Source organism: Lucilia sericata, unplaced genomic scaffold (assembly GCF_015586225.1).
Source record: "Lucilia sericata isolate MDLA Ls3-8-SP2 unplaced genomic scaffold, ASM1558622v1 Contig000010F_arrow, whole genome shotgun sequence".
Taxonomy (NCBI): domain Eukaryota; kingdom Metazoa; phylum Arthropoda; class Insecta; order Diptera; family Calliphoridae; genus Lucilia; species Lucilia sericata.
In genome coordinates, this window is record NW_023994050.1 from 1,632,361 (window position 1) to 1,704,449 (window position 72,089).

Here is a 72,089-nt window from a genome sequence, read left to right on the forward strand (position 1 = left end):
TATTATTTATTTATGTACCCTTAAAGCCCCCTTCACACGAGTACACAAGTAATATGATCTGTCAAAATTTTGTGTAGAAGAGAACGGATGGGATCGTCTAAACGCAATATGTAATGAAACCATCACACATTGAGAGAAAATACGGATGGAAAATTTGACAGTCGTATGGCTCTCTTCATTTTTTGAAATGGTTCAAAAAACAAGCAAGTCGCATTAGATCAGGGATGTATTTTTATGTAAACACATACAAAAAAAGTGAAACAGCTGTTCCATCTTTGTTATTGTTTTATACCAATCGTGTAAACACAAAACATATAAATCATACGACTTTTATTCTCTTTTTTGTCATAAGGATGGAATTTCATTTTACTTTTTCATTAGACTTGTCGTACGTAAAGTGTGACCGTGTGAAGGGCCCTTAAAAAGTCATGAATAATTGAAGCTTATAAATTATTATTAAAATTAAACCATAATAAATTATATATATGAAAATAGTTTTCATCAGACGTTGATCAGTGCCTCGTTTCTGTATTTTTCTCGAATCGAGAAAAAAATAAAAATATGATGGTCTTTCAGTTTTTAACAGGGTTATTCAGTTTATTTTCAAAATGTACGCATTAAAATTTAACAACAAATATTTCAATTTCTTGTGTTAGCCCTGTTTTATACAGGATGATCACAAATTTTCCGACAATTTTTCTCGATGTGAAAAATACAGAAACGGGGTACAGAATAGTCAGACAATTTTCTTATACTTAATCAGACTTTTGTACGAACTGTCGGACATTTTATCAGACATTTATCCGACATCTATCAGACTTTCTTATACTTGATCAGACTTTTGAACGAACTGTCGGACATTTTATCAGACATTTATCCGAGATCTATCAGACTTTCTTATATTTGATCAGACTTTCGTACGAAATGTCGAAAGAATGTCAGACATGGTATCAGACATTTCTCCGATTTCAATCAGATTTGTCGAAAATTCCTTCAGAATTTCCCCAGGATTTTATATCAGATTTCGTACCGAATTTTTCGACAATGTGCAGTCAAGTCTGATGTTAATCGTTTAATACTTCAGAAAATGTGCAGAAAAGTCTAACAAACAGTTTGCCGATTATTCTGTAAAATGTCTAAAGGAAATTTAGAAATTCTGATAAAGTATAAGAATTATTTCAGAAAATTTCTGACATCAGACATGTCTAAAAAATTGTTTACTGGGTAGTGTTTAAAAACTGAAGGTATACCATTAAAATTACTTATACATATTGAATGAAGTTTAATTTGCTTTAATTACAGGTACAATACTAAAGAACTCTGAAAATGAGGATCTAATTTCTTCTTTAAAAGATATAATATTTTCATTTAAAAATGATATGAAAGATATTTTAAATTGTCTTAAACATGAAATTATACATTGTAATTGCAGTTGTAAATTATAATCTAAAGTTTTTGAAATAAATAAAGAATTTAATAATAATGAAAATAACAGCACTTCTGAACTTTTTTTCTACAAAGATAACAAATCTTTGGACATATGCAAACAAGCCAATGGAAAAGTAAGTAAATTTGAAACAAAATCGAATTCTTCCATTGATTTAAAACTTAAGATATCTGAAGAAGGAAGAAAAAATCAAATTTCTTTGATAAGCACTCAGTCAGATATATCGAAAGATATTTTTTTGGAAATAGATAGTAAAGATGAAAATTTAAAAAGTTCACCCAAGAAAATAAATCAACCTTTAGGCCCATTTGAAACTACAGATAGTAGTTTAGATGCGTCCCAATTAATAAGTTATCGAAAGGTTCCAAATCCCAAAGAGAAGATTTAAAGGCAGTATTTTGGACACCAAAATTAAAATAAAATTTGAAAATAACAATGATGTTAAATATAATCTATCGAGAAATAAATTTATTATAGATATAATTAGAGAAGAGTATAGAAAGAAAAACAATACCTGCATTTTATGCTTTTATAGTATGAAACACGTAGGATATGGCATACTAGCATATGCGTATTGCAGTTTTCCTGATTGCGCCAAATATAAGTTTGAAATACGTTTTGATGGTGATGTCACAATATATAGAGCTGGAAAACTTTTTCACGCTAAAGGCGAAAAACGTGTAGCTTCGTGGAGTAACAAGAAAAATTGTTGCAAAAGCTTTGGCTAACAATAGTTCTTACTTGTATAGGAATGAAGAAATATTTAAAGCTTCTGATGACATTGCCAAGAGTGGAAATTTACAAAATATACATAATTTACATACGCTCCGAAAATGTAAGTCGCAAGCGAATTTTGATCGTTATTATGATGCGGATCCATTTTATGAGGTTTATTTGATGCAACAAAATGAATACAGTAATTATATTCAGTTTGTAGCCTCACCATTAACAATATATTGCTGGGAGAATTATACTTTTGAAACCTTTGCTAGTAACCCACAAATATTGAAGGATGCAAATTTTACAATTCATTTTGATGCTACCGGAGAAAGTGTTCAACAAATTGAATGCGCCGAAAAAATGGTATTTATACATATATAAAATGGCAATAAGACTAAAACATATTAAGAAGGTTTATCCCTTTGTTACTGCACTTTTATCCCGCCACACATTGAAAGACAAACATTTATTTGAAAAGCTTAAATCGTATTGTAATGATCATAAATTGAAATGGCCTTTCTTTCAAAGATGTTGCACGGATGTAAGCCGTCCACTTTACGGAGGAATTATTGAAAGTTGCAACAAACAAAGTTATTCCGAATATCTATGATTACTTACAAAATTCTAAAGCCTATGCAAGAGCTAAGGTAATGGTGTAAAGCCCATTATATACACATTATGTCAAAAGATCTTAATAAATGATTGGGCAAGAATAATTTTCTACGACATTTCCTGAAAAATGTTTTGACAGTAGCATTTGATCTTAAAACAATAAATGACAGTAAATTTTGGTTCAAACACATATTTGTTGTTCTGTTACACCCCAAGAAAGATTACATCTTCAACGAAGGTTATAATATTTTACGAAAAAGAATATTAGATATTTACTCTGATAAAGATGAAGATGATGATGAAAGCAATTAGAATCTTTTGCTTCTAGAAGCCCTTTCAAAAAGATGTTTCTAAATATATTTGGTGAGGTAAACAGTATGATAGATGCAAATGCAAAGGGCGTAGAGAACGAATACAACAATGTTGATATATGCCACTTTATATTAAATAAGTATTGCCCGTTTCTACCGATGTGGACAAATGTAATGGCCATTTTAATAGATCCTTCTGGTGATCATTTAAGTAATGCTGCAGTTGAGTTCTGTTTCCATGTACAGAAACATATAATATTAAATGATAAATCAGTACGACCTGGAGATTTCATAAAAAAAGATAGAAAAGACAGTAATAGCACCTTAAAAGAAATCCGATGTCATTACAATATGTTTAAAGAAATTGAAAGAGATGATGTGGAGGAAGTTGCAGGAAATAAAAAAGCGAAGGAACGAAAGAGAAAAGTTGAACTTGTGCGCTTTTGTAAAGAACATAATTATTCTGAGCCAATTGAATATGTGGAACCTGAAGAACAATGGGGAAACAAAAAAACCCAAAAACGTAAAATAAAGCAAAGTAATCATCGATATTCGAAAAAATCAAAATGTAATGCAAATTTTGAAGAACCCCGGGAAGAATGGAACAAAAAAATGAAAAAAAGCGCAAGGCAATTAATCCGCGCCAATTAGCAAATTCAAGATCTATAAAAAAATTTGAGGAAATTTAGTAATATAAATTTAGAAAACGTATCAAGAGTTAATGTTGAACACACCTACATGCAGAAAACTAAACTTGAGCAAAATAAACCAAAAAGTGAAGTTAAATATTTTCTTCTGCGATATGATCAATTATTTAAACTAAAATATCCATTATTAAAACAATTAGATATCGGTTTTTATAGTTTTTTAGATTGGAAAAGTTTGGATATAGGTTGCCAGTTAACCAATTTGGTTTTGGATTGTGCAATTTTAGCATTTATTAAAGAACATTTTAAAAATGTTTTAAGCTTACCTTGTCAAATTAATGAAATTTGTTACGAAAAGGTCAACAGACTTGCATTATACAATCCAGACTATATTATTATACCAATTTTAAAAAATAACCATTTTAATCTTTGTATTTTAAAGTTAAAATCTAAGAATTTATATTTATTGATTCTCTTTATGATTACACAGGTAAATATCATTATGATCAATTCATCATAAATGCTTGTAAAGATAAAACATGGACATTTAAACAGATTTTAGAGAGAACCACTCAGAATGATGGTGTAAGCTGTGGAATTTTCGTCATTTTATATATAATAAATTTCCTTAAGGGTGAATCATTGCTACAATTGACGGATCCAGAACAATTTAGAAAAACAATAAAAACTATTCTTATTAAACATGCTGATAACTCTTCCCTTTTTTGTTGCCATTGTGGGAATTTAAAGAAAAATAAAACGAAATCACTGTGTTTGTAAAGAATGCAATATTAATATATGTATATAATAGTAATTTTAAAATATGCAAAGTTTGCACTAATAACATATTGACTTAAAATTATATATAAATCATATTTTGTGATCAAAGCCATCAGAAGTAATTTTATATTTAATGTAATAGTAATTGTTTGTAGTAATTATTTTTTTATTTAAAGTTTAATCATTAGTAGTAGTCATTTAATATTCGTATATATAGTAGTATATATTTATAATTTAACTAGCTGGCCCGACAGACGTTGTCCTGTCCAAATTAGAAAAAATGTTTATGTTCGATTTGTGATTTTAGATAAATCGAAAAAAGTGAGCGTAAAAGTGGGCGTGGTCAATTATTCTTTCAGTAAAACTTTAAATTTGATTACTACGAACATGTTTTAAAAAATTTAGCCAAATCGGTGCAGCCGTTTTCCGATTTTAGATAAATCGAAAAAAGTGGGCGTGGTAAATTTTTCTTTCAGTAAAAACTTAAATTAGATTACTACGACCATTTAAATAAAAAATTTAGCCAAATCGGTGCAGCCGTTTTCCGATTTTAGATAAATCGAATAAAGTGTGCGTAAAAGTGGGCGTTGTCAATTTTTCTTTCCGTAAAAACCTAAGTTGGACTATGACGAACATTTCAGTAAAAAAATTGTCCAAATCGGTCTAGCCGTTCTCAACTGATGCAATTACCAACGAACGACAATTGATTTTTATTTATATAGAAGAAGAAGATAAAAATAAGAAGAATAAATTATATACCAAAACAAATGGCAACTATAATGCAATAAAAAGATATATAAACGACTGCTATAACATGAAAACTATAAAGGATATTTGCAACCATATCGGAGCCTTAAATTACCACATTTCTAAACCTGTACCAATAAATATACCGATCTATCCAATTTTTGTAAAAATTAATTATGCCACAAATTATACACCAAAACAAAGTGCAACTGTAATGCTTTGAAATGATGCATAAACGATTGTCCTGGCATGAAAACTGTCAAAGTTATTTGCAACCATATCGGAACCTCAAATCACAGCGTTTTTAAACATAGAACAACAATTCTACCGATCCATGAAATTTACAATTTTTTAGAAGAACACATTTTGCCACAAATGATATACCAAGTTAAAGTACAATCGTAATGCATTAAAATGATGCATAAATGATTGTCATAGCATGAAAACTGTCAAAGTTATTCGCAACCATATCGGAACCTCAAATTACCGTCTTTTTAAACCTGGGAAAATAATTCTACCGATCTATCAAATTGTCCATTTTCTAAAAATACATTATGCAATAAATTATGTACCAAAACAAATAGCAATTTTAATGCTTTAAAATGGTGCATAAATGACTGTCCTAGCACGAAAACTGCCAAAGTTAATTGCAACCATATCGGAACCTCAGATTACAGCGTTTATTAAACATAGAACAATAATTCAACCGATCTATCAAATTGACCAATTTGTAAAAACACACATTATGCAACAAATTATATACCATATTAAAGTGCAATCATAATGCTTTAAAATGATTCATAAATTACTGTCATAGCATGAAAACTGTCAATGTTATTTGCGGAACCTCAAACTACCGCGTTTTTAAAGCTGTGAAAATAATTCTATCGATCTATCCAATTGGCCATTTTCTAAAAATATATTATGGAATAAATTATATACCAAAGGAAATGGTAACTATAATGCAATAAAAAGATATATAAACGACTGTTATAACATGAAAACTATAAAAGTTATTTGCAACCATATCGGAGCCTTAAATTACCGCATTTTTGAACCTGTACCAATAAATATACTGATCTATCCAATTTTTGTAAAAATTCATATTATGCCACAAATTATACACCAAAATAAAGTGCAACTGTAATGCTTTAAAAAAAGTGGGCGTGGTCAATTATTCTTTCAGTAAAACTTTAAATTTGATTACTACGAACATGTTTTAAAAAATTTAGCCAAATCGGTGCAGCCGTTTTCCGATTTTAGATAAATCGAAAAAAGTGTGCGTAAAAGTGGGCGTTGTCAATTTTTCTTTCCTTAAAAACCTAAGTTGGACTATGACGAACATTTCAGTAAAAAAATTGTCCAAATCGGTCTAGCCGTTCTCAACTGATGCAATTACCAACGAACGACAATTGATTTTTATTTATATAGATTTCTTAGTTTTATACATACATATGTATGTATATGAGTAAATGTTGTAATCCACAACCTTTAAAACGCAATTGCTATATGACAAAATGAAGTGATAAATCCTTCAAAATATAAGCAATTGAAAAACTCATATGTATAGATGGCTTCAATGATTTATGAAAATGCAATGCTCACAAAAATAAATATGAATATGCATTATAACATAATAAATAGATAAACATGGTGTATGCCTACTGGGGAGCCAACCATGTAAAATAAATGGCAACGCGCTATGTGTAGTACCTCAATCGTAGTGCGGAAATCTACACACAATTTTCATGTATTGAAAGACCCTAGAAACGTTTTCAGAAACCGCTAATTTTGCCTGTTTTTTTTTCACTAACAACTTTTTGCCGAAAATTTCCAAAATGTTCACTTTGTATTGAAAGACCCTAGAAACGTCTAATTTTTCGCTAGTGACATCCCCGGATTTCAATTTAGTTATTTACTATCGAAACCCGTTTTTCGTTTTCAGAAACCACTAATTTTGCCTGTTGTTTTTTTCACTAACAACTTTTTGCCGAAAATTTCCAAAATTTTCATTTTGTATTGAAAGACCCTACGTCTAATTTTTCGCAAGTGACATCCCCGGATTTCGATAGGACTAGTTATTTACTATCGAAAACCGTCTTCCGTTTTCAGAAACCGCTAATTTTGCCTGCTTTTTTCACTACCAACTTTTTGCCGAAAATTTCCAAAATTTTGCACTTATTATTGAAAGACCCTAGAAACGTCTAATTTTTCGCAAGTGACATCCCCGGGTTTCGATAGGACTAGTTATTTACTATCGAAAACTGTTTTCCGTTTTCAGAAACCGCTAATTTTGCCTGCTTTTTTCACTAACAACTTTTTGCCGAAAATTTCCAAAATTTTCACTTTGTATTGAAAGACCCTAGAAACGTCTAATTTTTCACAAGTGACATCCCCGGATTTCGATAGGACTAGTTATTTACTATCGAAAACCGTTTTCCGTTTTCAGAAACCGCTAATTTTGCCTGTTTTTTTTCACTAACAACTTTTTGCCGAAAATTTCCATAATGTTCCCTTTGTATTGAAAGACCCAAACAACTTTTTGCCGAAAATTTCCAAAATGTTCACTTTGTGTTGAAAGACCCTAGAAACGTCTAATTTTTTGCAAGTGACATCCCCGGATTTCGATAGGACTAGTTATTTACTATCGAAAACCGTTTTCCGTTTTCAGAAACCGCTAATTTTGCCTGTTTTTTTTTCACTAACAACTTTTTGCCGAAAATTTCCAAAATTTTGCACTTTGTATTGAAAGACCCTAGAAACGTCTAATTTTTCGCAAGTGACATCCCCGGATTTCGATAGGACTAGTTATTTACTTTCGAAAACCGTTTTCCGTTTTCAGAAACCGCTAATTTTGCCTGTTTTTTTTTTCACTAACAACTTTTTGCCGAAAATTTCCAAAATTTTCACTTTGTATTGAAAGACCCTAGAAACGTCTAAAAATTTTGATAATGCGGTTATTTACAAATATTTATTTGTCCACATGCATCTATAACAGACAAATAGACAGAAATAGATTTGTATAAAAACCTAAATAAATTCGTTGAGCGTCTTTTACTTGTTAAAACATATTATTTTTATAAAATTTATGGGACCATAACTTAACCGCAAATTCTAGTTTTCGAATTCTATATAAACAACATTTTCAAGCCAGTATTTAGCATTAAAGAAATTTTCTGAATTCAATAAGGACTCAGAATATATATACTTCTGTGGATCTATGACCTATATTTCGATGAGTTACAAACGCAATGACAAAAAGAAACCCCATCTTTTTTGATGGTGGGTATATAAATATCAAAATGTACACAAAAAGGGGCAAAAAGTGGCAAGAAGCGAAAAAAGTCGCAAATTTAGTTAATTTTGACAAGGGGTCACAAAAAGTGGCAAAGCACTTGAAAAAGGGTCCAAACATACTGCCGGTCCACACTAGGAAACTATTTTTGGGAAACTTTTGATTTTGCGTGAGAGAGAAAGAGAAAGAAATAAAAAAACTCGGAAACTCGTTTTGTTTTGTTAGACCTGGTCCACACTAGGAAACTTTTGTTGAGAAACTTTTTCTTAATTCTCTTATGAAGTTTCCTTAATGTCCACACATAGAAACTTTTGTTTCAGAAACTACGTATTAATTGCATTGATTTGTTGTTGTATGAATGAGAAGAATAACAAAACAAGTTTCCGAGTACGAGAAACTCCGTACCGCGAGAGAGATGAATGATATTCTTTCTCTTTCTCTCTCACGCAAAATCAAAAGTTTCCCAAAAAAAGTTTCCTAGTGTGGACCGGCAGTTTCCAATAAGCAGTGTTGTTGTTGCTTATTTGTCAAAGCATGCAAAAAATAGTTTTTTTATGAAATTTTCAGAGGTTGTCACGGATTTTTGCTTATATCTCCATCATTTATGGACGGATTTTGATAATTTTAAATAGGAAACTTCTGGAAAGCATGTCTGAAAGAATTATTGAAGATTTGGTCCCGAAGATATCTGGGGTCTTCAGAAAACTGATTTCGACAGACGGACATGGCTTAATCGACTCCACTATCTATAAAGATTCAGAACATATGTACACAGATGGACAAAAGTCACCGTCATTTGCCTTATTAAATGTTTGGAGAGCTCCTGAGCTCTAAAAACAATTTAAAAAATAAAAAATGTTAATTTTACATAAACTATAATTTATTTTAAATGTTTTGTAGTTAAAACTATATTATTTTCACTAGCCTTATTTAGAAAAACAAATATTTTGTATTTGTAGTATATATTTCTCGTGGACAAAATTCACCGTCACTGTGTCTTAATTTGCTAAATATTAATAAAAATTATAGCGATTTTGCTTCTATAAACGTCTTTTATAAAATTTTCTGTAATATGGTTACTTCAACACTGATCTGGCACAATTTTATAACGGTACTTCGGTTTAGAAATGTTCTAGAACCACGCGAGTGTTAAAAATGAGTGAAAAAAGAAAAGAAACCACAATTGAAGAAAGAAAAATTATTCTAAATGCCTATAAACAAAATAAAACAATTCGGGAAATATGCGCATTAGTTAATCGTCCACGTACCACCATTTCAGGTATAAATAAACGCTTTAAAGATGACCCATCATGCGTATACCAGCCAAGAAGTGGACGACCGCCAGCATTATCTGTTCGGGAAAAGCGGGAAATAATAAAAATAATTAAAAAAGAACCCAAAACTCCATCATCTGAAATTGCTGTGATGTTAAAGGATAGCACTGGCACAGATGTCCACCCTCGTACTGTACGCCGAGTGCTAAATTCTGCCGATTATAATGCCAGAGTTTGCAGGAAAAAACCACAGATTAGCAAGGTAAACCAAATGAAGCGTCTTTCCTTTGCAAAAGAGCATATAAGCAAGGGAACAGATTTTTGGGATAAAGTAATATTCTCTGATGAGAGTAAATTTTGCATATATAAATCGGACGGACGTGTTTTGACATGGAGACAGAAGGGCGAGGCGTTAAAAGAAAAGCATATTCAGTCGACTGTTAAACATGGTGGTGCTGGGGTCATGGTATGGGGTTGTATGTCTGCAGCAGGGGTCGGGGAGCTTGTATTTATTGATGAAATAATGGATAAAACACTTTACTTGAATATCCTTAAAGAAAATTTAAAGAAAAGTGCTCAAAAACTTGGCATTGATTCTGAATATTACTTTCAACAGGACAATGACCCCAAGCACACGGCAGAAATAGTTCGTTTGTGGAGTTTGTATAACACTCCCCACGTCCTAAAGACTCCTCCACAATCTCCCGATCTCAACCCAATCGAACATTTATGGGACCATTTGGATCGACGTGTTCGGGAGCACCATATTACCTCAAAAAATATGCTCAAACAAAAACTACTGGAGGAATGGCTGAAAATTGGTTCAGATGTGACTCAAAAATTGGTACATTCGATGCAGAAACGTTTGAACGAAGTTATAAAAAATAACGGCAAACATACTTCATACTAAAATAATATTTTCTTTCATTGATGTATTAATACAACTTTATCTGACGGTGAATTTTGTCCAAGAGAAATATGAACTAGTTACTTTATTTTAATTTTTTTTTAAATAAGTCTAAGTAAAAAAAATAGTTTTAACTGAAATAATTATTAAATAAATTAAAATTTATGTTGACTTAAATAATTTTTGTGTTTCAATTATTGTTTGGGCGTGGAAACTAATCAAACATTCTAGAGGCCTCATGACGGTGACTTTTGTCCATCTGTGTATGTATATACTTTAATGGGGTCGGAAAATTATATTGTGGAAATTACAAACGGAATGACAAACTTATATATGTATACCCTTCTCACGAAGGTGAAGGGTATAAAAAACATTGGAAAATTGATACTAAACTTTATTTCTTTAAAATTCACGTTATATGTTTATTATCTTAAACATAATATTTTTAATGAAAACTGTTTAAATTGTAGTAATAAAAAACAAAATTTCCACGTAATTAAGCAAGAGTATTTTTCATTTCAGTTTGTAGTAAAAATCTTTATAAGAATATAATATTGAAACATGAAATAATATGTATGTATTTATAACACATTATAAAAAAGTATTTTTATTTTTATTCTAATAGTATACTTTTTTTTGGCAATTGTAATTGGCCTGGAAGGGAACTGACACGAAACTTGTTACTCGCTAGTTCTAAAGTGATAGGACCGGAAAATTAATTAATGAAAAAATAACAAAAATTTGCATAAGATGCAAATAATTGGAAATGTTTTAAAATACAAGGGTTATTTCACACTCGTAAAAAGAGCACATGTAACTTCATATGTCCAAAAGTCTCGAGTATTTATCAATAGATTTAAATCAATTTCATAAAACAAAATTTATTCAATATTTGTCAATAAATAGGCTAACGCCATATTAATGTGGTGTTATATTTATAGTAAATCACCATGGTCTACTTTTGTGTCAGTTCCTTTAAAACAGTAAGGAGATAAGTCTAGTTTTCACCTATCACACTTCTGTACTTTTTTTAATAATAATTTTTTCACATATCACGGGATAAGTACTTTTGGATCAATTGATACAAATTTCCCGAAGGGTGATTACATACATAGTATAATTAAAAAACAAAATATTCTAATGCAATATAAACTAAAATTGTATTGTAATGTTCTTATCATGATAATAAATGTTGTATTTGTAGCAAATTCACATATTTTTAAATGTTTGGTTGTAATATATATATGATTTATATAAAGAAATTTTAGGCATGTGTGATTTTCTTTATTTACGGTATATATTAAAAAGACCACTCTGGCATAAGTATACAACTTTTGTTGTTTTTGTAGAATTGACTTCACCTTATTATTCCGTCACGGTAATAAAGGGACCTTTAGACTATAAGACTTTTCGTACGACTTTATGTATGAAACATCAAATCAGTGTACACTAAACAGGTATATGCAATCGAACAGCTGATAATTTTTTTTGTTTTCTTATTTGCCTATTGTAACAAAATAAAATTTGAATAATAAAAATTACAAATGTTTAGTTTGTAAAAAATAATATTAATAATATTATTATTATGAAATAACATTTCAACCATCTTCCGCATTGCGCCCTTTGTTAGGTCCGCTGTCTTTAGCTAAACTTTATCCGTTTAGAACTGAACTTTAATGGCACAAATCAGGTCATTTCAGATATCAAATATCCCCCGTATTACGCACGTTGCCAAGGCCGTTGTCGTTAGCCAATCTTTGGTAGCCACAACACAACTTTATTGGGACAAATCAGGCCAATTCAGATATCAACAATCTTTAGTATTGCGCCAGTTGCCTGGTCCACTTTCTTAAGCCCAACTTTGATAGCTAAAGATACAAATTTAGTGGCACAAATCTGGTTATTCCAGATATCAAAATTCTTGCTTTTTTGCCAGGTCCTCTGCCAAGTCCTCTGTAACATTTACCAATAGGATCCATATAAACAGCTTAATATAAGTATATAAACATGTATATCCCTTAAAATTCCATTTAAATAACTGCATATTTTTTGAAGTAAAATTAAGAATTTTTTTAAAAGACTAAAAAGAATATAAAAATATATTTATTTATTTTGACATTGAGTTCATACAAGTACAAAAAAAAAATACATGTTGTTTTTGTATTGTTGTTGTGATGCATATATGTACCTGTTTAGTGTACCCTGCATCAAATGAAATTCTATCCGTATTTTAGTAAAGAGAATAAAAGTCGTATGATTTATATTTTTTGCTTTTACACTATTGGTATAAGACAATAACAAAGTAGAATGGAAACAGCTGTTTCTCTTTTTTGTATGTGTTTAAACATATATACACCTCTGATCTAATCCGACAAGCTTGTTTTTTTAATCATTTCAAAAAAAGAAGAGAGCCTCTCTCTCAATGTGTTTTGGTTTCATTATATATTGCGTTTAGACCAGTGCTGCCCGACAAGCTTGTTTTTTTAATCATTTCAAAAAAAGAAGAGAGCCTCTCTCTCAATGTGTTTTGGTTTCATTATATATTGCGTTTAGACCAGTGCTGCCCATACACATACTGTTACACATTAATTTGTATTGGTAAAGCAGCAGAGAACAAAATGTAACCCAAAATAAAACTGTACTAATAAAATGACTGCAAACTAAAAAGTATATTCTAACTGTCAAATTGATATTATGGATTTTGTCGGACAGCGTACATTAAAGTTCATATATAAAAAACTATCAGCTGTGCTCTCTCATTCATCTACATAAATTCGGCTTTCTCAAAATTTTGTTGTTGTATTTCTGTGTGGATTTTAAAAAAGTTGCGTACAGATCTTACTTCGACAAATGCTGATCAGCAACTGACACATGCAGTGTGACCATTTTGGCATTTTTGCAGCTAGATTTAGCATTTTTTATTTTGATTTAGCTGTAAAATTTTAATTTAGCATTTGGCATTTTATTTAGCATTTTTATAAAATATTTTTAGCATTTTTAGCTTTTTTTGCAATTTTAGTATATAAACAAAAAAAGACAAATTTTTGCAAAAAAGATTTATATTGGAAATAGGTTTAACCGGAAAAAATCAGAATTAAATGTCTACCCAAACACAAGCAACAAGAAATATGAGAAATGTAATAATTTACACTGTAATTCAAAATAATGCAAAAAGATTCATAAAGATAAATAACTTAAAATTATGCCAATACAAGTGAATACTTTAAAATGTTGTATTCTAAAATATTTTTCTGGAACCCAATGCTTTTTTAAATTCGAGGTGATAGAAATAATTCAAGAGATTTCATATATTTTTACAAATACGTTCAGTACGCTATTTTACAAACTAATACTTTTTGTTTGCTTATGGAATGAAACATATAATTTGGAAAAGGCTATGTATGACGGTTAATTAACAAATTTTATTTTTTCCTATACGAAATAAAGAGGTTTTAATTTTTATCATCCTTCAGGAGTTCTTGTTAGTTTATTGAAAATAAGTATTGAAAAAAATCATTAATATATAATTAAGACTTTATCATCCTACTTTCTGTTCTTTTTATTTTTACCAAATTTTTAGTAATTTTGTTGTCACGTTTTTTTTTTTAATTAAAAAAAAAATACATAAATTTCGAAAATATTATTGACAATTTATTCCAGAATTACAAACTTACGGATTTGAATATAAATATCTCTCAATTCATTTCATACATTCTCATATATATTTTTCCGAAAAAATCTTGGAAGTATGAGTTATAAACCTAACATCTATTCACCAAGATTTAAAATTATTTCAACGAAATTTTCAATATTTTTGTGACATGAAAACCATTTTTAAAGTGTTTTGAGGAAGACAAATAAAATTGTTTATATAAAAAAAGTAAAACTAGAAATATTATACTTTTCCTTCCGAAAACACATATAGGTTTTATACCATGAGCAACTAGTGTAATTAATAGAGTTTTAATGTAATTTTTGTATTCAGAAATATTTTAAAGTTAGAGACATTACATATTGCTAAATTTACAAAAATTTTGAAAAAATTTTTAGCATTTCTGTTTATCTTAATACCACGGAACTTAATTTTTTACCCTACTCCACTATACTACGTTTGAGTATACTAATCGGTTAAGAATCATTTTCTGAATCGATTAAGCCATGTAAGTCTGACCGTCTGGTAGAGGTTGAAATTATCAAAACAATAAGCACGTATGCTTTTTGATCCAATGACAAAACCTTTTAAAAATGGTTAAAGTCCGTCCTTTATTTTACCTAGCCCCCATATATATACAAAAGTATAAAGCCTTTCTCAGAGAATTAGTTTATATATATCGGAACCAAGGTTCAATTCAACATAAATGCTTTATTACGAAAAATAAATCAAATTTTATACTCATATGGTCAGCCACGGCAGAATATACTTTCTTACTTGTTATAAATTACAATGAATTTCAGTTACAAATTAATATGAATTGTTCATAAAAACACTTAAAAAATTTTAGCATTTTTTTAGGCATTTTAAAATCAATTTAGCATTTTTTCTAGCATTATTTTGGATGGGATTTAGCCGCAACATTTTTTGAGACCTGTTCACACTGAACACATGCTCAAATAAGAAAATACACAAGTAAGCTTATAGCACAGGGTATACAGAGGCGTCACGAGCAAAAAACTATTTCCCTCTCTTTCGCACAAAACGAATTCAATATTTTTTTTAGCTGTATTTTATATACCTCTTCTCACCAAACAATTTCAAAATCAAACAAAAGCTGATTTTAGACTTTTTTAAATGTCAAAAGTGACAGCTCTGTATACTTTGTGCTTATAGTGTAGATGAGTCAACGCAACGTCAGCAGAAATTTCTTGCCCTATCTCGCGTGATAGGGAATCGCGATTTTGGGCAACATTGGTTTAGACCGTTGGTGGCCAAACACTACCCCGGGGTAGTTATGTTATTCTCACTAATACATACGCAATACGAATACTGTGAGTAAAAACACAAAGTAAACACAAAACAAAAACAAGTTTATTCAGTTGCTTGTCTGCATTCAACAAAGAAGGTCTATGTCGTTTGATGTTATGATACACGGCGAATATTTTTCAGTAGCCGTTACAAATAAATGTTTATTTCAGGTTTTACTATATTATAAAAAACTAAATACAATACACACTTACTTCATCACATATATCGGTACATATTTACATCAATACATACTGACATCAATCCATACATCAATACATACTGACATCAATCCATACATCAATGCATACATCAATCCATACATATATACCTACATATATACATACATAAAATAGCGATCGCGAGCGATATTTTAACCTACCCTCATCACTATGGTATCTAACCTGAAATAAACATTTATTTGTAACGGCTACTGAAAAATATTCGCCGTGTATCATAACATCAAGCGACATAGACCTTCTTTGTTGAATGCAGACAAGCAACTGAATAAACTTGTTTTTGTTTTGTGTTTACTTTGTGTTTTTACTCACAGTATTCGTACTGCGTATGTATTAGTGAGAATAACATAACTACCCCGGGGTAGTGTTTGGCCACCAACGATTTAGACTATCCCATCCGTTCTCTTCTACACAATATTTTGACAGATCATATTACTTGCGGTATAATGTAAAAGTAGCTTAACCTTGGTGCAAATTTCATTCAAATCGATTTTTTGATTTTTTGACACGAAATTTGTCCATATTTATAGATTGTTATTTCCAAAGTAAAAGTAATTTTTTTATTTATGTTTTTATACCCACCATTGATTTTGTCATTCCGTTTATATCACATCGAAATATTGGTCATAGACCCATAGATCCTTATTAAATTCTAAGACGATCTAGTCATGTCTGTCCGTCCGCCTGTCTGTTGAAAGCACGATGGAGTTCGAACGGAACGAGATAGAGGATTGAAATTTTCCACAAATATTCTTTATAGGTAAGGTTTGTTTGGTGTTGAAAATGGGCAATATCGGTCCACTTTTTAGGATAGCCCCCATACAAGTGGACCCCGAAAAACAGCTTTAATGGACATATCTGTTTCAAAAGTACGAGTAAATAAGTTTCATATGATCCAAAATCTCCCTACCAAATTTCCCCTACCTACCCCCCCCCCCCCCCACATATAAGTCCCCCTTCAGAAAATTACTTTAACGCTCATTACTGGCTTAAAATACGAGTATAGTGATGAAATTCAACACACATAAGTTTCAATGTAGCCAAAATCTCTCCATAAAGTTTTATGTGGATCGGTCCATAGTTGACCCTACCCCCCATATAAGGTCCCCTTCAAAAAAATTAGTTTAACGCTCATTGCTGGCTTAAAAATACTAGTATAACAATGAAATTTGACATAAAATCGGTCCATAATTCACCCTACCCCCATGTAAGGCCCCCTCAGAAAATTACTTTAACGCTCATTACGGGATTAAAAATGCGAGTATAGTGATAAAATTCGACACACATAAGTTTCAATGTAGCCAAAATCTCTCTAACAAGTTTTATGTGGATCGGTCCATAGTTGACCCTACCCACCATATAAGGTCCCCTTTAAAAAAATTAGTTTAACGCTCATTGCTGGCTTAAAAATACTAGTATAACAATGAAATTTGACAAGAGTATTTTATGACCCAAAACCTCTCTACCAAATTTTATGTTGATCGGTCCATAATTGACCCTACCACCATATAAGGTCCCCTTCAGAAAATGACTAACGATCATTACTGGCTTAAAAATACTAATATAGTGAAGAAATTTAACACACAAAAGTCTCATATAATCTAAAATCTCCCTACCTAATTTTATGTTGATCGGTCCATAATTGACCCTACCCACCCACATAAGGTCCCCTTCAGAATATGTCTTTAACGCTCATTACAGGCTTAAAAATATGAGTATAGTGATAAAATTCGACACACATAAGTTTAAATTGTTTAAATTTTATGATCAAAAACCATATGATTTTGACACAATCGTAAACTAATTTCATAATCAAAATGCTTGTGTTTTTTAGATGTTTCACAGGTTGAGCAGCACAACATCTTGTGTCGCTACATTATTAATATACTTTGATTATTTCGATGTTGGCAACATGCCGTAATTACAACTATGTGTATGTATTAAAGGGGCCTTCAGACGATCACACTTTACGTACGACAAGTCTAATGAGAAAGTAAAATGAAATTCCATCCGTATGACAAAAAAAAAAAATAAAAGTCGTATGATTTATATTTTTTGTGTTTACACGATTGGTATAAAACAATAACAAAGAAAGATGGAAACAGCGGTTTCACTTTTTTGTACGTGTTTACATAAAAATACATCCCCGATCTAATGCGACTTTCTTGTTTTTTGAATCATTTCAAAAAATGAAGAGAGCCATACGATTGTCAAATTTTCCATCCGTATTTTCTCTCAATGTGTGATGATTTCATTACATATTGCGTTTAGACGATCCCATCCGTTCTCTTCTACACAAAATTTTGACAGATCATATTACTTGTGTGCTCGTGTGAAGGGGGCTTAAGGGCTCTTCGGAAAATCACACTTTATGTACGACAAGTCCAATGAGAAAGTAAAATGAAATTCCATCCAAGAGAATAAAAGTCATATGATTTATATTTATGTGTTTACACAAAAATACATCCCTGATTTAATGCGACTTGCTTGTTTTTTGAATCATTTCAAAAAATGAAGAGAGCCATACGACTGTCAAATTTTCCATCCGTATTTTCTCTCAATGTGTGATGATTTCATTATATATTGCGTTTAGGCGATCCCATCCGTTCTCTTCTACGCAAAATGTTGACAGATCATATTACTTGTGTGCTGGTGTGAAGGGGGCTTTAATTACATCATATGTTCACAAATCTGTATTAACAAAGAAAAAATTAACACAGCTGCAACAATTTTCATTAAACAAACTTTTTATTAGTGTTCTTAAAAATGATTACCTGAGTAATATTTTTATATTTATCTGCATTGCCTACATTTAAATTAAAAAATATATTTAATAAATTTGAATATTTATTTATAATTGGCCAATGAAAAACATTTGTGATAACATCTGTACTGAAGTGAAATACAACACAGAAAAAGTTGAGTAGTGGTGTTTTTGTATTGACTACTCATAAATATAAAAGGTATTTAGTATCCATATATTCAATACTTTTCCAACACTACTTTTTTATTTTAGTACTTCTTTTCGTTTTCTTCTTTTTATATGCGGATTTTTGGTAGCGAATGTCTTAAGATTTTAATAGTTATTTCTAGTTATAAAGTGAAAAATATCTTCATTTGTTTAAATATTAAATTTTTCATTTGATTCGTGCGATTCGTGATACAATAAATAAAGGTTATACGGATTGAAATATATAAAAAATCGAAGATATATGCAACTAAAAATAATGTGCAAACTTGAAAGAAAAATGTTAAAAGACCAATAAATTTGTTAATATATTGTTCTTGAATCTAATGCCTTTGCTTTTCATTAATGTTGCAGTAAAATAATTAAAAATTATAAATTCTTGCAGTTGTTGTAAACAAAAAAACCTACCAATGGTAAATAAAAATTTCGTGAAAAACAAAATTGTACAAAAGTGATTTTGTAATCATTTTTTTCTGTGATGTAGTTGTGATAATATACCTCCCTTGAACCTCGTTATTGCCTAAAAGTACAAACACACGCAACATTTTCTATCAGTGACAAAACATCAGCACCTAAAAAAAAACGATAAAATCAGAATCCACACACACGATCTTAAAAATATATACTCGTCTTTTTATTTCGACATTTGGTATTTTCGATCTTTTTTTAATTGTAAAACAAAATAATTGAGTTATTTCATCGAATTTGCACAAATTGCAAAATGGAACAAAACATTGACCATGGCCAATATTATATAATAATAATAATAAACATTGTAATATCTCCCTATTTCTACATTGATTACTTTTTCGTGGAAACTATAAATAAACGTCATCATTGAAAAATGAAATGTCTATTTCTAATTATTGGACAGTTTTATTATTTATTTTTATATTAAAGCGGCTACTTATTCTTACAAACTGAGTTCGTCCATAATATAAAAAATGAAGAATATTTGCAAACATGTAGTGAAGCATGTCAAAAGAGAGAAACAGTATGTGAAAAAGAATGAAAAACAAACCCGTTGTCAGGGATGGAGATGTTGATAATAGTGCACTTTTTTAAAAATATCTCCCTAAACTCTGGTGACTATTTTTGTATTTTTTAAGCTTAAAATTTGGGTTTGTTCATGATACAACCAGTAAAAGGTAGAATCAGTTGGGAGAGTTATCAATAAGAGTCGTCCTTAAGTCTTTTATATAGTTTTTATCTACATAGATAGGCCCGTTATTATAACTTGCCAATATATGAAGTTATGTACATAATTTATTTTAATAATGTACATAATTTGTTTCTCGTTATTATAAGTAATTTTTAACTAAAGTACAATTATAATAAAGAAAAGAAAATTATAGGTATACACTTTAAAACTCTAACTTTTGTAAAAGCAATAATCAAAGAATAAACAAGAAGTGAAACGCTGTCATTTTTTTACAACAATAACATTACGCTCTTCTCACAGACGAGTGCTGTGTAAATCCAACACATATGTAAAAATGTTATTCTCTCTCCAAACTTCAAAACTTTTTCGCGAAAATTTGAGGATAATAGCACTTTGAAATATTTTTTTATCACTTAACATTATATTTTATAAATTTTTTGCACAATTTAAACACATTTAACAGCCCGAAAATTATATATTTTTTACAAACGAAAAAAAAATATTTTTTATTTTTTGACATTGAATTTTTGTTGGTTGAAATTAAAACTAAAAAAAACAATGTTGTAAATTTTCGTATGGTAAACGAAAAAGATATTTCAAATAAATAATTTATTTTTTCAATATTATAGATTAAAAAACAAATAGACGTGTTTATAAAATGTTTGTAGATAAAATATGTGGAAAATATCTTAAGAAACCCTTCAAAGTATAAATTGAAATGTAATATTTTTTTTTTCAATATTTTTCAATACGATTTTTTGCAACTATGTTGACTTGAGAATTCTACTAATACATTCTTAGAGTTAGGTACCGGATGACAGTAGACTTAGGTACTTTTGACAACAGTTTCATTTCTTATTTATTCTTTGGCAATAATAATGGAACATAGTACAGTATAAATATCTTTTTTCGGTATTATAGTGAATTTTAGTCGTAGAAAAAGTGTATAGAGCACTGGCTTTATTTCAATACTTTGTATTTATTAGAGTTAAATCAAGATTTTCAATTCAGTTGATTTATGAATATTTTCTTTAAAAAGCAGGAAGACTTTATTCTGAGTAAGAATATGTTCATTAAACATATCAAACGTGCCGTATTAATGTACTAAATACGAGAAAAATAAAAAAACATTTTTTTTAAAAAGACCCTCAGTTCCCTACCAGCGATTAAAAATCTTGATGCTAAATATGCTAAAAAAAAAATTTGCAATCTTTTCGAAATGAGTCTCAAAAATTCCATAATTTTGAGCTTATTGTGGGAAAAATTATTAAAAATTTTGTTAGACTATTCCTGGTCCGCAAAACGACTTTTAAATTTTAAAATTATTTTTCCCTTAATCTGCTCAAAATTTCGGAATTTTTGAGACCCATTTCAAAAAAATCGAATAACAAAATTATACAAATACAAATTATACTGAGGTGAGCATTTTCAATCGCTGGTAGGAAACTGAGGACCATTCGAAAAAAAAAATATTTTTTATTTTTCTCGTGTACAGTACATTAATACGCATCGATTGAGAGGTATTCCTACATGAAATTCTTAAAAAGGCTGTTCCTCCGGACACACTAATGTACATAATTTATTAGATATGCAAAAAATAAAGTTTTAAATAAACTCTGTGGTGGTTTCTACTGAATTTTGCGATATTATCGGTACAGTTAAAAATTATTTTGAACATTTTTCATCAGATGAAAAAATTTAAGAAAAATGTATTCAAAGTGGATATAAAATTATTGAATATTTATAAGTTAAAATAATGGTCAGTTAATGTCTTTATTTTTAAAGGTTTCATTTATCAAAAAGATTAATCATAGAATTCTTAAACGATTAATAACCCAGCAAAAAAAGACGTGCAAAAAAAGTAGTAAATACATGGGTTGAACTGATAATGAACTGGTTCATATTTAGGGGAAACATGCATGATTTTAACATTAGCGTGTCATTGGCATGCATGTGTTCGTATTTGGAAAAATAGTTCGCCATTTAAATGAGTTCTTATAACCAATGAATATTCGATGATTCTCAAGCGAATTTTCATTGGTGCACTATATTTATTTAAAAATGCATTAATAATGATATTTCGATTTAATTATCAATATTTAAATAATTTTTTTGTGTGATATTGATAAAAATAAAATAAGATAAAACATAACTAACTGATTTTTATTGGATTTAAATTCATGCAGAGGAAAAATACCCATTGTGTTTTAAAATCCGTTAAACAGTCTTGGTTTTTTCCTTCTCTTATTAATGTTAAAATGGACTTAATATTACTAGGTATGTAGGTACCTACAAAAACAAAAATCTAGTAAAAAAATTAATGTAATTTTTAATATTTATTGTACGAAATGCACGTTTTCGTTAAATCTCCTAAGAGAATACCAAATTATAGTAAAATATTACAATTCCTATAGTGGAGTTACATGAGTGAATTTGGGTGCATTTTTCATGCCTTCACTGATGACAAATTTATTAGAATTTAGGCATGTATTTAAAACGCATTAAATAGAATACGTACAAAAGAAATCATGAAAATATCCCTTCTTCTTTAACAACTTCAAATTTTTTTTGCTGGGAAGGTTATTTATGGTTTATTAGGTGAATTTTGTATAAAAAATAATAAAGGATTTATAATTCATTATAACTTTATGAATATGGGAGTTAGTCTCATTTGTTATTAAATGTACGTTAAGAAACATAGAATATATCGGTAAATATATTTGAATGAAGATATGTGCTATATTGTAATATACAATAATACAGAAATCTATTCATATCACCTAAAATGCATTTTACATTAAACTTTAACTTTCTATTAACCAAAATCATGTCGTATTAATCCTTATAACAAAATACAATATATTTTAATTTTTTAATTTAAAAAATACAGTTTTTGACACTCAGGAAAGTATACATACCTCATTCCTTAATATTTCTATTTCATTACAAATATTTATTGATTAATATTTCGTTGCTTCAAAATTTCTCTCGAAAGCGAGATTTGAGTTTTCGTTTAATAGACCGATTTTCTATTTCATTACAAATATTTATTGATTAATATTTCGTTGCTTCAAAATTTCTCTCGAAAGCGAGATTTGAGTTTTCGTTTAATAGACCGATTTAGTTTACAGGTAGTTGTATCACAAAGGGATCAAATACTGGACCCAAGTGTGTCCCCAGTGATGACATCGCGAGGACGACCTGCCTACCTAACCTAACCTTACAGGTAGTTTCCTAAGAAATGTTGTTCTTTTTCGGCTATTTGTTTGCAGTTTTTTCTATCCTGTGGAAACAATTATGTATATTTCATTCCAAGGGCCTCTTCATGTTTCGGGCCCTTATCTACAAATTAAATTTGTTAAGTTGGTGACGATATCAGACCAGACACATAATTTTTACATGAGACTTTCTAATTTCTGTAAATATTTTTTCAGTCAGTTATTATTAATCTGCTGAGAAATGTGCCATCTGAATTTGGATTTTTAGAAAAAGGTCACATTTCGTTTCAGAATGTCTATGGTCTAAAAAATAAAATTTTTATTTGACAAGGGGAATTGTATCAATGTTACTGTCGTAAGAGGCATGAAACATAAAGTGAAAAAATAGGAATAATTTCCATTTATAGCGCCCGCCCTGGGTAACAACATAAATTCATCTTTTCAGTTTTGGAACACCCTATGTGTTGGAATGCCAATCAGATCTGTCCTACGATTCCCGCAATACATTTGGAACGTAACCTATAGAGTATGCAATGGGTAACAACTTAAAATCCTCTTTCCAGTATTGGAGACCACTCCCTCCTAGCTTTCACCTTATGTGTTGAAATTCCATTCAGAGCAATCATAGGCGGAAAGCAATATATTTGTGACATTGCAATAAATTCTAACTCTAATAGTGTCCACCCTGCGAAGAACTTTCTTTAGTTTTGTTATCACCCCTTCCAAGCTTTCACCAGATTTGAACACAGAAAAAACTGAAATGTGATTTCAATTACCAAAACCCCGTTTTCAATTATTTTATTTATTGAAGTTCAACCTACAAGAAAAATTGTATATTCAACTACTACTTATAATTGATTTAATACACAAAATTTGTATTTTTTCTATTTTTGTTGTTAAATAAGCTTTTGATCATACATTTTTATGATACAAATACAAAATAAATTGAACCCTTTTAAAATTTTTGTTAATCGTTTAATTGAAAAAATTTGTAATTAGTTTTTTCTGTGAAAGAACCGTGTAGAAATATATCTTAAAGGACTATACAATTTTTTTATAAGAAACCATTGAATATGGAGAAATCCGTGCCAAGTGACTCAACTCAAAAAATCGATTTGGATGAAATTTTTACCATGGATAGTATTGGATAGTAGGCCAGTCATAAATTTTTAGCTTTATCGGTCAAGACCTGCCTGACTTAGAGGGGGTTAAAGTTGGACATTTTGGTCATACAGGGTATTATTCAAATAAGTGTAACTTTACACCTATTGGTCCCAAATCGGAAGACATAGATTTTTAAAGTTGGGTCACTTGACACGAAATTGCCCATATACATATAAGATATAGTTATGTAACTTACACCATCTAAGATTTCAGCTGCTACATCGCAACCTATTCAGTTCTGTAAATTTGGTAAAATTAATTTACAATTATAATAACAATTTGTAAAATTTGTTTAATCATTTTAACTTAAATTAAAAAATTAAAAATTAATTTATTTTCTTTTTAAAATGTGTAAAAAAATATGTTTAATTTTAACGTGAGGCATATGTGGAACGTATTTAAAAAGCACGTGGAATGTATTTAGCGGAGGTGTGGATCGTATTTATTTCACATTTATCTTCACAACGTCAAAATAACTGTTTCCTAATATCGAAAAAATATATATCAATATAATCGTTAGAAAGGAAATGTTCTTTCGCATTTAGAGAAACCGGCTTTGTTTACATACGTAATGTCTTAACAAAATATAATACATAACAATAAACCAACTAAGTATGTTTAAATACGGATGGATCCTCATACATAATCATGGTTAAGTACATTTTCATATTAATTTCGATATTTAACAAAAAGAAGTTTATTCCTAATGTGCATATTATAGAATAAGCGAACAATGCTATTGTTTCATTTTCTTGTTATTGAACAACGTAAATAAGACAAATTAATTTTAGAGTATTATGCCATTTTTTCAGATTTTCAAATTTATACTTGAGTAAAGTATGTATTTAACAATTCTATGACATCTCCCGTTTTCATTTGTTTTTATTTTTTATTTTCATTTAGAAAGTTTTCTACTTGTGTGATTATACATACATATTAACATACACATGTATGTACATACATATGTATATATTTTAGCAAAATTATACAGATGAATGTACATATATTTTTTTGAATAAGATTTTATATTTATGTATATATATATAAATATATATATATATATATATATATATATATATATATATATATATATATATATATATATATATATATATATATATATATATATATATATATATATATATATTTTATTTTGTTTACTTTTGCATAAATTTTTTCATTACGCAATTATTGTAGGTTTTATTTTTTTAGAATCTAAGGGTTTAAACAAATGGCATATAGAATATAACTGCCATTAAATCTTTTTTAATAGGTGTATTTAAGATCAATCTTTGTCAGAAGTAAATTTCATATGAGAAATGTACCTAAACAATTGTGTCCGATTTTGTTTTTTTATTTAATTTATTCAATCATAAAGCTGTAGTAAAATAGCATGATTGATTTTGTATTTTATATTTTATAAGCTCGTTCTACCAATCTTATGTATGGGGTGTATAAAAACAAGGTGTATAACTTAAATAGAGGATGTTATCGGTGTGTTTGAAAGTTATTATGAATTATCATTTAACAGTTAAAAATTGCATGGCATGAATCACGTAGCCAAATTTGTATATAACATAAACAAAAGATCTTACGTTTGTGTCTTGGGAAATGTGTAATTGTGTGTTTAAACTTTAAAATTGTCTCTCAAAAAGTATGTTTTGATTTTTTGTGTTTATTTAAGCAATTAAAAACATAAATTTTAAAGATGACTATACAATTTTTGTTATTGATTAATAACTCGAGTAGCAATTGTTAAGATAGAAAATAATAACTTTTTATTAAAAAAATATTTTTTATTACAATTTTAAACGCTGCATATCTGATAAAGAGGATTTAAAACAACAACATTTTGCATTAATTTCAAATTAAAATGATTTCTAATGATGTAAATTAAGTATTTGTAAATACATATTACATGAAATCAGATTGGGTATTTTTTCTTTAGATATGTTTCAATTTCTAAAGATTTTATTTAAAATAAACAAAAATTTGAATGATGATTTATATTGTTGCTATGTTACTTTGTAAAGTTATTATACGATCAATTAAATTAAATAAAATTAAAATAAATAAATACATTTTTTATTAATTTATCGATTAATTTGGGAAGCAATTATTTTTTAACAATCATAAATATAATAACATAACATTTAATATTGTATATAATTTGGATGTTGTTTGAATATATTCGTGAGTTAAAAGGCACACGCGCTCCTCTCTAGTACAAAACTAACTGATAGTTGTTATATTTATATCAATAAAAAGAGATAAGGTACTAATAATTTAGAGTAACAAATTACTGTCGCTAATTTGGAATTTTGCTATATTAGCCAATGTTATAACTTATTTCATGTGACACATTATAATATCAAAATAAATAAACAAAAAATAATACCTATTGTTATAGTTGAAGTATATAAAGAAATTATATGAACATACATACATATGTATGTATGTTATGACCAAATGCGCGAATATTATATACATATTTAGATAATTTAACTGATATTTTTCCTTTACAGATGGGAAAATTACCAGCTTTACAAAAAAACAATTTTATCCCAATCGGATAACTGAAACCTGTACCGGAAATCGATTAAAAGGTTTAAACTTGGGATTTTTTAATTTCTTCAAATATTGTGTCATTAAAATTTTATTTCCTTAAGATTTGGTCGAAATCTTATCTTCCACATCAAAATATCTTTCCAACAAAATACAAAACAAATAACAATGTTATAGGAATTTTCATTTCACAAATATGTACATTAGGGATATAACTAATTTTGTCAAAATATTTGGCATACAACCACGTGATGGCCAATGTTGAATAGGTAATGAAAAAATTTGTTTTTGTCATATGGAATCACCAATTTTTAACCAATTTTTTCATATTTGTATTTCCATACGTATTTATATGGAATATTTCCCAAAAAGTCTACATATATTTGTTTCGATCATATCCGATACTTCTAGACCGACTACCCAGCAAAAAATAATTGATGTCATACTTTACAAACGACATCTTAATCACATCTAAAAATGCGATTGCATACTTTTCGCTTTTATAAACTAAACATATCTTCACAAATGAAAACACAGTTAAAAATGAGAAGAGTTGTAGAAAAGTCACTACAAATTTTAATGAAAAACCAATGAAATTTACATAAGCGTTTCATTGAAAGAATGTGGTTTATTTTTGACATACAAATATCGGATTTTTACAGCTTCTAAAGATAAGATTAGATGTAGTTCAAAGTTGTCAAAAATGAACAACATCCCTCCAATGACACGTTAATGTAAAATTCATAGGTTTTTCACCTGAATTTGAAGCACTTCGGGTTACTAGTTGTGATGAAAATTCTACATCTTTTTCCACACTTTCTTTGCTGGGTAGTTATGCCACGTTTCCACGGCCAGTTGAATTACTTACATAATTAGAAAAAACAAACATATTTTTGTTGTTGTATATTTTTATTTATTTCCAACAAATGAAAACTAACAGCTTCCAGCTAAAATAAAACGAAAGAATAACATTTATCACAACTCATTATCATTAATTGATTTTTTACCTTCTAAGGAAGTGATGTTTAAAGACTTTCGAAGAAGTGAAAATAATTATATTTTTTCAATGTTGAAGATATATTTTTTGTTCTTATATTTTTATGAGATAAAAAATGTTATATTTGGGCTTTTGTAGTAAATGTGTCTATTACTCTAATATTAATATTATTTAAGTCAAATTAGTTGTATTCTATACTACAATTTCACTTCCGAATAACTTCCAAAAAAGAGCATTAAAATTATTTCTTTAGAGTGACTTCAGAAGTACTGAATTTGGAATCAAATAAAAAGAACCTCCCTCCTATGACACGCCTGTGTTAAAATCATCACTTCTTCAGGTTTTTTCAGTACTTCCATGAAGTAAATTCTACGCCTTTTTTATTTTTTTTTTTATTTTTTGGGGTTGAATTACGAATGAGAGCGTAAATTATGAATAATTGCATCGTGAGAACGAGGTATTAGTTAGCTAGTTAGTTTGAGTGAACATTTAAAATATATTTTGTTTTTATAAAAAAAACATGACTAAAATAACTTACTAATCCATATTTTTACAGGATTCGACGTTATATATGTTATCTTCAGCACTGGGGGCATCTGCCCCCTTAAGTCCTTCAGCCCAAGCGACTTTAAACAAGCATCTCCCTAAATTGTCGACAAAGCGTTTAATTCAACATCCACTTAATGTAAAACCTGCTGTTCAAACAGCAGATGCCGCTTGCCTTACAGGTAATAATACAAATATTAAAATTTATGTTGAACTATATTAACAGTCTTTGCTTTCCTAATTTTGATAACAAATATTTTTATTGATTGTAATAAAATAAAGGTTTTACTATAGTCCAGAAAAATAAGTGGTTTTGCTACAGAAAATATGGAGATATCTAAATGAAAATTGACACATAGCTTCCCTTTTTAGCGAATATATCGCATACAGATCATAATTTGCAATTTGTGTCCTTGAAATCTACCTTGCGCGCGATGACGTTGTTATAAAAAATGAAAACGCAGAAAATATGTTTAATTTTGGTTATTAAAGTCCATGTCCAGTTTTCAAAAAACTAATAGCTTTTTGATTCCTTAGGCTCTTGCGAATATTAATAATTTTTGTTTTTGTGCAATGATATCTGTCAGCTAAAAAACCAAAAAACTTAAAGGCAATTGAAAACAAATTTGGATAATTTCTTTAAAAAATATTAATTTTTCAAACGCAATTTTTACAGCCCTATTGAAAATATTTTAAGGGTTTCGTACTTTTCTGATTCCTCTTAACAATGGCAAATTTAACTATATACATACCCAGCAGAAAAATCGAATTAGTTCGGAAAGAATCACAATTTCACTTTCAAATAACTTTCAAAAAAAAGAACATAAAAATAACGTCTTGAGAATGACTTCAGAAGTAGTGAATTTGGGATTAAATAAAAAACACTTCCATCCACTTTCAAATAACACATCCATCCATTTTCAAGGACAAGCCCGTCTTAAAATCATCACTACAGTAGGTATTTTGAATTGAGTTGAAATACTTTTGAAAAACAATTTGTAAAAATAATTTTAAAAACTAAGATTTGAAACTTTTTTCGGGATTTTTACTAAAACCCACCATAGAAAACGTTGATCAAAGCTAATTATAAACTTCGATAATGTTGGGTAGTCTTTCCTATTATCTTGTATAGCTAAGGGTGCGTTTAGCTGACAGGCTCTCATGTTCTTGTACTTTAAACTTTTTAGAGATTGGGGTTCTATCTTTTAAATTGGTCGATTATTTTTATGGCAGGGATACAGTATCCTGACTTTGGTTTGACTTTGATTGGTTTTGATGAACTTTCATTATTAATATTTTGACATTTTGAGTTAGGATTTAAATTTTGGCGGTACAACTTTTAATATATTTTTTCTTTCAAAATTATTTTACAATTGATTTTATTATTAATAATTTATTTTTTAATTCTTTGTTATATGGTTATTTTTTATATATACATTTTTTTAAGTAGAATTTTGTAACAGATTATAAGATTACATTATAATAATGAATCATTATTATATTTTAGATGTTTTAGATATTCTAAATAATAAAGTCTAAAGGAACAAAAATTAAAAAATCGTATTAAATTATTTCTTTCTGTAAACTCATTTCTTATGTATGTAAGTGTTAGGTACAATTAGGATAAAATATTCGTTGATTCGATTTTCTTAATTTTATTTCCATAATTTTATAAAACGAAATTTTCATTGAAGTAAAAAATTTACACTAAAACAAAAATAATATATAAAAATTTAAGATCAGAATTTTCAATCTGTGTTAGGAAAATGAGGACCCTTTAAAAAAACCAGCATTTACTATATTAATAATATAATTTATTGAATATTTTAGATTTATGCAGCACGGAAAATTTACCAGAAGTAGAGATATTTTCATTACTCGAAGAACAAATTCCGAAATACAAAGTTCGTTCAGACTTTCTTACGGAATTTTCTGGATACTCAAATCAGGATTGGTATGTACCGGCACCAGCATTGGAAATACCTCCAGATGGCTTAGGATTAACAAAGGAACAAACTAGAGAAACACTTAATTACTTTCGTAAGTATTTTTATTGTTACTTTCATAACGATTTTACTGTTAACACAAAGGGCCCTATCTAAAAGAACCCATACACAACACCAGCGTACTGGTACGTTGTGGTGCGACTGTGTCATCTGATTGTGTGGTATCAAAATGAATTTGATATATTTATGATTGTGCCAGCATGCTTGTACTGTGTATGGGAAAATTTGGTCATACAAATACAATTTTTTGAGCAACAATCATAGTTTGTCTATGAAATCCAAGAGAAATATATTTTGGGGATTAATTTTTATATGCCTACTAGAGTGCTCCAAAAAAACGAAGTTGAGAATTTTGCACGTACCCCCTCCAAAATTGTTCTTTGGGTTGTAAAACTATGTCAAAAAATTACGGTGATAGGATAACGTTAACGGCTCTGAAGTTTTCAAGTGCAAGGGGTATATATCGATTTTTTCAGTTTTTGCTCAAATTTGGCCATTTAGTAATACATTTTGTACTTTATTGTAAAGGAATCGTAATGTGCACAGATTAAGCATTTCGGAAAGATATAAAACACAAAAATTGCTTTAAAACTTTAAAAGGCCATTAACGTGTCCCACAGCACATGAATTCGAAATGTGACAAAAAAAATTTACTTTTTTTGGAATATATTGTAACAAAAATATTTTGTTACTTAAAATATATCTATAATTACTCGAATATTAGTTTTTGCCCTTATAAGATAACGCAATCTTCTTCTAAGCTATGATCAAAAAAGTTTGATTTTTTCAACGGGTAGTGTTTTTCGAATTTTTGAACTTTGGTGTTAAATTATTCCCAAGTGCCTTAAAGGGTTAATCTACCTTTTATTCACTCTATTTTAAATATCGGACTATATACGATAAATTCCAGTAATTTTTGGTAAAGATGGCCGACAAATAAATATTATTTCGATATGGTACACTAAAAATTCCCAAATATTGCAAAATTTGACCTTTGAACTCCACAGTTTATGGGTTAAGAATGTCCGATTTTAATAAAACTTCGGATATATATTTTATATTATCTGGACTATAATACTCTGATAATACTTTATTTAAAATGTGTAACAGTAATGAATTAATACGTATTCTCTAAAATATTACAAAAAAATTCGATTTTCCGGAAATCCGCCGAGTTCAAATCGCAGGTACAGCTAAACTGTAAGAAATATTGATCTAATTTTTTTTATTGTTTAATAGCCTTATCTATTGACCATAAATTCCCATGAGATCTCCTAAAAATTTTTAAATTTGTTTAATAAAGATTCAAAAAAACCGAAATTGGAGATTTGAAACATCCGTTGAAAAAATCAAACTTTTTTGATCATAGAGAAGATTGCGTTTGCGAGCAATTTTTGTGTTTTATATCTTTCTGAAATGCTTACTCTGTGCACATTACGATTCTTTTCCAGTAAAGTTCAAAATTTATTACTAAATGGCCATATTTGAGCAAAAACTGAAAAAAATCTATATTTTCCCCTTGTAGATGCACTTGAAATCTTCAGAGACGGCACCTGTTAATGTTATCCAATCAGCCTAAATTTTTGTATGACATAGTTTTACAACCCATAGAACAATTCTAGAGAAGGGACGGCCTGTCAGACAAATTTTTTTTCCTTCATACAAGCTTGAATCACTCTAATGCCTACGGGTCGGTTTCATGGTTGCCGTAAACAAAAAAGATCAGTTCTTTGTAATATTTCTGTTATTCGCAACGACCTTTACCACACAAAATTTTTGAAAAAATGAATATTGTACAAGCATGCTGTGTCATATATAGTTCGAGCATGAAAGCACAATAAAATTATTGTGTCAGCATGCTTTTTTTAAATTTTACATATTTATTTTTATTAAATATGTATACAAATTGTTTAATAGTTAAACCCATGATATGGTTATACATATTATGGGTTAAACCTATTATTTGTTGACAATGGCTTATACACAGAAAAAAGTTTCAGCATAAATATTATGAACTGCTTTCATTGATAAAAGTTAATAATATTTAAGAATATATTATATATATATTTTTATTTTCTATTTGTTAAAAAAAAAAATGTTTTAAACTTTCTTAAGAAAATTTTGTATTTCTTTATGATTTTTAGATTAAATTCGATGAAATCTGCGCGTAATTGGCGGGATTTTATGAAGAATAGATATTTAACGATGTTTGCTGATGATTTCTTGTTTAAGATTTTGTTTTTCAGCATTTCAATTTCTATTTTTTTATTATACAAAATTCGTTAATAAAGGATTACTATCTACTATATATGGAAACAGATTAGTAAGTAATAGACTTTGCTAGCAATTTTTTCATGAATATTGCAGAGAAAAGTACAAATTCAAAGAAATTCCGTCATGTAGAAAATAATACATTCTATGAACTTTTAATATTTTGAATGAAAATGGTTTGGGAAAAAAGTCATGTTCGACTTAAAAATTCATGATAATTAAATATTAATCTAAAGATTAAAACATATTTATAAAGTCTTGCACGTTTTAAAAACAATTTGATTTTTAATATTTTGTGCAAAGTCCTTTTGCTTTTATGCCACTTTTTATATGTTTAGGAGTACTTTCGACCAAGGTCTCAATGGTCCGTTGCGGAATACTAGACCAATCCGTTTGTACTCTCAACCCAAAATTCTTCAAGATTTCTTGGTGCATTATCGAATTGCGCAAGACGTTTTTTTAACAAAGCCCATAAATTTTCAATTGGATTGATATCCGGGCATTGAGTTGGCCATTGCATCGTTTGAAAATTCTGCGCTGAAAGCCAATTTTTACGATTTTTGCCGTATGCTTCGGATCCCCATCCTGTTGGAGTATAACCTCTGACTCTGGATATGCACATACTTCCACAAAATCTGGAATATTGGATTGAAAATGCTCAAATATCAAAAATCCTCCTTTTTCATTATAGCATCTAATTTTATTAAAGTACCGAGATTCTACCAAGTGAAACAAGCCCACACCACCAGACTACCACCCTCATGTTTCACCGTTTCTTTTACATGGTGCTTTTTTAAGCTTTCATAAGGGCGGTGCCGGTAATATTACTTGCCATCAGACTGAAAACGATTAGTCTTCGTTTCATCGGACCATATAACCCTTTTCCAGTCATCAACACTCCAATTTTTGTGCTTCTTGCAAAATTTAAGACGATCCTTCACATTTTTTTCTGATAACGCTGGTGTTTTCTGCTATATGGCTGATATAAGGCCAATTCTACGAAGAGCTTTCCGGGCTGCCCATTCACTTAAGGGCTTATTTATGGAGGCTCTTTTTTGTGTTTTTACCTGTTTGGATGTCAATAAACGCTCCATAGTTCTGGCATATCTCTCCGAAAGCAAGCACAATCGACCTTTCTTAACTTCTGGTGTGCTTATATTTTTTCTTTTTCGCACTTGTAGCACTCTTCGGTGGCAAATTCCTAACTTCTTGGCAATTTGACGAGCACGGTAATTATTTTTTGTCATTTCGACCATTTGGTTTCCCAATAAACTTGATATTTTTCTTATTAAAACTAAAAAATTAAAATATTTGCAAAAAATTACAAATATGACTCAAAAATGGTAACTGTATGTTTTGATGCTTTCTTCAAAGGTAAATCAAGTAGCAGTACTCAAATTCATTGTTATTATTCAATTTATTTGTGTTGCTAGATTAATTAAATTTAAACGATACATTGAATTTTTTAATAAAATTGGCTAAAACTTGAGAAAAAGTTTCAATATTCGCGAATTTTCTATTGTTTTATTTTATTATTCTTCTACTGCTTATTTTAAAACAAATATCAATTTTTTTTTTTTTTTAATATTTTCTGGATTTTATTGGGTTTTTAACATAAACTTGATTGATATGTATCCAGTTTTGCTCGCCACTGTATGTATTATTTTTTTCTGTGTATAAAAATGGATAAATTGGACTTTTACCTTTAACATTTAAATGTTTTTGTGGATAAGGTCTTTTGTTTTTTGTCAATCAATTTTTTTGTGGACATTTGTTTTTGATGTAATACATTAGAATCAACAATAATTGAATTTGAATTTTTGGTTAGTTAGGGCCGTTTACGTTTCAGGTGACGATATGTACTTCGAAATTTTTGAAAAGGAATCCCAAAGATTTAAAATTATTTCTTTACTCCAAATGCTTATCCATAAACTAACACATAGACCATATAAATACTTATAAATAGACCAGGGGTTATTGTGCATTTCTATTCGATGAATAAAATTTTGTAAATCCATGTTTAAAGTATCTACAAACTAGAAAATATTAGATAATAGACTGATATATTGCCTAGTCTAGGTTCTTAATATGCATATAAAAGTAATGTGTTGTGAAAGCCAATATCGGGATTAGTGTTTTATAGGATTTTTCGATTCAAACGGTTGTGTCAATATTTGTTTTGACACTACTTAAATTATTTTATTAAAAAATACGTTATTTTGAAGGGAAAAAACTGCCTTCATCTTAGCATTGACGACCAGTGTCGCCATATGTGGGGATTTGTCCCCAAAAATTGGGAATTTCAAGTTTTATTTGGGGACAGATGTTCGTGGGGTTGGTTTCTGCGTTGCCACTTTGTTAGTTTTTCTCTAAAAGACTTTTGGTTGGCAGGTTTACATTTTGGTCCAAATTTGGTAGGATGAGATAATTTTGAACTCATACATACAGTGATGTTCGATGAAATAGGGCCACCATCACGTTCAAAGTTTCTCTCTTTTATGACAAAAGAACAAGAAGAGTTATGGAAAATGTCTTTTAAAATTTTTATTCTTTAATATCCCAGCAAAAAAAGTGAGGAAAAAGAAGTAGAATTTTCACCACAAATAACATACTTGAAGTACTTCCAATTTTGGTGAAAAACCTATGAATTTTACATTAGCGTGTCATTGGAGGGATGTTGTTCATTTTTGACAACTTTGAACTACATCTAATCTTATTAATAGATGCAGTTAAAATCCGATATTTGGATGTCAAAAATAAACCACATTCTTTCAATGACACGCTTATGTAAATTTCATTGGATTTTCACCAAAATTTGATGTACTTCGAATATGTTATTTGTAGTGACTTTTCAACATCTCTTTCCTCACTTTTAACTCGGTTTTTATTTGTAAGGAAATATTTGGTTTACAAATGAAACCCCAGTTAAAAGTGAGGAAAGAGATGTGGAAAAGTCATTACAAATAACATATTTGAAGTACATCAAGATTTGGTGAAAGAGTAGTGAAATTTACATAAGCGTGTCATTAAGAGAATGTGTTTTATTTTTGACATCCAAATATCGGATTTTTACTGCTTCTAAAAATAAGATCAGATGTAGTTCAAAGCTGCCAAAAATTTTGTGTAATCATATAAAAACCATTCTTTGTTAGAAATCATTGCATGATATTGTTAGTTTTAAGGATAATGGAACTCTAAACGGAAGGAATTGTCCAAAAAAAACCTAAGGAACAAATTTGGTAGTTTTAGGAATGTTGTGGTAGTTTTTTTCGGAACATTGGTAAGAAAAATGAAATTTTGAGTGTCAACGCTGGTTGGTTTCGTTAACAGTTAAGTTTGTGTGTTGAACGCAGCAAATGAGCAATATGTTAAATTGCGCCATCTATGATTCAATTAAACATTAAAAATGTACGCTTATTAAAGACACTTTTTATTGGTTTAATTTTACACTGACTACCAGATGACGCAGTTTGTGAGACTTGTCTCAGCTATATACAATGATTATGTTTTAATAAAACATAGATGGCGCAATATAACAATATTGTCAAAAACATAAATTGTAAGCAGAGCATAGCATACAGATGCCTTTGAGTTTCAGGAATGTCAAATCACATATGAAAAAAAAAAATTACATTAATTGAAACTACATAGAAATATTTTCACAAATTGTGACACACTAATATTCCAAAAAATTACAAAATAATGAATGAAAAAACAACGTGGAGATGAACTGTCAAAACGAATTACGAACGTGTCGTAGAAACGGGATAATTGGCTATTGTAATTCAGAGGCCGAATTAAGTATTGCGAATAAGTAGATTTGGCTGTGCACCTCACACAAACACATGCATTTCTTAAGGGTGATGGCAACTATCAAACAAATTTAGTGAAAAAAAAATTCATTGTGTTAGTGAAAAAAAATTCACACGCACTGGTTTGATGAAAATCAAAACACTTTTGATTTTCAACAGAAATTGAAAGCATACATTGAAGAAGAAGAAGCATAAATTCATTTTTATTTAGTTTTTGGTGAGCAAGTAAATGAAATATGGATGAAAAAAAATTCATACTCGAATTTATTGATGTTTATAGAAGCTTGCCTGCGTTATGGCAAGTGAAATCCAAAGAATACAGCAATAGAAATGTAAAAAGTTTTTCAATAAAACAATTTTCTATTAATAGGAAAATTTCAAAAAATAAAAAAATGACATTTATATTAATGGTAAAAATTTTCAGTGTTGACACAACGCATAAAATTTTTTCATGCACTTTTTATCAGCATGCGGTAAAAAAACGATGTTGCCATCGCAAAATCTAAATAAAAATGAAATTTATGCTTCTTCTTCCTCAATGATTGCTGGAATAAATTACTAACACATAAACAAGTTTTGATCAAATGTGGGCGTGTGGCCATGCGGCTTTATGGGACGTAGGCTGCTGCGTATCCCTAGGGCGACATTTATTTGGCGCATCACATATAAGAAAAAAATGAGAGAATTTATTATTTCATAAATTGTTCGTCGATAATTAATTTTTAATTTGTCTAATTTGTATGAAAATACTGTTGATTATTTCTTTAAAAAAAATATTCTTGAAATTCCCTAATGATCCCATTATTTATATGTGATCGCTGAGACTATATTCTAATTTTAGTGTTAGTATTTGAGACCAAGATTAATAAAATCGAAGAATTTATTTAGAAATTCGCTATAATCTGTATCTTTTTTTTTATTTATTCAAAGAGTACTTCTCCAAGTCGGAGAGGGTAAGGTGCGAATATTGTTTGATATATTTTATATATATCAAACTACATAGAATGAAAGTAATTGTTAATATTTATAAAAATTATAAAAAATCCCCAAAATTTTACAAAAATTCCAAATAAAACTTGAAATCCCCAATTTGGGGACAAATCCACACATCTGGCGACACTTTGTGCAAGTTTTGCGGCGTACAACACACAAACACGTACATTCCTTACAGTATATTTTTGCTCACGGACCCCCCTCTAAAGCCCCCTTTTTTTAAAAGAAAGTTCAGTGAGCAGAAGAAATTAAAAGGCTTGTATTATTCGTAATTCAGCTCTGGATAGAGGAACATCGTCGTGCATCGTTGCCATTATCGCTTAAAGGGAATCAGGCCGTCCTTTTTGCTCTGCCTTCGAGAGTTTTGCGTTTCAAACCGCATTGGTCAAATGTGTGACGTCGAATAACTGTACCGAGTTAAGGTTTTTTGAAGTGCATGTTGACCATATCCATTCCTTTTAACTTAACCTAAGTTTTAATTTTGATTATGGTGGAAACCCAAAAAAACTCTATATGATATTCTGTCCAGTCGTACTGAAATTATTGGTGTTGGCGTTATAGTCTTTTGATTTGGCCAAGAAGTCTTAGCTGCAGATGCAGCTAAGTAAATTTAAAAAAGAAACAAACAAAAGGCTTGTATTACAAGACATGATAATGAAAATTAAAAGAGGACAATTAATAATAAAAATTAAATGAAAATCTATTAAAACTTGTAAATTTAAATTCTTAATATTTAATTAACCCAATAACGGTTAATGGTTCATCTTTCAGGCCTGTTCCAGAATTGAATATTTGGAATATTCAGGATCTCATTTTATATAACGAAATGACAAACGTTCAAAAAAAAAATTGTATGGAAAAAACTCAAATTTTAAAAAATTTCCCAGTATTCCAATTTTTTGCTTCAACAAAATTTCGTTTTATAAAATGAGGGGGCAAATTTTCAAAAGTTTTTCAGTATTCTTTATAAAAATTTTTTACGAAAGTTTCGTTTTATAAAATGAAGAGGTCAATTATCTAAATTTGTTAGATTATCTATAATTTTCATAGATATGACATTATGCTCACCTAGTAGGGATTTACTTCATTTTTAAATTTTGATAATGAAAAAACTTCCTATTTCAAATGTGAAAAAATTGCTCAAAAATGAAAAAAATTAGTACTACATATTACACCTTCTACTTAGTTGTTTTCTTCAGTTTATAAATGTTACAAGTGTTCAGTCTCAGTTTATAAATGTTACAAGTGTTCAGTCTCATATTATAAAACGAAATGACAAACGTTCAAAAAAATTCTATGGAAAAATAAATAAAATTTTGAAAGATTTCCCAGTATTCTTCATATAATTTGTTTACTTCAACGAAAGTTTCGTTCGTTCGTTTTATAAAATGAGGGGGTTATATCCTAATATTTCTAAATTAATATTGGTTTTTGAAATATATTAATTAAAAAAAGCTAATTTTGAGTTATGGTATTCTTCAAGTAAATGAGATATTCTTTTCCCTCTGAATTGTAAAAATCGCGAGATTTGACAAAGAATCGCTATATTATTGTTAGTGTCTACTACAATATTATACAACGCTGAAATAGGAGTAGTTTTTATTTTTTTTTATTGTGCTGTCACAACAGTCTGCCATTTCTTTTATGACTATCTTATCTCGGCCGGACTTTTCTTCAAATTAACTTTATATTTTGAATTGTTATTATAATTAAAAAACCATTGTATAAAAAACAATTTACATATCTAAAAATAAATGTGAACTAGTAAACGTAATAAATAAAATAGTGTTGAAGCATAATAGAGAAACGCCAAAATTGTGTATTACCGAACAATACTGTGTCATCGTCCGTCATCGTTAAAAGCCAAAGAGGAAGACTCTCAAATCTCTTGTGTGTGCCATCATCATTTTCTATTTTTAGGAAACAACCCAACTAAAAATTTAAATATTTTTAAACATTTACCAATTGAAAATATTCTTGAAAGTTTACTGCTATTAAAATAAATAATGGTACAAATAATATAAACACAAAAATATTAAATCTATTTTAATGTATTATGTAAAATCTTATTAGAACTAAAATCTATTGTTGTGTACAATTGTATCATCAATAGATAAGAATATTTCCAACTTATTTTTATACTTTGCCTGAACCACCAATAAAATTCTCAGTCTCGTTTAATTTCTAGCTGATATCAAATTTTTACCAACATTTCCAATCCAATTATAAAATATTAGTAAAACATTTCCATACATGCATAAAATTAAATTACAAGTAGGTATTTTGTTTATTTAAATTATAACTTCATCGTTCGTCTACATTCATTCATACATAATACATATGTATGTCATAATTATTCTCATACATACATACATATGTATGTCTTAAAAACTCGTGGCGGGTCTTAAAAGTTAATTATTCTCTGTTTTCCACAATTTTAAGAAAATATACCATTAAAAGCATTTCAATGAAAGTTCAGTGTTTTACAAATTGTTTATGTCTTATCGTTAAATGCATAAATATTTCTAAATTATCAAAACATTATCACTCAACAATACCTTTGTAGGCATACATACATATGTATACTAGAAGTGCCCAAGAAATATCGATTTTGTTTGAATCGATCTTATATTATTTATTAGAATCTAAAACATACTTCAGCAAAATTTTATACCGATTTTATACCGATAAAATATTTAAAAAAAGGGCATTAATATTTAGTGGCAAGTAATAATGTTATAAGAATTGTCTTTTCACAAATATGTAGCAAAAATTACTAATTAATCCATACCTTTTTACTTGTTTTTTGTAGATACATACATATTTTTGTTTACATCACTTCTGCATTCAAAACAAAGACCAAAAAATGCATGATTTTCGAATACTTTGCGAATTTTATCACTAACTTTGTTGTTTGACCTTCAATATTAATGTTTTATGCCTCCTTGGATAGACATTTTTCTCTAGAAGATAAGATTTGTCGAAATGTTAAGAAAATATTATTTAAATGGTACATTTTTTGAAGAAATCAAAAAAGTCTTATTGTTTACGCAATTTTACCCTTTTCAGTCGACATCCGGCAAGGGTTTTTGTTCTCCATTTGTGCAAAAATATTGCAATAGTTTTGGATACTAATGATCAAAATGAGACCTATACTTATACTTACTTTTATTTTATCTTTTTAATATTTATTGCTGATAAACTTTACTATTTTGCTAATTTTTTTATTTACGAATTAAATTATTTTTGTTTATTTAATAAGACATGGAATTTTGGTAATAATATTTTATGATCACAGACCATTTTTTCATAGTAAAAGTACATCCGCCACATACATAAGAATGGGAATTGATTTATACCAGGGTTTACAGTTCTCCCCAAGGGAAAAATTATACTTAAATTTTGAAAATTGTGTGAAATTTTTAAATATAACATTTTTGTCCATAGTGTGAATTATGTACCGGTTTGTAACAGATTGAATGCAAACAAAATTAATTCATTCAGAAGGAATTTAACATTCTATATGAATTAATTCATCAGGGAATAACTTCAACTATATCGAAAGCTTTTAGAATTAATTATATAAATTAAATCATAGTGCATGAGTTTAACAAATAGGTAATTCATTAAAATGGCGAAAAACTTACTATTTTAAATTTAGTTTAGTTTGATTTTAAGTTGCTCCCTTAACAGTATGGTAGGAGGAATTATTTGGCTTCGAAATATTCATAACGCCATCACCAATTACGGCTTACGCCTAAAAGAGTCACGTCCAAGAACTGCCTTCTTATAAGAAACTGGAATTTAAAATAAAACTCCCGGACTCCGCTCTTGAGTTTACTGGTCTCCACCAAAATCTTAAAGGTGTTTTGTTTGGTACTCCACCATGTATCAATGAAAATTTACAAACAATTATGTACAGATATCCGACGCCGCGCACTAAACCAATGCGAGAGTGAAACGCAAAACTCTCGAAGGCAGCAAAAGAAGGACAGCCTGATTACCCTTAAACGATAATGGTAATGATGCGCGGTCTTTATCCACCCAGAGCTGAATTACAAATATATTTTAAATTTAATCGAATATTTAAAAAAATTAAATAATTTTCTGTAATGTAATGTACGTCCTTTGTTGATTAACAATCATAATATTTCGTTATAGGCGACATGTATAGCTTCGCAAAAGGGGCATAGTAAGTTCGAAAATATTTCAATACTTTTGTCTAGATTCATAAATATAAATTTAAACCGCGATCCGGCTTGTTTAAATATCGAAGTTTATTAAAGTTATTAAAGTACATTGCAATATACATATATAGGCCTTTTCTTAACTTTCGTTTTTTTTTTTTTTCATTTAATTTTTATGATAGAATTATTCAAGATCCATAATATTATTCAAGATCCTAATGTAGAATATTGATTTTAACAAACATACAAACGAATATCGCTGAAGCGGCTTCGCTATCTAAAAGGACAAAAATTATTTTAAGGAAATTACAAACGGAATGACAAATGTATACATATGTACATATGTATGACTTACTTACGTAAGTGAAACGTACACAAATTAAATCAGCCAAAACTTGAACGGTATAATTAAATCTGCCGAAGTTTTCGATTTCGTCATATTTATAAAATTCTTTAAATTACATTTTTAAATGTTATTGTATTGAATTTTCCCCAGGAGAATTAAAACACGACGTTTCAAGTTTAAAAGTTTATTACGACTAAAAGATTTCACAGTGTTCAAAGAATAAAAATAACCGTTAGATAAAAAAGATAAATAGTGAGAAAGAACATCAAAATAAAAGAGTGAACAAACAATATATCATAGATAAAATATTAGTGTTGTAGAGCAGGGTTGTATTCAAAATTCAATATCGTAACACTCCTCCTCAACACATATATTTTAAATAAAAAATTATAAATAAATTCATAAATTAACAAAGCCTAATGCTTCTACAAATTTGATATGATTATCCTTAGATAAGTTCTTCGTGAATACATCAGAAATATTGGAATTACTATTACAATATTGCAAATCAATTAAACCTTCAGAAAATACATTTCTAATATGATGATACTTTATATCTATATGTTTACTTCTACTATGATAAATAGGGTTCTTAACTAAATGTATAGCACCAAGGTTGTCTCCATATATTAAAATCTTCTCCGGGCAATGGATTTTTACTTCACTCAGGAGTTTCTTCAAAAATACGGCTTCTTTTGCCGCTGATGAAAGCGCCATATATTCAGCCTCTGTGCTACTTAAGGCTACTGTAGCTTGCTTCTTAGATTCCCATGAGAATACACTGCCTGCCAGGATAAAAACATACCCCGTATATGATTTTCGATTTGAAGCATCACCGCCCCAATCAGCATCTGCGTAACATATTACGGGTTGTCCAGTTTTCCGATATCTTAATTCATAGTTTGCGCTCTTGTTCAAATACTTCAAAAGTCTTCTTGCTGCTGCCATGTGCTCATGATGTGGATCCTTATTTCTCTGAGATAATTTACATACCGAATGTAATATGTCAGGACGCGTACAAATTGCCAGGTACATCAGGGAACCAATGAGTGATTGATAGAGTGTTGGGTTGACTTTCTCGCAGTTATCATTTTCACAAATAACTTGGAATTTGGGTTCCAACGGAGTAGACACTGGACGGCACTCTTCCATTTTGTATTCATGTAGAAGTTCTCTAATATATTTGTTCTGATGAATTGTAATTTGTCCAGTAGCGCCATCTCTCTCAATTTCAATGCCAAGGAAATTTTTAGCGGGACCTTTATCAACTACAGATACCTTTTCAGCAATTTGGGATTTTATTTGGTTTAGTTCATTCAAGTCTGAACACGCTATAAGCAAATCATCCACATATACAGCGATCAAATTGATATTACTGCCATTTTCTCTGCGGTATAGGCATGGTTCACTTTCACAGGGGTGGAAACCAATTCCCTTCAATATTTCATCCAATTTCAGGTTCCACTGACGGCCGGATTGCTTGAGTCCGTATAAAGCCTTCTTTAATTTTAAAACTTTTTCGGGAAATCTTTCATCTGTGAAGTGCTCGGGCTGCGCCATATATACTTCATCGGTCAAGTCACTATTTAGATACGCCGTGGATACATCCATTTGATGTAGATGGAGCTCATATTCCGCTGCAAGGGCAATTACCATTCTGATAGTCTCGTATCGTACAACAGGCGAAAAAGTTTCGGTATAGTTTATGCCATATGTTTGTGCATAGCCTTTAGCAACTAATCTGGCCTTAAAACGTTCGATATGGCCCTCCTTGTTCTTCTTTATGGCATAAACCCACTTACATCCTACAACCTTCTGACCATGTGGCAACTCCGATAACTCCCAAGTATCATTGTCAAGAAGAGCTTTATACTCCTCCTGCATCGCACTTAACCAATATGGAGAGTACTCACCCGATAAAGCCTCGTTCACTGTTGCAGGAACTTTAATATTTTCCGCACATATCAAGTTTACCGTATTATACTGTTTTCTTGGTCTTCCTGGTTGACCTGTTCGTACTAACTTCGGTCGTCCTGCTGCTTTCTGGTTTTCAATTTTAGTACGAAATCCAACTAGCTCGGAACCTCTCATTACAGCATCAGGATCTGGATAATCTTCCTCGGCTGACTCGAATTCACTGTCTTCTTGATTCTGATCTTCTCGAATAATATTCTCGACAATCGGCTCCATTAGTATGGTGAAAATATTGTCATCGGATTTACTTAGTTGTTCAGGTTCATATTCTTTTACAAAATCATTTTCAATAAAGTAAACATCTCGGCTTATGATTATCTTTCCTGTAGCTTTTTCAAATAGGCGATACGCCTTCGAAGTTTCGGAATAACCAACCATGATGTATTGCTTTCCTTTTGGACGGAACTTGTGATGATGTGTTTTATCCAATGCAATAGCCAAGGAACCAAAAACCTTTAGATGGCGGACGCTCGGCTTCTTATTGCACCAAACTTCATATGGCGTGCAGTTGTTTAATGCTTTTGTCGGCGATCGATTTCTTAAATAAGCGGCAGTGTTCACAGCTTCTGCCCACAATGACTCATCAACACCAGAATATACAAGCATCGCTCTGGCCATTTCAACCAATGTCCTATTAAAACGTTCAGCTACCCCGTTCTGTTGTGGTGTATGAGGTACTGTCAGTTGCCGCTTAATACCATTTAATTTCAAAAACTCATCAAAAACTTTATTAACAAACTCAGTACCATTATCAGATCTAAGCATTTTTATTCTCCTTCCTGTCTGACATTCAACCATCGCTTTAAATTCTTTAAATGTTTCAAATGTCTGGCTTTTGTTCTTCAAAAAGTAAACAAATACATACCGAGAATAATCGTCGATAAACGTCAATATGTAGCGAGCACCACCGGAAGAATTTACATTTACCGGACCACAAATGTCCGTATGAATTATCTCCAGTAATTCCGTTGCCCTGTTCTCAGAACTGGAGAATGGTTTTGTTGTGCATTTGCTCTTCAAACAAGTAGTACAATTAATTTCATTAGGAAATTGTATATTCAGGCCATTCACTAATTTTTTTCGCGATAGTTCACTTAGGCCTGCCACATTTAAATGCCCGTAGCGGTTGTGCCATTTCATAACCTCATCAATATTCGCCGTCGTCATGAACAAAGTGTTCTTCTTTGCTGTATATAAAAACAAATCTCCTAACTTTTCTGCACATAAAATTGTTTTTCCGTTTTCATCCATTATCTTGGCCTCTCTGCTGTTAAATTTCACAACGTCTTTTACTGCTATTCTGCCCACAGAAATAAAATTACACTGCAGATTTGGTATAAACAACACATCATTTAAAACAATGTTACATTCGTTAATACGAACTGTACCTCTGCCCTCTGCTTTAATTTCACTTTGGTCAGCAAGTGTGATCAATTCTACATGCGCTACAAATGTTTCAAAAAAACTTCGGTTACAGCATAGATGAGACGTCGCACCACTGTCTAAACACCAAACATCTTTATTCAATACATTGTTGTCGTTAGTGGCTGCAAATACTGAGTATGCGTGTGTGTCTTTTCTTTCTTGTTGAACTGTTCTGTTGCTTGTTTCTGGTTTACCGTTTCTGCACTGCGCTGCGTAGTGGCCTCTGCGACCGCATTTAAAACAGTTGAAATTTTGTTTCTGCTTACCGGCTTGACGATTGTTTTTTTCATTCCTGTTGTTATTCACGTTGATTCTGTTGCTACTTACGTTGTTGTTGTTGTTAATCTTATTGTTGTTTGACTGAGACATAAAAACTTGTGCGCCTCCATGTTGTGTAATTTGTTCACCAGCTTTTCTTCTTTCACCCTCTTCTGTTAATTTCAATTTCAATGCACTCAGCTTTGGCAGCTCATCCCTTGTTTCCAAAGCGATGACGAAATTCTCATACGATGTGGGCAAACTTGCCAGGAGCATAATGGCAAATAACTCATCCTGAAGCTCTATTCCAGTTTCGGCTAGCTTCTCCACAATTGACGAAAAATTACAAACATATTGTTGAACACAGTCTGATTCACTCATTCTCATATTGAGAAGTTGTTTAAAAAGAGTAACTTTTCTTACTGGTCCTTTAGGTCTATGTATATCACGTAATGTGTTCCAGGCTGCACACGCTGATGAACAACTTTTAATATAGGAAATTTGCATGGGTGTAACACTCAAAATTATAGTTGATGTGGCCTTTTCATCCCTTTTCGTCCATGCTGCTATTTGGTCTTGTGCCGTCGGTTTATCATCACTAATGGTGGACCACAAATCTTGATGTATCAAAACAGCCTTTATTTGCAAGCTCCATGAGTCGTAATTCGTCTCATCTAGTTTCTCAATATTGTACATTGAGACACTCATTTTGATACACGTCCTTTCACTTTGCTATAATTTTAATTTTCTTTTTCTTTAAATATTCCAATATTCACTCGAGCGCTCCTGGGCCCATAACCTATTGAATTTTCCCCAGGAGAATTAAAACACGACGTTTCAAGTTTAAAAGTTTATTACGACTAAAAGATTTCACAGTGTTCAAAGAATAAAAATAACCGTTAGATAAAAAAGATAAATAGTGAGAAAGAACATCAAAATAAAAGAGTGAACAAACAATATATCATAGATAAAATATTAGTGTTGTAGAGCAGGGTTGTATTCAAAATTCAATATCGTAACATATTGAGACGCATGTTTTATGAAAATTAATAACTTATCTAAAAATAAACAATGACTTGAGTAATTCCATCTTCGAGTTTATTAATTCAATATTTTTCATAAAACCTTTTAGAACTTTTTCTTTAATTACAAAAGTGGAATTTATTACAAACGCATACATATGTATAAATTTAATCTTCATTTTTAATTATTATTAAGATTGGAAATAATAAATTTAATTAAAAAGAATATTTTCAATTGGAACAGTTTAAAAATATTTTGATATTGCTTTTATAGCAAATTAAAGTTTATATTAATTAGTATGTTCTAAATAAAAACAAAATATTTAATTTAAAATGTATGAGAAATGGCTGCAAGAGAAACGGAACTAAAGCCATTTGATGAAAATCCTAATATAAATAAAATTAAATACGGAGATGCTGACCTTTGTTCAAAACGTCGAAAACTACATAAAATTAACGAGCAAGAAGAAGAAGATGACGAAGACGAGGAAAATTTAAATGCGTCAATATGTCCTGTTGATGAGACTTACTTGAAGTTTGAAAGAAACGTAAACAAAAATTGTTTTCAAAGTTCATTCGTTGATATTGAAGAGGATTTAAATCATAAACCTAAAAATAATTATACTTCACATACATTAACATCCCAAAATTTTGAGTCAAGTGCCAAAAATAACCTCATAATTACCGATAAGCCATCAGTATCTAGTAAAGGATTCGAAAATACTTTCAAGTTACTACAGAATCAAGTAAAAACGAATACTCAGAAAACAATTGACTTAATCAAAACAATAAATCCGAATAATGAGTTTCCATCAACATCAGGATCAAACATGTACGTTGTAAGAGAGGAAGAACCAACATGCTTCGAACTTGAATTAGAAGCCATGCAACGTATTCAAGTTTACGTTAAAGATTTAGAACACGTAAATCATGTAGAAAAAAGAAAGAGTGGATACTTATCAACGCCATTATTGGAGTTACTTTACAATTTTGTGTCTAGGGGGCTTTCACAAGATTTTCTTAATGACACTGAACACTCATTTCAAGTAAACACTTCATATAATGATACTGAGTACAATTCAAACTTAATGTATCATGTGGGAAAAAACTCTAACGGTGCAAAATGTTTAAAAATTGTGCGCAATTTACTTAAACACGATCAAGGTATATTTCAAATTCAATTAATATTTTAGTCGCTTAATTCTTTGAATTATTTATGTAATATTGTCGTAAAATACCAGGAATAATATTTCTTAATTTAACATACTAACCCCCTCATCTTATAAAACGAAACATTCGTTAACGTAAAAAGTTTGTATGAATAATACTGGAAAGTTTTTGAAAATTTAAATTTATTTCCATACAAATTTTTTTGAACGTTTGTCGTTTCGTTTTATAAAATGAGACCCTAAATTTTTCTAACATCATACAATATAAAAAAATGGATTTTACTAGTGTACTGTCAGCTTATTTATTAAATGCCTTATTAAATAATAATCAAAACAAATTTTCTATGGAAATTATGTTTCACAAGTCTTTTATAGAATCAAAACTTTATTACGAATATGGGTGTTATTGTTTAGACCATATTCTAAAAACTGCACGAAAAAAGTCTGATAGATTTCCACCTAAGGAGCGCACAACAAGCCCGATAGCGGCCTTGGTGTATTTCTTCAGATTTGGTGTATACACATCCTCCTTTCAAACTAACTAACTAATATTATAGCGTTATCGGTAGTAACCTTTTTAGCAATCATCCATTTTTAATGTACATATATTTCCTTTTTGGAATTTTTAATAGAATAGCGCTAAAGGCATTTTAGCGATAAAATAATTAGACATACAAATTCCGGTATTGACATTTTATTCACTTATTTCAATTTTATTATTTTGCTGGGAATTTTTTTGTACTATTTGTATACGAGGCAGAAGAAATAACATTTACCAACACTGCTAATATACAAATAAATACAACTCTGTCGTGTATATATTGTATAATGGATGAATGTATCTATGTATCTATACAAGTGAATTTGTGGATTCAGTGCGTGTGTATAAGTGTGGATTTTAAAAATTGTTATAAAAATGTGCAAAACGAGATTCGTTCGTGTGTGGTTATTAAATGTATTGTTAAACAATCTTATAGATTGATTTTAATATATATTTGTCTGTGTTATATGATAAATAAATCTATTATAATTTCTCTTGCTAATAAATACAATTGATATAAAAATAACACAAACAGTTTATAATTGTGTAAATTCTTAATACTTATATTCTGTTAATCTACAAACTGAAAAATAAATAAACAAATGTGTACGCCATTTTGCCGTCCCTCATCTGGAGATTTATATATAAGTTGCTAATAAACATCACGAGCCTCTTGGTCGCATAAATTATTATATTTTACTACGTTTTTTTTTTCTATTGTCTTAAAGTTAATCTTTCTACCTAATAGAATATTTCCAGCAGGTTTAAAGGTTGTTTGTATTTATATTGGTATTTTTCTTCGTGATACATACATATACGTACATTTGTATATACATAGGTAGAAGGAAAAAATAAATCTACATACATACATGTTAAACGAGAATTGCAGTCGGATACCATCCTTTAAAATGTGAGTTTGTATATTTAAACAAAGTTGTTAATTACAAATATTTATGGTTTATTTACAAATGTCTCCAAAGAAGTGAAGTCGTCGTGGTCAATAATATTTACATATGTACATTCTTTGATTGTATAATTTCATTAATTTAATTTATGGATAAAAATGTACATACATACATATGTACATAGTTTGTTTGGTGCAAAAAAAGTGAAAAGGGTGTATTTTGCATTTTAAAAATCTTAAATGCGCAAACTCACCAATAAAGCTACAATAAAAACAGCGATGGTTGAAAAAAAAAATAAAATAAATTTCTATTGTAAAAATATTTAAAAAAAAATTAATTTTAATTTTTTTCTGAGACAAAAAACTTGAGTCTAAGATTGTGCTAGTGATGTGTCATCAAATTTATAAATAATAAAAGTAATTAACTACTAAATTTAATTCCATTAAAATTGTTGTGTGAATTAGCTTAAACAAATTTTGGTTAACTCTTTACAAATATAACAAAAACTTACTTTAAAGAGCAAATAACGTGCCATGAATTGCATAATACACCATATACCAAACAAACACCAGACACAAATATCCTTTAATTAAAGATTTGTTGCTGAGATTATAGCTTCCGTTTTGGTCGTATGAGTGTTAACAAAAAAACATTCATATGGATGGACCAATAAAGGATGAATATGCAGATACTGTTGCAGAACCACTTGCTAAGGCAACTACATCACTAAATGTCTGTAATACCACAGGAGCTAGCTCAAAAAAGTTTGAAAATATTTCGATAGAAAAAAGTTTATCTGTTATGGAACAAGAAGAAACAACTTTGGAAGATTGGGAGATCTTTAGTAGCGAAACAAACCAGCTGGAATATGATGAAGAAGAGTTATGTTATTCGACGTTCTCAAGTAGCACTAGTGAGCATAATTTCGTATCTAATGAAAACGGGTTTATGAATACAAATACTAGTTTGAATTCAAATCAAACTTTAATTGGGGACGAACAGTTGCTTATCGAAGGTAGCAAAATGTGTTTATATCTGTATATACTTATCAATGCTTGTACATATTAAGAATAATATCAATTAATTACAACTTTGTTACTATAAATATTAGCAAAGTTCAGTATTTACCTGTAATCAAGAGCTATTAAAATACTGCAATTGCAAAAATTTACAAATACCTATGTACATATGACTTAATATTTGCACAAAAATGTATCCTTTTTGTGTTTAAAAACCAAGCGGAGAAAGGATTCAGACAAAAGGCATTATTTTTCAGACACGAGTACACCCTAAAGCATTGCAAAATCATTTGAATTTTCAACGGCGTGTCATTGTGAGCAAAAGTCTTGACTACTCGCTTCAATGCGGACTGATAAATCGACTTCCATTAATCTTATGCAAGGAGACAAAGGAAATTCTATTAAATGACATAGAAACTAAAGCCTAGGTCGGCTAAAGCAAGCCTTTAGAGAGAATTATTTTTTTTTATTAATTACTAGAGGAAATATTTTTAATAAATTCAACTTAAATACTGACGCATGTATTTTTGTATATAATATTTGCTTATTTGTTGTTTTTGACTTATTGAATAATAGTATTCAAATCATAAAAATGTACTTTACGCAAATTTTATTATTTTTTTACATATTTTGTAAAAGACTACATTTTTTAGAAGATTTTGATAATATATCTCTGTTTTCATTATAAAATAAATCAAAATAAATTGTATTATAGATACATATGTATATTAGAGTGCTCCAAAAAAACGAAGTTGCGAAAACTTTAAAAGTTATTGCAAATTCCCCAGGCCATTAACGTGTCCCACAGCACATGAATTCGAAATGTGACAAAAACATTTTGTTACATAAAATATATCTATAATTACTCGAATATTAGTTTTTGCCTTATAAGATAACGCAAACTTCTTCTCAGCTATGGACAAAAAAGTTTGATTTTTTCAACGGCCGTTTCAAATCTTCAATTTCAGTTTTTTTGAATATTTGTTAAACAAATTTCAAAATTTTTAGAAGATCTCATGGTGATTTATGGTCAATGAGATCAATATTTCTCACAGTTTAGCTGTACCTGCGATTTGAACTCGGTGGATTTCGGGAAAATCGCATTTTTTTGTAATATTTTAGAGAATACGTATTAATTCTTTACTGAAGCATATTTTAAATAAAGTATTATCAGAGTATTATAGTCTAAATAATACAAAATATATATCCGAAGTTTTATTAAAATCGGACATTCTTAACCCATAAACTGTAGAGTTCAAATGTCAAATTTTGCAATATTTGGAAATTCTTAGTGTACCATATCGAAATATTTGTTTGTCGGCCATCTTTACCAAAAATGACTGGAATTTATCGTATATAGTCCGATATTTCAAATAGAGTGAAAAAATGGTAGATTAACCCTTTAAGGCACTTGGGAATAATTTAACACCAAAGTTCAAAAATTCGAAAAAACACTCTCTATTTGAATAATGCTCTATATAATTAAAGGAATAACAGAAATAAAACAAAAAATTCTACATTAAGTATAAAAACTTATGAATTAACCCTTTTTGTCCATATAAAGTTTGTATTTTTAGACATATTACATTGAAAATCGACCATAAAAAAGGATTACGTAAATTATCAGTTTTAAAAACAAAATTTTTCTTTTAAAAATGTGCACCTCAAGTTTACTCCATAGTCAAAAAGGGTTAAAGTATAATTTTTTATACTTAATATAGAATTTTTTGTCCTCCATACAAGCTTGAATCACTCTAATGTATATAGACCATGATTTAAAAATATATTTATACCATGCTACAAACCATGATAAAAATATGAATGTAGTGTCATTTCTCTCTCTCAAAAATGTTTTTGAAGTTTTGATGTTTGTATTTTGTAAACAAATAGAAAAATCCTTGCCATAGTATATGAAAAATGGGAAACTAGTTTTAAAGAAATTTGTGTAGTGTATGTGGAATTTATGTTAATGATTTCTAAAATATTTTAAGTCCACCTATAACCGTTGTTGAGCTGGCCCGATTAAGTTAGTTAGTCAGTTTGAAAGGAGGATGTATGTTTCATCAAACCTGAAGAAATACACCTAGGTTTACACCGGATCTGTTGTGCTCTCCTTTATTAGAGTCTCTGGTGGAAATCGAACCCACGACTTCCGGTCTAACAGACTAGAATACTAACAACTAACCCACCGGAGGCACACAGATTTAAAAAAAGGATTATAAAAAAATATGTACATACATATACGTAGATGGATCAAACTGAAGATAAATATATATTTCTTTAAGTTTAAAAGTATTTCATACACAAAATGGACATGTGGTATACGGTTTACATAAAAAAAATGAACATATAAAGTGAAGGCGAGCAACAAGAAATTCCACTTAGCATTCTTGTCCAACCCCTAATAACGGTGTCAATATTAGAAAAAGGAGTTTGAAGCAAAGTAGCCAAAGATTTCATGACAGCGTTATTTTGCACTTGAAGAAAACCGCGTATTCTTGGACCGAATGGACAGCTAATTCTGGTTCATTCTGCCTACATATATACCTACATATACGTTGGAAGATAAATTTTTGATGTAAGAAGATATAAACTCCAATTTATTATTATATATGTATGTATACCGTTTTTATTGGTTCATCCTGTTAATCCATGCCGCAACATGGGAAGCAACAGACAATGCATTCGGAGGCGCCTAGTGTCCATCAATTTGATAATGGGCTTAACAGCTTGAAAAATAAACAAAAATAAATGGGATTTTCAAAATAAATGTGGTAGCTCGATTTATTAAAATACCAGCAAACGTCAGAATGTTACTATGGCGACAAAAAGAGAGAATGACACTACCTTGATATTTCTATCATGCTACAAACTGTAAAATATTAGGCATTTAAAAATGTCCAAAAGCTCAATACATTTTAAACTACAAAATATTTTAAGGGTTTAGATTGCAATATATTTTAAATAATACTCTGTATTAATACAAAATCATATAATGTAAAATACCTTTTAAGCAATACATTATATTGACTTTCGATTTTTTCATATAAATTTTTAAACATTTATGCAAATGTTTATCTGTTGAACATAAACTCGTTTCAGCAGTTTTTGTTCCAAAACGACATTTAAAAGTTGTCTTTCAGCTTTAAACTAAAAACTAGTTAAGTAGGAATTTTCCAAGAAAAATGATTTCAAAACTGTTAACACGACCAATACTGATTGCATCTTAATTATTTTTTGAGCGAGCGACTTCACAGTAACCTTTTTGAAATATTTCAATATAAAATACATGTTATGGAAATCGATATATATTTTTTCTATTTATTTAACAATATTCAATAACCTAGCCTATAGGCCATAAGCGGTTACAAATTTCTACTTTACATATTTCAAGTATATTTTTGAACCAGAGACTTATTTTTTTATATAAAAAGTGTACCTGTATACAAAAAAGTATGAAATAAGAATTTTTTTGACTTCCATCATGACTGATCAATTGTATGACAACCCTTAAAGTTCTAATTTGTTAACATAACCAATATAATATATACTTTTTATGATATGCTACTGCGCATAATCCCCAATGTAAACAAACAAATACCAATTTGTTTCTAATTTTTATTTTAGTTCTATGTGGTAACCGTGTAAGCCAAATGACGAGGGCATATGACGATATAGAGGCCGTCACTCGCCTTCTCGAAGAGAAGGAGAAAGACTTGGAGCTGACGGTGCAAATAGGTAAAGAGCTATTAACACAAAATAACTTACTAGAGAATAGATTAGCAGAATTAGAAGCCGACTTAAAATCAGCAAATGAGGATCGCGCTCAACTTGTACATGAGTTGCACAAGAAAAATGAACTTATTTCTGTCCTCACAAATGACGGAGAAGATACCAGTGATAATGGTAAGATTATTTTATATTAAAATGTAAAAAAAAATTAAAGACTTATGTGGTAAATGTTTCATTTTTCTAGATACGCCAACATATTCTAAATCAATTACATTAGATTTACTACAAAAGAAAATTATAACGTTACAAGATGAAAATAAATCTCTCAAAATAGAGGCATCCCAGTTGGCTTGTCAAACAGATGAGGTGGAAGCACACGAACGACAACTAATGGACGATATTTCGTCACAACTAAATGATGCAAACAAACAATTTGAGGGTCTTAGTTTGGAATTAGAACGTCAGCGGGAAGAGAATCGACTTCAGCATGAACAAATTGTAAGTTTAACTGCACGATTGTCCGAAGCTGAAATGAGGCTACATCAGCTAACCCACGACAATGATGAACATATTACATTATTGAACATCACAAAAGAAAATCAAAATTCGCTGGCATTAGAGTTAGTAGAATTTAAGCAACGATACCAAGAAGTGTTGGCTCTATTGCAGGAAACCCAAGAACAACTACGGAAACAACGAAAGAAGACACTTCCTCAAGCGCGTAGTTCATTCATGTCTACACTTGGTGGTTTGCAGCCAGACTCTTTACAATCTGAATTGATGGAATCTTCACTATACTCTGAGAACAGTATTGACTCTGGCATTTCGGGTGATAATCAACGTATCAACGATCGAATAGGGCGATTGATGTCACAACTTCCAGGCGTTAGTAACTGCGGCAACAGTTCCATGAATTCTAGTGGTATTTGCGCTTTTAGTGGAGGATCTTTACCTCCTTACAAACGAGTATTCGATACAGTACGTTGTGCAACGAAAAGCGGCAATTTCGCCGACAGTGAAATTACTTCAATGACTCACCTTGGCGCCATGTCAATGAGTAGTGCATCTGGACCGCGCATGTCTGCAATGCCATTCGTGGGCGGTGTAAATCAAAATAATACTTCATTTTGTCGTGATGGTGGCATGTCTTTGGGTATGGGTGTAAAGACATTATCATGCGAAAGCATTAATTCTCAGTCAGATGACTGTTATCCAACCCAACCTTCGGGTGTACCAGGGGCACCAGGTGCAAAAGAACTTGAAGCTGCTTTAAAAAGACTTACACCAGCAGAAGTTCTGGCAAGAAGAGCTATGTTATCTTACGCACCAGCTGGAACTTATTCATATGATGATCAACAACCCCCGGCTGCTCTTCCACTGGGAGTACGAACACCTGATAGCATTATGTCGACCGGGTCGTCCGGAATTTCTTCATCGACTAACATGTCATCATCGATGCATCAATGGCGTCTTCCTGAGAAATTACAAATTGTCAAACCGATTGAAGGTTCTCAGACATTGCACCATTGGACGCGTCTTGCTACACCTACTCTAAGTGGTCTGTTAGAAGAACGACCTGGAGTTACAATAAGGGGTGGTCGGGGTCTTGATGATTTAGGTATGCAAGTTTACACACTCTCAGATGTTGAAGAGGATGTCAGTGATGAATTGCCTGGCAAACAATTTGAATTCTCCGGTTGTACTTATACCTATACCACCAGCACTGTCATGCACCCAGATGATGGCCTCATAACCGATTTATCTTTCCTTTCGCAGTCCCAGATGTCCTCTCGAATGGCTTCAACGTCGACTTCACGCCAACCAAGGTAAATATGTTTGTATGTTTTGAAATCAAATTTATTATATTAATATGGGTACACTTATGATTTCGAACTAAAGCTGTCCCCCAACACCTCGAGCTGGTTTATCGCGCAAAAATTCGTGTTCCACATTTTCCGTTAACTTGGGCTTAGCTTCCATGTTGAACGAACGAGGTATTAAAGCTGTGACTCCAAGCGCCTTAAATACACCAGCAGGTCCGAACTTTTCTCCCACAGTCACGCCGTGCAACAGTCCAGGTTGGTCTAAGTTAATAACTTATTATTAATTTGATTATTTACATTATCTCTTTTTCATTTATTATAATTTAGAGGGATCTCCTACGCGTTCAATGTCGCCAGAACCATTATTCGGTTTGCTTTCCTCTGGAGCTGATTTAATTAGACGCAAACTTGTTGGTGGTGATATTGAAAGACCAAATCGAAATCAACAACACCAAAAACAGCAGAAAATAATGCTAACACGTCTTGAACGACGTGCTCTAAGATCATTGCGGCTGGTGGAGAAAGTCGAAAGTATTGGTTTAGAAAACATTATTACCACACAACCAAATGCAATGTCACAGCTAGCAAGTGGAATTGCTAATCGAAGCGCCAGTCCAATGGCTCAATTAACCAGCCTCAAAAATATTCACACGAATTCTAATAATGTTGTAAGTGACTTGCACTTTGATCGCAACCAGATAAAAGACGTACTTCAGAAAGGACTTAATCCTAAGGAGCTACAAAAACCAACATCATCTAAATCATCAGCTGCTGGAGTATCAAGAACATCGGATCAATGCGAAAACAAAAAAACAAGCCATACTGATACTAAGCAGCACCAAAAGATGCACAAATTAGAAGATGACGCACAAAGCAAGGCTGGAAGCAATATTTCTGATTTGGAAAATTCTAGTGTTCGAGTTAAGCAAATGCTGCGACAGAAATCGCGACGAAACCTAAAAAATGGCCAAAGACCCGATTTAGGTACTATTGGTGGTCGAGTGCGCACAGATTTAGGTCGAGTTTCACCAAAGCAAAACGACCAACCGTCAAGCACTCACAATAAGTCATCTGCTGTAGCATCTGGAAGTAGTTCCAAACACATCTCTACTAACGGTAAAGACCATGATACCAAAGAACAACAGCAACAAAGCATTACGCAATCGTTCGTCGGAACCGTAAGCTCTTTACTGTTTGGTCGGAAGGGTGGTTGGCTGTAAACTAACTAGATGGTTTAGACTCAAAATTGTGTCTTTTTCTGGTGATAGTACTGATATTTCTCACCTTGGAAGCAAAACATAAACCCTTTTTAGATAACCAATTTCATAAACTATTTTAAACAACACTATGCTATATATTCATTCTACCCAGCAACCGTAGTGCACTTAATTCCGGTGCATTTATTCATATAAGCATTTTCTTTGTTTGCAATAATAATATAAAAATACGTACAGAGCAAGACTTGAACGTTTGAAGGTCAACATTTTCTTATATATAAAAGCTGAAAGAACTTCTTCAAGAATCGTAAAATCTTTTTTAATTAATTAGAGACGACCAGGTCAAGTGCTTTATGTAAAAACGAAGTTTTACGATGCTGCCTAAATGCAATCAAAAACAATATGACTTTTTACTTACCTATACAATACATATTATATGTATGTATATGATATATTTTTAATTCTATATACTTCTTTTCACTTGAATAATGTACATTGCAAAGTGTATTTTAATTTGTTTGATCAAAGGCGGTCGGAATGAGTGTTTAAGCGGGAATGATCAGAAGATTTGTAATTTCTTTTTAACAATATGTATATTTTTCTTTTGTTTTTAATATTAAAAATATAAAACAATGGGTGTTTGCTCTGATGTATTATACGATATCAATGTATCTTTAAATGAGTTAGTACCAGCGTAAGTGGCTTTAAAAGCGATAGGAAATAATCCCATATTTATAAAAAGAGTGGTGCTGAAATTCTCTTCAATAAGGATTTTCTCATCTGTAAAAGCCTTTAATCGAGAAACAATATATAACATATTTATAAACATGTAGCATTATACTTTGCTTGTAACTATTTTTTTAATTTATTTTTTGTTTAGTTTTAAATTTTGACCTTATAGGCGCCATTAGACGATATAACATATCTGACGATATTCTTCTCGATAAATATTATATATATTATGGCTTAATAACAAATATTTACAGAAAATAAAAAAGTCATAATTTTTTGTTTGGCATCGTCAATATAATATGAAAACCTTTAGTTAGTATTTGTAAATGTTTACATAAATTGTCAAAAAATAAGAAGGTAAAAAAAATAAAAACGGCAATTATTCTAAACTATCTGAACGTATACGTTTTAAAGATACGATCAGATAGTTAATCGTCAAGCATATCGCCTGATATATGTATGTTTATAATGGCTCCTTACTGTGCTATTTTTAATTTTATTTCTAGTCTTCAGTTATATTGTGCTTATAATTTGGCTTTGTTACTATATTTTTTTTTATTTTTAGTATGAACATTAAAAAACACACTATAAACACTAAACATTTTAATTGAATTTATTTTAACAAAAAACATTATTCTGACATAATATTATTAAGTTTGTGTCAAGTATTTTTAATGAAAATCGCTTTAACGATGTTATCTGTATCATTCCTTATCATAAAAGCAATTAGGGTACTTGTAACTCATAACTGCGATACGAACATGTATTTATGTAATGAAAGTGTACTTACCATCATCTTGATTTGCAAATGTATTGCAAATCATAATTTAGCATTGGAACACAGTAGTGCAATTCAAAACAATTCCATATATGTACATACATATGTATATGTACATATATTCATTTTTATAATGCGAACCGAAAACATATTCGCATAATTTAAAAGATTCAAGAGTTTGGTAAGCATTTTATGGTTAGGAATGTTTACAATATTTCATAATTATATATTACAACTAGATAATCAGTATGCGGCCTTCGTTAAAAGCACTTTCAGACGGTTTTCTCATCTGTAAAATAAAAATTCTTGTGTTAAAATTTTAAGTCAATTTTGTGCATATGGTTGCAAAAATCTGATTTGTAGCTAAATTTACACAGCTAAAACGAATGTTACACTGAAACAATTACTCTAATCCCAGTATAAAAAGGTCATGCACAGTAAGAATTTGAAATTATAACGAAATAAAAACAGAATTACTTTTACTGATGGGAACGCCTTACAAAAAGCTATGACATCCCAAATGAAAACAAATGTGTAGTTTATCATGCATAATTACTTTGAGTGATAAAAATATTCAGAATAAAAAATAATTACTTTTAAAGCGGTAGAATAACATTTATTTTCATACAACAATACAATATTATATAGTTAAATTCTATTCAATATACATAAATTAGTTCAACTTATTGTTTTTTTTTTTTCTTTATTTTTTATAATATTTTTATTTTGCTTTTAGAAATGAGTAAAAACAAAAATGTAAAAATTAGTAAATAATTCTCATTGAGTGAAAAATACGACTCAATAAGATGTTAAAAATATAATATTAATTTTTATGCAATAAAAATATTGTTAAACCTAATTTTTCCGTTTATTATTTCACATATAACATTTTTAAAATTTTGCAGAAGGAAAAAACTATTTAAATTGAAAAGTTTGTTTCTATCAAATATAATTCTAAATATTCACCCATATTCTGTAACTCAATTCGAATCAAAATTTTCTCCGTTCGCCAACTTTGGTATTTTGCATTTCGATTCGAAGCTCCGTCGCTAAAATAACTACTTACAAAAACGTAGTTACGATCGTAATACAGAATACACACAATCGTAAAGCATTGAAATAAAATGGAATTGCTTATTCTTTTTCCTACCATTCCGTTTTTTGTTGTAATACCAATTTTCGATCGTGGCGTAACCAAATGCGGAAACGTAATCGAAATACAGAATAGGGGTGATTATATATTTAATATTTTAGAAAACTCAAAAAGTTCCTGTTAAAGAACCAAAAAGTCCTCTTTTTAAGGTTCTCATTTACTCCTGGGCCTACATGCTTAATTTCATGTTCCTAAGTTCAATATTACAAAAAACTTAAAAAGTACCAGTTAAATAACTAAAAAGTACCAAAAAGTCAAATTTTATAGGTTCTCATTTACTCCGGGCTTAATTTCATATTCCTAAGTTCAATATATTATAATAAGCTCAAAAAGTACCAGTTAAAAAATGTATAAAAAGTCCCTTTTTAAAGGTTCTCATTTACTTCTGGTTTTACATGCCTAATTTCATGTTTCTAGGTTCAATTTTATAAAAAAAATCAAAAAGTATCATTTCAGTATATATATGGTTTAATGATGTTAACAAAATTTATGAAAATTTTACTTGTATTAATGTAATTACTTTTTAATAAAATATTTTTTACACAATAACTTGGAAAAAATCTACTTTTAGTTCCGAAATCTTGAAATTTGGGCCGATTGGCTCCGGAATTAATTAGTAGAACAGTTTTTTTCTCAATTCTACGATTTTTTTCCACTTTAGACCCCGGATTTTGGATCTGGTGGTCATTGAACCCTCCAAATGATGCATTGGAAATAGAATTTTTAAGTTTTAAAAAGAGTTGTTATTTCGAAATTAATGTTATATGCATGGATTTGGCCATTTTGAACACAGTACGTTCTTAAAAAACCGAAATTTAACTCCGATTTCTTAAGACTTACAACATAAACTTTAAAATTTGGATAATTATATATATATTTCCTTTAATTTAAACAGGTTTTCCAAATAGTCCGATTTCCAAAGCATACGATAATGCTACCAATCATATCTTGATATACTCGATACAATAACCATGTTTTATGGATCGGACATTTTATCCGATATGTAGTGTAAGTTATTGACATGATCACCATTTGACGATTATTGGTAGCATTTAGGAGTGTGTAATGGATGATTGGAACCAAAAAACTTGTTTTAATTAATGGATACTTGTACAAATATTATTAATATCGCATTTTAAGATATAAATTTTAGGAAATCGCCGTTAAATATCGAATATGAACGCTATACTATGTTAAAAACGGCAATATTCCGCAATGGATTGCAATTATTGTAAAGAAACAATTAATTTAAAAGTTAAAATATCGTCTTCCTATGCATCATAATGAACAAACGAGGGATATTATTGAATACCCGATCCAAAACTCCGGGAGTTTAAATAGTCAGATGTTCTTAAATAGGAAAAAATGCTCCTATAAATAATATTCAGATCAATTACCAAAAATTTCAATTTTTCGGAACAAAAAGTGAATTTTTTCCATGTTATAGTGTACAGAATATTTTATTATAAAATAATTACATTCAAACAGTTAAAATTTTCATGAATTTTGTTAATATCATTAAGCCAAATACATATTGAAATTATCTGTATACGTACTTTTGTGACGTAAATTTTGCAACTACATCTTAAATGAGAACTCAAGTAACCAAAATAACCCGGAAAAAAGTAGTGAATAATAATTATCATAATTGTTTTTAATAAATAAATGTGTTACTTTTTTGATTTTTTAAAAAATAATATCCTTTTTTAAATAAAACCAATTGTCAGTATTTCTGTATACTTTTTGAGATTAACTGTACATACTTAATTTCATGTTTCTAGCCAATGCAAGTACAATAACAAAATTTACCATATGATTATGTGTGTTGTTTGTTGTTTGTTCAACATGCATGAAAAATCTCAATTTGTGATAAAATTTTCAGAGGTTTTCTCCGATTTTTGCTCATATCTCTGTTATTTATGGACCGATTCTGCTGATTTTAAATAACGTTGTTCCCGAACGTATGTCTGATAGAATTATTGACAAAAAATTGGATATCGCAGATATCTGGGGTCTTCTAAATGATTTTAGCATACACACGGACTGACAGACGGACAGACATTTGAAAACAAACTTGTGTAGACGGACATCGTGAAACCGACTTCTACGCCTATAAGGAGTTACAAATTGTATTTTTACCTTATGAGGACACAAAATTAATATTTTTAAATTATTAACAGAATAACAAACTTCTATATACCCTTCTCACGAATGTATAAGGGTATAAAAATGAAGAAATTAGACTTTTTACCTTTAATATTTAAATGTTTTTGTAGATAGGGTGTATTTATACCCTTTACCTTCGTGAGAATGGTATATATAAGTTTGTTATTCCGTTTGTAATTTATACAATATAACTTTCCGACCCTATAAAGTATATTCTGGATCCTTATAGATAGTGCAGTCGATTAAGCCATGTCCGTCTGTCTGTGTGTGTTGAAATTAATTTTCTGAAAAGCGTAGATATCTTCGGAATCCAAATCTTCGATTATTCTATTGGACATGCTTTCGAGTAGTTTCCGATTGAAAATCAGAAAAATCGGTACATAAATAAAGGAGATATGAGCAAAAATCTGAGACAACCTCTGAAAATGAGAGAAAAAAGCAACAAAAAACTAGCAACTGCCCAGCTAGCATTTTTTGAAATTTTTGATCAGATTCGAGTCATTTATGACTCTTCTGCACGATTAAAATGATCATATATGCGCTAATTTTCTGATCATAAATGATACATTCGTCGCGAGAAAGTGGTACCCTACCCGCGACTCTTCTAAGCGAGTCTTTTTTGAGCTTTTGATATTCCGACTGCGCGAAATGTAACTACAAAATAAATTTATAAACAATCATATTTCGAACACATGGAAGACCTATTTGCGATTGCTGTATATTTTGTTATTGTTTTTCAATTAAATCAGATTTTAAACATTAATTGGAATTATTTAGACTTAGTTTAGTGATAAGTCACCCAACTATCTTCCGTAGAAGATCATTAAACATATAAAATTATTATAATTAAAGCAACTTTACAAATTAAAATACTTATACATTTAATTTTATAAAAAAATGAGAATTATATCAACTCATTTTAGGCCACACAAAATTGTTTGCTAACTCTTCTAAAAGAATATTTTCTGAGCCCCTTTTCTAATCAGTTTCGACTCATTTTTGAATCGTTTTTGAGTCATTTTTAAGTGTAGTGTTGCTGTTCCACTGTAAACAAAAACATTTATGTAGGAAACAATTTTAGATCTTCCAACTGCTTGAAATATGATCACAAAATAAGTTTTTAAAACCATCATATTTAAAACACCAGGATGATCAATTTATGATTGCTTTACATTTTGTTATTGTTTTTCAAACAATCAATTTTCAATCATATATCGGAATCATTTTCGAATCATTTTTTAAGCGCTCAACTTATTAATCACTTTTAGGTCATCTAAAGGAGTCAAAAATTACTCAGTTTACTGATTAATCGTCCAACAATCTTCCAAATGCTAGCCGGGTGGTGTGGCTTATGAGAAAAAACTTATGTAAGAATGAGTGTAGGTGTGTTTATTTTGTTGTCGCTCGTTAACGATTGTTTGATTGTTTGGAAAGATTAAAAAAGATGTGTATGTAATAAATGTTAAAAAAAAAACTACGGTGAAGGGTGCCGAATGTAGCATTCTTAATTGTTATTAATAAAATCGCTAATTTTGGTCGGAGGAGTCCAATTTTTTGATAACACACCTTAGAATCGACAATAAAATAGATTTTGAATTTTTGATTAGTTAGGGCCGTTTTTGGGCGTAACAACCAAAAAATTTAAAATCGACATTTTGATAGAAAGTGGCCCACTGTATCAAAATACATGTCGCAAATTTTTAGAATTCTATTGTCGGATACACCGACTTTATTCACCTGAAATTCAAAAGGGCGTATCAACAAATTAGTAATTTCCTTAAGCCAGAAGGTCCTAAAAGGCAACATAGTACCGTTCTACACAGGAAAACATTTTGTCATATTTATGATTCTTAAATGTTGTTTTTATTATTACGTTTAATAATAAATATACTTATTTTTAAAATATTTGTATAGATGGGATTCTACCCGGTATTTACCCAATGTATGGGTAAATTGAGGGTAAATACCTATTAGGGATGCCAAACGGGACTGGCTTTTACAAATCCCGGGATTCGGGATTCTGAAAATTACATGAATTTAATTATGTTTAAATCATCATATTTGTAAAGGAAATTGTTTAATTTTGTGGAAATTTAGCAGACAGAAGATATATTTAAATTAAAACAATCCAATTAATTCCAATTTTTAAATAAAAACTTTCAGAATTACATAATTTCTTTAAATACATACTTACTTCCTAAATAAAAATAAATATGAAGTTTCGAAATTAGACATAAGCACTTTTTAAAACCTCATACTGTTCCATGTGAACTAATAATTATAACAGATACCAATTCAATTATTCGATTCAATTATTTAGAACCTATTCTTTGAAAAATATTTGGAATTTTACACAAAATACATATTAGTTTTGGAACATATTATTATATTCGTAGTATTAATTTAAAATTTTATGTGCATTCAGAACAAGGTAATTTACCTTTACCGGTATCACTCAGATTTGTAGAAAGTTAAAAATGTAAAATCCTCTAGTATTGAAAAATAAAGTTTGTATTCGACTGTGCCGAAATTAAATACCCACCATCAAAATATTGTAATGTATTGATATTAATATCAGCATCAATGTGATTTTCAGAGGAGGTCCAATTAGGTTTTCTTGTGTCAATTTTGGTTCAAATTTGCAGTCCAAATAGAATGAGTCTTCTAACTCGTGTTTTCAGCTTACAGACACAGAATGTGTATACTTTTTGGGTCGGTCTACGGCCAACATTTCGATGTGTTTACAAGCAAAGAATAAATAAGAAATGAAACTGTTGTCAAAAGTACCTAAGTCTACTGTCATCCGAAATGAAATGAAACTGTTGTCAAAAGTACCTAAGTCTACTGTCATCCCAAAGTAAATTAATAAAGTAGCATCACTTGAACAGCTGACTATTTTTTTTAAACTAGATAAATGAAGCAAGTTGTCAAAGTTTGTTTTGAAAATTGTTAACATTGTTTACGTCGCCATTTTTAAATTGTGCTTTGTCGCTACTTTATTAATATACTTTGCGATATCTCTTGTTGTACAACAACATGTATTTTGTTTTTGGAATAATTTAAGATTGTGTCAAAATAAAATTTCCTTGAACAACAATGTGAACAAAACATAAATAAAAAATATTACTTTTAAGTTAAAAATATTAACGATTTAATTATATTATTATATATTATACAATTTATTACACTTTTAAACTACTTTAAAACCACTTTTAATTCACTTTTTCAACTTTTCACAAATTTTAACAAATAGCAAAACACAATTAAAAATGGCGACGTAAACAATGTTAACAATTTTCAAAACAAACTTTGACAATTTGCTTCATTTATCTAGTTTAAAAAAAATAGTCAGCTGTTCAAAGGATGCTACTTTATTAATTTACTTTGAGATGTCGCTACTTTATTAATATACTTTGTATAGTGTAGGTGAGTCAACGCAACGTCAGCAAAATATTCTTGCCCTATCTCGCGTGATAGGGAAAGACGTGGCAACACCGTTTAGGTCAGACGTATTTTTTTAAGCGCAGAGAGATAAATTTTTAATTTTTTTATTATATTTTGATTTTATGGACTACTTGCATCATTTTGCATAAAATTGCAATTGTATGTCTATATTTTTGCCCCATGACATGGAGTACGATGTCTCAGAGGAGGAAGTGGCGACTTCTATGGTTGCACAGACTGCTGTTTTAGATAATGGCTGCACGAATACGACAATAAATACATCGGACATAGCAAATGACCGTAAACGACAAAGAGTAGAAAACACTATACCGCCAATTAGTGTGTATATCTCTGATTTACCTAGAAGACTGGCTAATCATGTTCCTCTAGACCAGAATAAATTTGGCATCCTCAGCGTTCTAGCTGACATGGACTTGCAAGGTACCCAGCCGGCAGTAAATAATCAACCACAGAAAAATGACGAGCAACAAGATGACACACGGGGAAAATGGTGTCCGCCAATAATAGTTTACAATGTAAACATAAAAGCATTGGTAGATACATTAAAATCAACGATCCCGGATTTTTCATTTAAGGTGAAAAATGTTAATAAAAGTATAAGTAAGCTCTATTTTTCTGATCACAAGGTTCATTCATCTATGATGGCTATACTTAAAACAAAGAACATTCATTCCTACTCGTTCACCCCAAGGGAACTCAAACAACAGCCGCTACTTTTACGAGGACTAGTTGGTGATACAGAAAGTGAAGCAATTAAAATGGAACTTGACACTATTGTCCCTGACACAGTTGCTTCTGTAACCAAATTTAAAACGCCAAGGTCCATTAAACAAAATACCGACACGGGCTCTTTCTGGTTTCCCTCCTCCCAGAGAAATCATTGAGCAGTGTTTCAAAAATTCATGGCCTACAAAACCAAGTTATATCTTGGGAAAAACCAAAAAAGAAAGACGGCAATATACAGTGCCGTAGATGTCAACGCTGGGGCCACATCGCACGCAACTGCAACTCGGCTTATACCTGCGTGAAATGTGATCAAGATCACGCACCTGGTGAATGCCAACGTTCACGAGAAGATTCCTCAGAACCCTATTGTTCCAATTGTAGGAAGACTGGTCATCCTGCCAATTGGAGAGGTTGCCCGACTTTTAAAAAATACCTCACAGTGAAGAAGAAAAAGATGGCGAAGGTAGTAGAGGAAAAGGCCGTTGCAGCGGAAAATGTCAACAAGGCAGTGAACATTGCCATGCGTTCGCCGGGAAAAACATACGCCAGCTTCTTTCAAAATCCCGTGTCTCAACAAAATTCGCGACAAACAAAATCGTCAGTGATTGACGATTTTTTGAAGCTAGCCACTTATTTTTTAGAGCCAGAAGAATTGACCCTGGAGCAGGAAATTAACATATTCCTGAATGAATTCAAAAACATGCCAAAGTCTGAAGCCAAATCCGAATTTTTGCGACTTCTAAACAAAGTTAGATCTCAATATGGACCATAGATCTTTGAATATATTATCATTCAACGTGCGATCCCTGATTGATAGAAGCCGTCAAATTGATTTATGCAATACACTCCGCCATAACAAAATAGACATCGCATTCATTCAAGAGTGCCACCTGAGAAGAAGCAAGACAATAAAAATTGAAGGTTATAACTTTAATTATGATAATTCCAAGCTTGGTGTAGCAGTAATGATTAGGAACACTATACAGTATAGTAAAGTTTCTATATCTAATGTTAGTATAAATACTTCATTTATACAAATAAATTCTACATACAACAACACACATAGGAAATATTTACTTGGTTCAATTTATATTCCTTGCAACTCTCAACCTCAACAGCTAGAATCAGATCTAAATATTATTCTTCAAACTTGTTTAAGTTTCGATGGTTTCATCCTTGGTGGCGACCTTAATTCAAAATGTTCTTCTTGGGGTGACATAATACAAAATTCTAATGGGAAAACTCTCAGGAAATGGTTAGACGACAACTCGTTGGAGGTTGTTCGCATATGTGATTCTATACCATCTTATCCAAATGGACCTTCATTTTTGGACCATTTTCTTGTCAGCACCAAACTCATAGACAGAAATAATCCAAATTTTACTGTATCCTCAATGCCAACTTTTTCAGATCATTTCCCGATCAAACTGAAATTGAAAATAAATTCATCAAATATAATTTTGAATCCACCTCAATCATTTACATCGTATAAAAGCACCAATTGGGATCAATTCCGCGGCGATCTAATGAGTTCGAGTAGATCTATTATTCTTTCAACAAACACCAACTTGGAAAATCAGGAAATTGATGCATTGATCAAAGAGTTTAATACGTCATTTACCACAATTCATGATTCGCATTGCCAGAAAATAACTAATTGCGGGAAAACGCCAATTTCGGAGAGAACCAAAAAACTCTTCAAAATGAAGTACCAATGGCAAAAGGAACTGAAGAATATCTTTCACCGCACCGGAAACAGACTCAGCAGTGATTACAAAATATTATCTAAACAAATTCAACTTCTGAAGATAATTATTAAAGAATCTGTTGGAATTGAACATGCTGAAAAAATTAATGCCAAATTACAAAATATTAAACCAGGTCCGAATGCATTCAAAGAAATTTACCACTTTACAGGGGGAAGGAAATCTCCGCTGTGTCGACAGATACGACACGATGATAATGTCATATCTAATCCTGCGGAAATTGCAGATAATTTCCAAATCTTTTATTCATCAATTTTTCGTCGAACAACTCCAGAGCGGACGGTGGATGATTTCCAAATTCCAAACCACATTTTCACCTTTGACGACAATTTTAACGTATTTTCAAATCCTGATGGATACCATTTCACCGACTCTACAATAATTAGAAGAATAATTCAAAATATGAATTCAAAAAAATCATGTGGCGTAGATGGCATCTCCAACTACATCATCAAAAAGTTTCCACAGTCAACAATTGATCTACTTACCTGTATTATAAATCATTGTATTAACAATTGTTATTTTCCCATTGATTGGAAGTTGGCAAAAATAATCCCAATAAAAAAGAAAAACGACAGTGAGGAATTGTCCGATTTCCGCCCTATATCCTTGCTTTCTAATCTTGGAAAGGTATTTGAGCACGTTCTGAAGGAAAAAATTGAAAATGAATTCATAATAAACCCTATATCGAATCTTCAATTTGGTTTTAAGCAATTCCACTCTACACAGCACGCACTTTTAAAGTTTCACCGTGACATATCCTCAAACTTGAGAAATCAATTTTGCACTGTGGCGATATCTTTGGATATAGAAAAGGCGTTCGATTCGGTGTGTCATAGTGGGATTATCTATAAATTGATAGATCTGGGAATTGATCCTTACCTGGTTAAATTGATCCAGAGTTTCCTATCTGACCGTAAATTTACCGTCCAGATACAGAGTTCATCTTCGTCATTGGGGTATGTAAATAGTGGAGTCCCTCAGGGAAGCGTACTTGCCCCATTTTTGTTCAATATTTTTCTTCATGATTTTCCACATACCACACAGAACTCTAAGGCAATCTTATACGCAGATGATTGCTTAATTTATGCCCACAGCGCCTCACCAGCCCAGGCTCTTCACAATGTTTCAACTCATCTTATGTTGATACATGAATTTTATAAAACATGGGGAATTAAAATAAATCCTACCAAATCGGAGGCCATCTGTATTAGGAATGCTTCCGGAAAGTGTCATCGGTCAGTAGTACCCCAAAGCAAAATGTTACGCGCCGCTCTCGATGGGGTTGAGATTACATTTAAATCTACAATTAAATATTTGGGTATCACTTTTAATAAACTATTTAAATTTAACGAACATGCGCGATCAACACTACAAAGAGCAAAACGAATAGCTGGGATGTTTTCATACTTATTTAATAGCAAATATCTACCTCGTGAAACCAAGCTGCTCCTATATAAGGTGACCATCAGATCCGTCTTGTTATATGGATTTCCAATCTGGTTCACTATCTCACCAATAGTGGCCAAAGAATTGGAAATATTTGAACGGAAGATACTGCGGAAGTGTATCAACAAACATTATGTAAGTCACACTAAGAAGTACTCAAATACTTACATATATGACACCTCTGAAGTCCAACCCTTCTGTAAATATGCACTCCGCCATCAAAGGGTATTTGTTGAAAAATTGGCCACCCACGAAAACTCCCTGATGAATGAAATTCATGAGTTGGAAAGGAGTCTGCAGTGGTCAAGTTCAACTTATCTCTCTCCAGTTGGTATACTGAACGAGAACCCGGACATCGATCATGACCCACATATGTTGCCACAATTTTATTCTAAAATAGTTCCTGGCTCCCATAGGGGCTAAAAAGAAAAATATATAATATTAAGAGCTCAGCTCACTCCGTTTTGACTAATATAAGTTCAACAAATGTACCTGAACCACCGTATTATATCAAATATTTTATATTATAATTCTGTGATATCTACATTCATTGTATGTCTTTTCGACATTTTGAATTCTGTAGCCATAATTTATTTTTGTAACAGATTTTGTTTGTTATCTCGTTTTAAGTGTTATGTATTTTATTTTGTTTTATTTATTTATTTATTTATTTATTTGACAGACTCTCTTGCGCCGTCTGCAAAAGTAAAAGGTCGCGAGCAAACCTTGTTCTCTTATAATTTTATATTACTAACATATTCCCTTAAAAAAGAAAATTAGCAAGTAGCGTTTTTTCATAAAACACCGTATAATAGAATAAGACAACAATAGTTCTATGTTATATTCGTACATGTTACCATTTAGTTAAGTAAACACATGTTATCGAAAAAGAAAAAGTCTCAATAAATATTTACTTACTTACTTACTTACTCGCGTGATAGGGAATAGTGATTTTGGGCACCATTGTTGTAAAAAAATGACAGCGTTTCACTTCTTATTTATTCTTTGTTAACAAGTAAGAAGTTATAGTTGGGCGAAGCCTACCATATAATACCCTACACCAGTTATAAAAATAAAATGTGATTTATTGTTCATAATAAAGTATCTAAGTTGAATTGTACCTTGCCTCAGATATACTTTAGCTATTTTTTGTTGAATAAAATTGTGTATATTTAAGTCATATTTCGAGGGGGGCTTTGTATAGGAGCTAGGGTCAAATGAGGCCGTATTATCAAAATATACATCAGGGTCATGAAGGCTAGTATAGAACTTGGCTTTGCAGCTTTTTGTCGAGATACGAGTATATTGAACATAATTATGAACTTAAAAGCCCTATTCGGGGGTTCAGTTGTATGGGGGCTAGGCCAAATATTGGATGTTACCCATTTTCAATAGGATCCGTCTCTAGTACAATAGAAGATCATACAAAATTTCATTGAATTATCTTCAAAGTTGCTGTAGTTTGATTACAAGGTTTACACGGACGGACGGACATAGCTAAATCGACTCACAAAATGATTCTGAGCCGATTGGTATACTTTAAGGTGGGTATAGGACCAATATTATTGTGCGTAACAAACATCAGCACAAACCCAATATACCCTCCCCACTAAAGTGGTGTAGGGTATAAAAACGAAGTGAATAAATAAATTTATATGTGCTATGTGTATGGAATCATACCACTTTAAAAAATAAAAGGTTTAAATATGTATAAAATTAGCTCTGCGGAATTTTGTTTTGCATGAGTCGAAAATAAAATAAGATCGTAATTTTTTTTGAAAAATCACGGGTTCGGGATCCCGAAACAATCCCGGGATTTATTTTCCAAATCCCGGGATTCGGGATTTGCCAAACCCGAAAAATCCCGGGATTTTCGGGATCGGGATTTCGGGATTGGCATCCCTAATACCTATAGATGGGATTCTACCCGGTATTTACCCAATGTATGGGTAAATTGATGGTAAATACCACGTATATTCCTTTTTTCTATCTTTTTGGGGTATTTATAAAAAGTTTTTTACATTCAATTTTTTCATAAACTGATTGACAACCACTTCATAAATGTTTACAAATATTTTTTTTTTTTTTTTTCATTTAATTTGTTTTGACAAAAATAAAAATTAACAAAATACAATTAAAAAAGCAAAATAATTTTAAAAAATGCGTCCAAATGCATTACGTTGAATACAAATTGTGGAGAATGAATATATCAGTGATTCCTGTAGTTACATATGTATGTAGTGCATCCATACCCAGTAGGATTTTGAGTTACCTTAAAACTAACTTATGGTTAACCACAAATGAGTCAGAGGTGACTCAAAAGCTAACCATTTTGCTTATAAAGTACTATTCAGTTTTTCAATGTGATGTCATCGGAACGAGTCAGTACTCACTCACTATACATCAGTTTCAGTTAACCAGAAGTTACCTCAAGATGAGTTAGTTTCTAGTGCATAAATAAAAGATCAGCTGTGAGTTACCTGTGCAATTTTCTTATATTTTATACTATTTTTAACAAATTGTTAGTGAATATAAATGCGTTCAATATGCAGCAACATTTCTTTCCTATATACACCATTATCTATGTCTTATATT

The 72,089-nt window shown here is 30.3% G+C and overlaps 1 protein-coding gene across 9 annotated transcripts; it reads left to right on the plus strand.

Annotated features, from left to right (window-relative positions):
• The first annotated feature begins 18,942 nt into the window (after window positions 1-18,942).
• On the plus strand, window positions 18,943-58,590 carry LOC119603768 (trafficking kinesin-binding protein milt). 9 transcript variants are annotated; one of them, XM_037955979.1, is made up of 8 exons: window positions 18,978-19,114; window positions 19,293-19,320; window positions 28,570-28,741; window positions 30,390-30,599; window positions 54,115-54,393; window positions 54,464-56,045; window positions 56,119-56,297; window positions 56,370-57,922. In XM_037955979.1, the coding sequence occupies exons 2-8, from the start codon at window positions 19,318-19,320 to the stop codon at window positions 57,260-57,262; spliced, it is 3,318 nt and encodes a 1,105-aa protein (XP_037811907.1). In that variant the 5' UTR covers window positions 18,978-19,114; window positions 19,293-19,317; the 3' UTR covers window positions 57,263-57,922. The 9 variants fall into 9 exon arrangements, with proteins under 9 accessions (XP_037811889.1, XP_037811907.1, XP_037811898.1 ...); XM_037955961.1 differs by having other exon boundaries at window positions 18,943-19,320; XM_037955970.1 differs by lacking the exons at window positions 18,978-19,114; window positions 19,293-19,320 and adding an exon at window positions 24,857-25,102.
• Window positions 58,591-72,089: the final 13,499 nt, after the last annotated feature.

Coding starts and splice junctions, on each gene's coding strand:
- LOC119603768 (XM_037955956.1), top strand. CDS start 47,198: ATGGCTGCAAGAGAAACGGAACTAAAGCCATTTGATGAAAATCCTAAT. Junction 56,046..56,118: donor TCGACTTCACGCCAACCAAG/GTAAATATGTTT, acceptor TTCGAACTAAAG/CTGTCCCCCAACACCTCGAG. Junction 56,298..56,369: donor CACGCCGTGCAACAGTCCAG/GTTGGTCTAAGT, acceptor ATTATAATTTAG/AGGGATCTCCTACGCGTTCA.